This window comes from Mixophyes fleayi, chromosome 11 (assembly GCF_038048845.1).
Source record: "Mixophyes fleayi isolate aMixFle1 chromosome 11, aMixFle1.hap1, whole genome shotgun sequence".
Lineage (NCBI taxonomy): Eukaryota > Metazoa > Chordata > Amphibia > Anura > Limnodynastidae > Mixophyes > Mixophyes fleayi.
Window position 1 is genome coordinate 26,747,285 of NC_134412.1, and position 72,089 is coordinate 26,819,373.

Below are 72,089 nucleotides of genomic sequence, written 5' to 3' on the forward strand. Positions count from 1 at the left end.
AGAGACCCAGGTTTAAATCTGCAGACAGGTATCATTTTAGTACTTAGCATACTGCACATTTTTAAAAGTCTCACCTCCTAAAGATATTGTGGTGGGTCACTGGACTAGTACCTGTCTACTCTACTAACAGAGATGTTGAAGTTCTTCTTTATGCTCTCCTAGACAGCTTTCTTTTAATACTTGGAGGTTGCTCCAGACTAGTTGATGACATTGAGCATAATCTCCCCCTCAATGTCTAACAAACAAGCTGGCTCTATAAGCTTGAGTCCAGATTCTCTGTTCACAGCTAATGGTGGAGTCTCTGGTATGAACCCCCAAGACAGGCTTCTTTTAACTAACTTGCCTGATGCACCAGGATGAATTATGGCAATGAGGAAAACCGATTATCTAAGCTTAAGCTGGCTCAGATGACTAGTAGCTTGGTTCTCTGCTTGTAGATTTAATTGAGATCTTAGTTCAAATCCACAAACAGCTGTAGCTGTTGTACATTGTATTTTACAACTGGATTGTTGAAGACATTGAGAAAAGTCTCCCCACTTATTTACACCAAATGTTAGCTCAGATCACTAGTAGCTCTCCTGACAGTAGGATGGCTGAGGTTCTGGTTCAGATCCCTTTTGTACATTGGTTGGTGAACCTGGCTGGTTCATGAAATTGAGAAGATCCTTCCTACTTACTTGAAGGATGGTCTGCCTATATTCACATTGAGGGCATAAGTTAGTGGGCAATCAGTTACATGCTCAACAGAGTTCCTATGAATATTAAGGAAAGAGTAGTCTAGTGACAAGTTAATAATGTAAGAAAGAGTTGTCTTTTCATAAATTTGGCTGTTGCACTTTTGGACACAACAGCCAAATTTATTACAGAATGCTAGACAAGCAAGTTAACACATCACAAGGAGAGAGCCCAATAACCAGCCCACTGTGCAGGCAAATGACATTGGAAAGACCATTAAGCCTGTCAGGGGATTAAAACAAAGACCTTCACCATCACAGATTAGCAGGGCCTCTACTATAACTGTTAATGGGCGCCTCACTACTAGTCAACCGAGCTAAATTATACTTTTGTAAGATACTGTAAGGATTTTAAAGACTGTGTAAGTCCAATGATTTGCTGGGAACATGAGAACAAGACCTTACCTATCCCTGTAGCTTCCATAATTGTGGTGTGGTTCAGAAAATCTGCCATAGTTAATGTACATTAAAGTCAGAGTTGCAGCCCACTGTTGCCCCTCACTACCACTACTATGTAGAGCACAAAGTCTGGTGCAGTATAGAGTTGCAGGAGTGCCTGTAAAGACAAAGTCAAATCCAGACAGGTGATGCAAAAAATAGTTAAGCAAGAATGAAGTCATGGATGACAATGAAAGTTCATAAGCGATGGACAAATCCAGGAGCAGGTGATAATCTAGAGAGAAGCCAAATATACAGTATAAGGTCATCAACAATAATTCAGGTAGAAGAAGCAATAATAAGTATGAGAAATGGCAGGAGAAACTCATGGGATGATTTCAATGCAAGGTGAACAGTTTAATTTTTCTTCTATAGTTACACCTGATTATGTCATTTCACCTGTTTCCTGCAGTTGAAATATATGCAGGTAAATTATATAATTGTGTGTGTTAATTCCTTAAAGTTATTGGAGGATAGTAGAGCCTATTGACTCCTTTGATGTAGGGATGCGGTACCTTTGATGGCGCCTCCTCATGGGACCACAAGAGATCAGGTTAGTGCAGGGATTCCCAAACCCAGTCCTCAGGGATCCCCAACAGTGCAGGTTTTCTGGATCACATGTGACATAATTAGGACCACCTGTGGATCTGTTACAATGTGTCAGTCAGTAATGAATACACCTGTGCTCCAGCAAGGAGATATGGAAAACCTGCACTGTTAGGGAGCCCTGAGGACTGGGTTTGGGAAACCCTGGGTTAGTGTTTGCAATGAGCTAACAATACCAGCTACAGCAACCTGAATGATTTGAATAACATCTGGTCTGATGAATTGAATACTTTGGGCCACAAGTTTAGGTAGATCCTGGAATTGAAGGTGACCTTCTTCTAGGAACCAGATCTGAGTCCAATCAAGCATCTGTGGGGTGAATTATATGGATTACTTACTACCAGCCCTATGCAATAAATGTAGTACAGATTAGAACCAATATTGGCCAACATCCATGTGTAACACTTTCAACAACCTGTTGCAGTTCTGCAGCTATTGGCTCCAGAGAAAAATATGAGCTTGGCACCCCTTACATAATTACCTCTCACTATTATTAACACCTATTAGATACACAAACACCATACACCCCACCCCACACTTACTTTATGGTGCACCCTTGGGTATGACAATATTTGCTAATGTTGTAAACTCTATTGCTATTTCACAGCCTTGTTGAGTCTCAATTAACTGAAGTTGTGCTAAAGGCAAAAGGGGGAATAATGCATAGGTGGTTACTTGGTGTAGAGGCACACAGTGATTGGCAGAAAGAACCTTATTTATCTGCATATTGCCTATATTCACATGAATTGCGATGCCATACTGTTGCAGAATTAGCATCATGCGTAGGCAGACCAGTGCCACCTAGTTTCAATATTGTCATGGAAACTACCTTTGTAGCCAAACCACACACAATTTTTTATTAAAATGTCCATTAAAGCATACAATTATCTATCATATGTTCACCTCCAAACATCTGCCATCTATCAAAATGTCTGTATTTCATTAATTTTGGATTTTTGTTTTTACTTTTCTCTATTTTCATCTAAAACTTTTACTTTATCTTTTTAGCTTCATTCTATGATTTTTATCTATGTTTTTTTTATACCATCTTGCTGATTTACCAATAATAGTTTCATTTATTTTGTATACAATTTTATCTAATGCTTAGGGCAGATGTGAGCTGCCTCAACCATTCCCTAGTTTCAAAATTGTCATTACAAATAGTAGAAAACATTTTCAGCATAACCATTAAATCATTTTTAAATGAAACACTCTTAGACGTGAGTTTCATTCTGTTGTTAGCAGCATAGCCATAGAAAATGTACAGGTATATTGGTTTCAGGACAAGCAGTATGTCAGTCCAATGTCCCATTAGCATGCTGTCTGGTAGGAGATTCGTTTGACTTGTTGCTCCCTTGTCTGCCCATTTTAGCTAATTATGTCATACTGCTGTAGAGAAGAGTAATCTCATATCATCATCTGTCTCTCATTCATACCTTTCAACACGTATATATAAAACATATGCCAGGTCATAGGATTGCACCATCAAGATACTTCTTTTGTGGTCTGTTGTGCAAGTGTCATGGTTTCATGGAAAAACACTGGGTCACACTTTCAGGACTTAGGACTGCTGCCAAAGTACACAGTGGCTAACAGTGGATTGCATCATGGTGATGTACTGTCACTGGGTGATGAATTTGCTTAACAATATTCCTTCCAAGCAGAAGCGAATGTATGAGTTAAACATTTAATAACATGAGAACTGTACTTCATAATTATACAATGTTTACATTTTCTTCATTTTTAGTACAATTAAATTATTTTGAAAGTATTTTTCCACCTTCAGAACACTTTAATATTCCTCCTGGAACTTTTATTAAATACATTGTTTTCTTTTTTTAAAATCTTTATTCTTAAGTCATCATGCAGAATTATTTCATTCATTGCCATGGATAGCCCAAAAACTGCTTTCCAGTATTAACTGAACAATAACATTGCGTCAATCAGCTTGTATTCTATGTAGTGATATAGTTACATTTAAGCCTATGGATTTCATTGTATTAAGATTCTCCATGAAATTGCATGAACTGATCCACCATGCTTGACTTGTGTTTATCCAGCTTTTAATTGCTAAAAAAAAATCATTATATTCTAGTTAAATTAAATGGTGAATCTAATATCTCCATCTGCAGTTGATCAAAAAAGAAATTAATTAAATCAATTGTGACATGGGAACAGTTCTGGTATTGCATACACAATCAACTTCTAACTGAATCAACAGTGGTTATTCTGTTCACTTCACAGATAAATAGCACACTTTCCATCAGGATGACACCAAGGGGTAAATGTATTAAAGTCAGTTTTTTTCAACTCGCCGGAAATCAGCGAGTTGACAGCTACAATTTAAAGCGGCGTTGGCTTGTAAAGGCAAACTAACCAGGTAAACTAACAAAGACTAGATGCAGTCTTTCTCTCTAGATACTGGCAACTATCTGGCATGGGTCATACTGAACAATGGATAAGACTGGTTTTTATACTTTACACTCCTCCCACAGTCCTAGTTTGATTGGCATGTGACACCCCCACCTTGCCTTTAAAAAGTAGTCTCTGCAGGTGTTCTGTTTAATCACTCTTCATTGCAGACACACCCTGTCAACCTGCTGTTAGATGTGGAAAAAGATGCTTTTAAACCACTTCCAAACAAGTAAGCTAAATCAAATCATTCAGTTTGTCACATAATTTACTCCTTTTAAATCGTCTGCTTTTTTGATCAAATAAACATTTCAGTCTAGGGCCAAAAGCTTGCTATATGCCTTCTTCAGTTCATTTTGTTTGTACCTGTGATGAAAGAGCGGTACAGGACATCATTAATAAAGATTAAGTCAATCCAGGACCCCCTTTCTTATAAAGAAAAAAAGCCCCTAATTTTAAATACAAAATAAGGGGGGCTTCCAGGGACAAAGAAGGAGCATTTTTTTAGTCAATATTTTTAGTTGAGTAAACAATTGAGCCATCCCCACTATCTGGTACTATCTGGTTGATTGTTTCTCCATATTTACATGGTATACTCTATAGACTATTAGACTCAGCGGAGCTAAACCCATTGGGTTACCAGTGGAAGTGTCGGATGATTCCATCCCCTACTGCCAGTCCTATTAAGATAAGTCTGAGTAATGGCAATCCTTCACTGTGGAATCTAATGCAAGTGCCAAAGCATGGGAAACTTGAGGTATTTAAAGAGCTCTAACCAGGAAAGGTAAGTTTTGGGGTGTTCAGGTCTGGCTGGACATTGAAGTTCCCACAGGCCTAGATGCTGAGGCAAGTGAACACCACCAACAGGATGTGCCCATGCGCAGCTTCTTGCTGCCAGTGTGGACCTACTGAAATCAGGATGGCATCTGGGTTGAACCACTGCCATACTTGCCAATAGGATGCAAAGTGCTAGGATACCAAAGAGGAAATGGTAGCCAATAGTATGTAAGTGACAAGTAAAGTTTGAATGTATACCCCTCTATACATATTGTCATAAGATTGGGTTAGACGGCTGCACTTTCTCCACATTTGTCATAAGATCGAGTTAGGGGTCCCGTCTCTTGGGGTTAGACGGCTGCATTTCACACTCTTCAGCCAAATAAATCACACCAGTCCAGTGTTGGTTTAACTAGCCTAGATTTATTCTCCAAGCATAAAAATAAACAAACATAAACAAAATCCTAGCCTGTCCTATTTGTAACTAGTACACAGGAACACCATCTCTCAAGTAACAGAACTTAATTGTAATACATTGCATTGTCTCTCAGGAAGCATCTGACATCCTCCTCAGGTCATGAAAGACTGACTGAGCTGCTTTGCAGCTTTTTACCAGCACCACGCAGCTCCTGATTATAACAGACTGTCTTGACAATTTGGAAGACCCTATGAACGGAGTCCACCCTTCTTTCTCCATTCATACCCCAGGGACCCTTATACTGGCTCTTCCTGTAGCCGAACAATCTCTTTGGGAAGCTCCTTCCCACACAGAAAACAATCTCGCTGGGGTTTTAAAGCACACTATACAGAAATATTAAACAGAATAAAATAAAACGTAAATATTCTTATATAAAAATAGCAATGAATCTAAAAGCTAAAACAACATGGAATTATCAGTCACAAATTAATTAAAATATTGCAAAAATTATCAGAAATAGTTAATGTGGCAGAGGAATAGTTAAGTTCATAAAAATATTATAAATAGTTCAAAGTCAAACTTTGCTCACATATTTCAATTTCAACTTATAATCATAAACTGGTCAGACGGGGCCTATATCCAATACAACAGATAGGGTCTTGTACTGCTTCAACCTCGGAGTATTTTCATCAATACTTTGAATGTGGATGGATCTTATTAAACAGATGAATTATTCTGTGACCGGATGGGCTTGCTTTGCTACCTGGTCTGTTGGTGAGAAGAGAAAAAAAGGGGTGTTCTGCTTATAGAGTTTATCTGAGTTTCTTTCTTACAGTCAGTATTCGACTGTTACTGACCACTCCTACTGGTGTCACCTTGACACAAGACATTCACCGACTCTGAATGCCGACTGCACAATGGTTGTAGGAAAATCTTGCTGCACCATTAGGCTCCTTCACAGTAGCTTGAACCGCTTACTTCTGCTGCTGCAGCGCCTCTTTGCTCTGGGTTGGCTGGTATCTCCTGACCGCTTACTATGGATCAAGACTGCTGGGTAGCAGGACAGAGCATTAACACAGAGACACTGGATTTAAAACAGGACAGCTGGGGAACGGATTAGAGTGTAAGCTCTTATCTGTGGGTCACAGGATACAGCAGGCAACAGACGTCAGACAGAATCTTTTAGCAGTAATATTTTTTGCTCATGGGCCCTAACAAAGACCTTTACACACTAGTTAGAGGTACTAGTGATCATACAGAAGTACAGATAGTATACGACATTACACAGTCAAACAGGTCTCTTTATATACTGTGTCCGTCATTGTCACAAATGTTAGCAGGGTGTGACTCAGCCCTCTGATCCTAGATGACACCACAAAGTCTGAGATATCACTTTCAATATTTAGCATCAGCATGTAATATGTTCTCTAAACTTGGATTTAATGCAATTTAAATTTGACAAAATTCCTATCAAACTGTGATTTCCCAAATTGTTGTTACTTTTTGCAGTTGCCTAGCTTTTTAATAGGACAGGATACACAGGATAAAAAGGAAATGACCTCCTGCTGTATATTCAGGCTAAAAGATGTGTTGGTCTCTCACATGAAAAGACTTAATTAGCATGGGGTTTCGTTTCTTCCTTTCTTACAATAACAAATTTCCTCTAACATATGTCTACTCCATCAGAAATCAATACATTTCCAATGCAAAAATCAGTACATTTGCAATGATATATGGCACACTGCAGCATTAATTGAAATAAATGTATAGAATAAGCTATTTAGAAGTGATCCAGCCACACTAGGACTCTTGTAGGTGTGGATTTCTTCAAGAGAAAGGGATATTTAATGTAGCAGTTACTCCTTACTTCATATAATTAGTACATTGTAGCCCAATAAGTTATGCACCTAGAAAAACTGCAACACACTACAAGTCAACAGATCTTAAACACTTAAATGTGTTATTTAGTTTCAATAGAACCAAAGTCTGATGCTATTACCGCTCTATATATATATATATATGGAGCAATTACTAAGGACAATGTGGATAATGAAGTTAGCGAAATAAGATGATAAGAAGATGTTACCAATGTTGCCATGGTGGTGGGCGCATTCTTCAATTTTTTTTAGGTATGCGCAATAACATGCATGCCCGTTCTATATAAATACTATTGGGTCCGTTCCTATTACCCTATATTGCCTTCATACTTTTTAAGGCACCATTTTCAGCAAAATGGTGCCAGAATATTAAGTCTTGTTACAACTGTTTGGCTCCTATTCCCTACGGTGGTTCCTTGGATACTCCTTACCTTTGCCTTTCTCCCTTCCTGGTTATTCCATTCTCTCCAATGTGTTCCTGGCTATTCCATCCATGCCAGATTGTTCCTGGTTATTCCATCCATGCCAGAGAGTGTTCTTGCTTATTCCGTCCATGCCAGCGAGTTCCGGACGATTCTCTATCTTGTGTATTCCACATCATGCGTGTTTGATTCCCTCTACCTGCCAGTCACGTCTGATAGGGCCGAAATCTGCGAGGAAATAGCAGCTAAGTCCATACCTGCATGTGCGGATCCCTGGTGAATACTTCCCAGTCGTTAGACTCTGTGTGATTGCTGACAAAGACTCCTGCATAAAAATGTTCCCATGACGCCTGACTACTTTCCATATGACACCTAATCCAGCATAACCAATTGGTAACCCCACCAATTAACAGATATTATTTTACATTAAATCATATTGCGTTAAAGCCTTTAATCTTATTTTACATTAAATTGTATTGTGTATAAGCCTCTAACCATACCATGTTCCTTGCACTAGTGGCACAACTAAATAACGCATGTTATATTCAGTGTTCTTCAATTATTTTGTTACTACCATATGTGAATGATATGCTCTCACATTCTACTGTTCAGATACTACAGGTATTGGTATTCAAAATGTTCACAACTGATACTGTTATTTATAGTGACTTCAAAGCTCTAAGACGCATGTATAACAGTCTTTGCTACTTACAGAGACAGTTTGAATTTCCTACATATACAATGTATACAATGTCCTGTATTTATAGAATCCTATTTCCACAATACTTGGATCAGTCATTCATTTTCCTTCTGAGCTTGTTGTTATGTATAAAAATCCGAGGTGGGTAAATGTAGCTGTGTTTTATTTCAGTCTTTATAAATCTTCCTACGTCTCCGATTCTTAAGATGTTTAAAAGCTTCAATATGGTAGTAGGGGTTCCACAAATAAATGAAAAGGAAAGACCAGACATAATGAAGAATAATCAAACATTTATTATAAATATAAAGAGTATGCACTTACACAAATATGCAGAGTAATAGGCAGTGCGTCAAAAGTTATTGATCCTGATTCTGGTTTTGGCGCCTTTTGAGTTCTAAATCTTCCTTCTCTACTAGTGCCAGCGACATGCCAAATCCTGGGCCAGAATCGCTAAGTGTGGATGTTGTGACAAGAACTTTTCATACACTGCTTGTTAAGCTGCATACTTTGTAAGCACATACTGCTTTTATCAATATTAATGTTTGCCATCTAAGACTGCACAGGTCTGCAGCTTCCACTCATTATTACCTTATTACTCAGTAGGTTTAGTCATAAATAATGTTCTCTTGATATTCCTCCTTCAGAAAAAAAGTTTAATTTAACTTGACACCTTTTCCCTTTTGTAATATATTTGCACACTAAGGGGTAAATTTATCAAGCTGCGAGTTTCCGGCAGGTCTGAAAAGTGAAGGTGTTGCCTATAGCAACCAAACAGATTCTAGCTATCATTTTGTAGAATGTACTAAAGAAATAATAACTAGAATCTGATTGGTTGCTTTAGGCAACATCTCCAGTTTCAAATCCTCTGGAAAATCGCAGCTTGATAAATTTACCCACAAGGGTCTGATTCAGAGTCGAACACAAAACGTAACTTGCAAATGAAAAAGTTGCATGCAAGTGTATGTGTATGTACTGTGTATTCAGATTTGAAGATGCATCCAGGCCTGAATGAGTAGAAGATACGTCTGCTTGACAAAAAACATACCCCTCAGACACTTACATTCAACTTACAGCTTACTCTTCATTATATATTTCTTGAATATTATCACAATTGTTTTAAATGATCTTTTAAATTTGATTAACCAAGCTAATACAACAGGAACAACTTCTCAACATGTCTTTTTAGCTTTGCTCCAATACGCTCGGCAAATCCTAATCTATTGCCGAGCGACTAGTAAAGTTATGCAAATCATTTGCAAACCTCTAATTACAAGCGGTTTGCTAGTGTGAGTGTTCATTATCATCACCATCATCCACAAATAAAAACACTTTTCCAGTCATATCTGCAACTATGTCCTAGAATGAATCTGTAGGCAATTGCTCGAACACACCCTTACTCTACATTGCCTAAGTTAGAATACCCCTTCCTGTCCCTGTCATGCCTCTTCAGGCATAAGGAGTCAGTGCCAAAAAGCCACAGGTCTGAATTGCTGTTGTTGCATACATTCACTTTCTGATCTTGCACGGTGCAGAAAAAGCAACACTATGCAAACAGGCTTATGTCTCACTCTGAATCAGGGACTAAGGATGTCATAGGCAAAACCAGGGGGGATTTTCTAGTGAAAGACTATAATTGCGAGTCTGCGCTTTCCTATTGATTTGGATGTGGAATGCTGCCGATGGGAAGTGAAAGGGGATTCGTCCCAAATCCCAAGTTATATGTTAACAAGAAAGTCCCAGATGCAAATATTTGGATGCAATGTGTAAACAAAACAAATATAAAACCGTGGTAGAATAAACAGGCTGAAAACAGTATTGTACGGGCTGTATATTAAATCCAAGAGCACTGGATGTAAGAAAAGTAAAAACACACGGATTACAAACTTCAATATAGTTTTGCACGCTATGCATCTGTTACAGTGATAGAATCCTGTGGCCCTTTCATTCATCCAGGTACCTTCCTTTCTACTTTTATAAACTCTGGTGGGATGGTGCTTTGTGCTAAGCTGTTTTTCAGTTTGCTGGCCTTTTCGTAAATGAACGATGGCCTAGGGGGGAATATCTTTTTAAGGTCACTGTCACCCAAAATAATGTGCCAATGGTTTTTAATAATTTGCTCCATCTTTTTGTGGTCCCTATTGTATTGTGTTATGAAAGGAAGAACAGATTTATTCTGGTCGGGGTTTGTGTCCTGACTTTTCTCCTTCTTAGTGAGAAGAGTCTCCCTGTTTGTTTCCTTAAGTGCCAAATAGGCATCGTCAATGTCATCTTTTTTGTAGTCCTTTTCAAGGAATTTGTCCTTAAGGGTATGTGCTTGTTCATCATAATGTGTAAGGTTTGAACAATTGCACCTTTTTATTTTCTATTGTTTATTCATTTCCATTATATTAAACATCAAGAGATAACCAAGGCTATTGTGGCAGTTGATGTGTGCACCATCAACTTGCCACTTATATAATTAATATTGTTTGAGTGGCAATTCTATTATTATTGTTTGAGAGTTTTTATGTTTTTATATGTTTTATTTATATGAATATATTGCTTTTTTAAACTATGTGGATGGTGAAACAATATTTTTAAATATTTTTAGGTATTTCTAGATTATTACTCATTGCGCTCCTTGTTGTTGTATATAATTATATTGTTTCTAAAAATAGGATTGGAAGTGTTCTTAAAAGTCTCCAGTGACATTCTACTGTGCCATAGCTCACCCATAAACAGAAAAGGTGACAGTGTCCAGTGCTGAAACAGAAATTCTCATAATAGGGCTGGCAGTGTTCTTAAAAGTCTACAGTAACATTGTACTGTGTCATCAAATTGGATTCACATCAGTCCACAGAAGACCAGGAGCACCAAGCAGCTACCGGCACTAATCATGATTATAGTAATCCCTCTACATCATCTGCTAAAGAATATGTTAAAGTGCATAGTGTTTTTAAGCCAGGGAAACAAAAATGTAAAAATCACCGTTTACCTTGGTAAAGAAAAAAACACCTGTAATCAAGGCAAATTTAACTGCAGAAAAAAGTTAAATTGTCAACATGGAAAGAATCAGGCCTTCCCCTTTCTCTACGACTGCTAGTTCTGCAACTCACTGAGGCATCTTCTTGCAAGGTCAGTCATGACCATGCAAGACCTTGTCATTCTGACTCAAAAAGTGGTGCCCAAATACTTTTATATGTAAAAGCCAAACTGGAAGAAAACAGTAAGGCTTTAGAAAAAACTGTAAGTTCAGATTCAGAAATGACACAAATCCTTGAGGAGAGTCTATCCATGAGTGCTATGTGTAATCTTGACCTTTTTAATACTGTACTCATAAAGAAGCCTCCTTTCAGCATTTCTGCAGATGTGTGGATGAACAGCCCAAGTGTAGCTGGTAATACACAAATTGAGGATGCCACTTTGGAATTGCAACAGGATGAGGGGGATATTTGTGTATTTGACGACGGTGCTAATGAAGATGTTGATGAGAATGATGTTGTTTGTGTAATACCTACACCAGTGGAAGCAATTCTTGCACATGATAAGAAGCAGGCCATTGTCATGCCTGGGCATAAAGCGAAAAAATCCACCTCTTCAGTGGAATTATTTTTATCCAAATCCTGTTGCGTTTTTAAAGCAACAGTCAGGAGAGGTAGGGACCCTAATCATCTAGGACCCTCATCCATGTTACGCCAATTGAAGAGAGTTCATGGGAAGCTTTTGGGAAAATCAAAAACTTATGCTAAAAAATAACAACGAGCAGTCCAGCATCAGCTAGATCATGGCACCTGCAATCTACACCCTCATCAATATCCTCAGTAGCAATCGGAGTTAGTCCTGCATACAAGTTGCTAAGGCTAGATGACTCCTCCACTATCCAGGATTCCTCAAAAGAATTCTTGAGCGTTAGTCCCACTGCTGCTGCTGCTGGGGGTGGATCTTCATCCCAGAAGTAGACCAAGAAGAAGAAGACTAGTACTTTACAACAATTAACTGTGAAACAATCCTTTGCAAGAGGAAGTAAGTATGATAGCTGTCACCCAGTCGCAAAGTGGATCACAGACGCCATGGCAACTATGCTAGTATTAGATCTGCATCCAATATCCACTATTAATGCAGCTGGTTTTAGACAGTTAATTGAGGTCTTATGTCCCCATAACCAAAATCCATCACATCATTTTACTAGAAAAGCTATTCCTCACCTGTACATGTAGGTTCATAAAAATGTAATTATTTGGCTACAAAATGCTATTCTACCCACTGTACACTTAACCACAACTATGTGGCCAAACTAAAGATTATATGACTGTGACAGCCCACTGGGTTGGTTACTCGCCTTCACCAGCAGGAACAGCAGCAGCATGTACCCAACTACGTCACATTTCTCACAGGCAGGCTACTCTGTGTATCACCAGCTTCACTAAGAGGCATACAGCTGACAAAACTAAAGGATGTCATTACAACATGGCTTATCCCACTTGGACTCTCCTCAGGATATGTCATTTCTGATAACGCCACCAATATTGTGTGAGCATTACAGCTGGGTGCATTCCCTCACATTCCCTGTTTTGCTCACACAATAAAGTTGGTGGTGCAGAACATTTTGAAAAATGACAGGGACATGCAGGAGATGCAATCTATGGCTTGTAAAATATCTGGACATTTTTCGGCATTCGGCAACAGTATGTAGGAGAGTGCAGCAGCTACAAGAACAATTTAATTTGTTCTGCCACCAACTGAAGCAAGAGGTGGTAACATGGTGGAATTCCACCTTGTATATGCTTCTGAGGATGAAGGAACAGCGAAACGCCATCCACACTTACTCCACAAGCCATAACATTAGGAAAGGAGGGAGAATGTATTTTATTCAAGCGCAGTGGAGAATACTTTCCGTGTTGTGCAAGGTGCTGAAACCATTCAAAGTGGTCACCTGTGAAGTGAGTTCAGATAATGCTAGCTTGAGCCAAGTTATTAGACTTTTGGAAAAGCAGCTTGAGAAACTGAAGGAGGAGCTGAAACAAAGCAATTACGCTAAGTATGTCAGACTTGTAGATCAAGTAATTTACTGTATAGTATTTGTTTCCAACTGACCCAGATCTGAAGAGATGCAAGGAGCTCCTGGTGAGCAAGATGATAGCTCAAGTGTTATGTGACAGGACGGTATCTCCTTCTTCAGTTTCTCACTCAACTGTTGCTAGGAAAAAAAACGTATCTTTCCCAAAAGACCCAGGAATGATGCACATGACAGCACAACATTTTGACATCTGGTCTGGTCTAAAAGAATTGACCAAAAACCGTGACACCTCTGCCGTAACTCCACCTAATCCTACTATCAACATCCAAATGATGGTGGAGGATTATTTTAATGACAGCATATAACACATCGGACAGTCCCTTTACATACTGGGAGGAAAAAAAGGTAATTTGGAGACCCATGTACCAACTCGCTTTGCACTGCCTAACCTGTCCACCCTTCAGTGTGTACTCAGAAAGAGTTTTCAGCACAGCCGGGATCCTTGTCTGCGATCGGCGTGGGAGGCTACTTTCTCAAAAAGTGGAAAAGATGATGTTCATAAAAATGAACTACAATTTTTATGAGGAAAGACCTTTAATGAGGAAGGCCTTTCCCGTCAATTACATCAAAGTACAAAGACTTCTGTGATGGTGGATTCCAGCGATAATGAATTAATATTGTGCAAAGATGATGTACACACTGATGAGGGTGAGGATGAGGCTGAGGATGATGACAACAACATTTTGCCACAGTAGAGTTCATTAACAGCACTGTTAGCTTAGGTGCCTTAAGCCCATTGTCAGCTTGTTTTGTGGGGCCCCAAACCAAGCACTTCAAAGTGTGCATGTCCTTTTTAAGATCCAAGGGTTGGTGGGAGGGCCCAAGGACAATTTCATCTTGCACTACTTTTTCTTTCAGCTACCGCTGCTTGCCAATGTTACCCACTTGTGCTATAAACTGTTGTGTGCTTTTCAAAACTTAAAGACTCCCGTTGATGATGCAGATGACTCAGCACAACATTTTGACTTGCCTTTACAAGCCATCGTCGCTTTAAATTTTACCTGCAAAGTCGCCGATTTCCGGCGACTTGCAGAAATCGGACATTCATACATTTACCCCCTGGTCTGGTGTACTGTAAAAGAATTGACCAAAATTAATGACACCTCTGCCATAACTTCACCTGAACCTACTATAAACTATCAACATCCAAGGAATGGTGGAGGATTATTATAATTTATATTATATTATAACGGTATAAAGACAACAGTTTTATTAACAAACGTTGTTGCAGAAGTAATGTAAGCATGGATGTCTAAATAGACATGTATATGTATTACTCAAACCTTCCACTTTGCTGCTGTTTCATCAGTATTGCACAGTGTTTGTAATCTGCACTATACGTCAAAGGTACCTAACTATATTTAAATTTTTTGGGGAATGGGTCCGATTTGAAGCTCAGCGATGACCTTACTTTTTGCCTGGAATGTCAATGGCTCTTTTAAGTGCATTGTCTGGAACAAGATCTGATATACTAATATCAGAGCAATCACAGCCAATTTCTGGACATCTGGCGGATTTACCCTTCTGACGCTTGTTTTCAATCATCCTTTAACTTGCTTCTCTATCGTACATGTGACCACATACTTTGTTTTTCACTGGGTTCACCATATCCAACTGTTTTACAGGAGTTCTCTGGGTGATGGCGATCTCTCGTCTTCATCATCCAAAGCTTCGTCTACAGGGGCCAGGGACACACCCATTTCTTTACTCTGGTCTCTTAGCTGTTCTTTAAACTGGACATATTTATCGTCCTGCCTTAGGGCCTCCTCTGTATTATTCTTCTGAAGCAAAGTGTATCTCTTGTGTACAAGCTCTCTTAAATCTGAGATCTCATCCTGTTGGTCACATTTTAACTTAACTACGGTCTCCTCAACTGCATTTGTATACTGGTTTAAATCTCTGTTCAATGCAGCGTATTCCAACATGACGGATTCCATGCTGCCCACATGTTCCGTGTCACAGTCTGAAGCAAATCTAATGCCACTCCTATTGTAATATACATTCCTATGTCTACATAAGTTTGGCAGTTCTTCAGGGATGAAAGGGAGATATCCGCAGATGAGAAGGAGATTGAAGATGCAGCACAAGCAGACATGGTTTAATACTGTAGAGTTCATTGACAGCACTGTTGGGCTTAAGGCAGCTAAGCTATTGGTAGCTTGTTTTGTGGGAGCCCAAACAAACCAAGCACTTCAGCCACAAAGTGGCACTCCTTGTCGGTGGAGCGCTTGGTTTGTTAAACTGTACATGTCCTTTTCAATATCTTACATAAGGGTGGGTGGGAGGCTCCAAGGACAATTACATCTTGCACCAATTTTCTTTTTTTTCTGCCACTGTTGTGTGGAAATGTTTCCTAGATGTGCTATGAATGGCTGTGTGTTTGTGTCATTGCTCTGTCGCTTAGCATCCAGCCAGCTTGCTGCAGTCTATGTCCAAAAGTGTATGAAAATAATATTGTGACCTGTGAGGTGGTCAAAATTGACTGGAAATTAGTGTTATTGAGGTTAATAATAATGTAGGCACAAACAAAGACAAAAATCACAAACTATGTGATTTTTGCAAATTTCAGCAATTTTTCTAAAAAATACAGTTCCAAAACCAAAACACACGAGGGCAGTTTTGCCAAAACCAAAACCAAAACAGGAACTTAATCCTGATCCAAAACCAAAATAAAAACACAGGGGTCAGTGAACATCTCTAATTAAAATTCGTGAATCAACACATATAGCATTGAATTATAGATACATTTTCTTTAAAAATACTGGATATTGTCTCCTTGTGATAGATGTATAAATTCCTCATTTTCCATTGTTACATGTGAAAAAATAACAGAAAAACATCATAGTGCAAAATTGTGAGAATAATCGTTTCCCATCCTTTATATCTTAGATCTCTGATATAGAGCCTTTCCCAGCTGTAGTGCAATTTGCTGATATTTGGGTCTTAGAATAGAAATCCTACGTTTCTTGCTTTTTAAACACAGTTATAAAAACCATGTGGTCTTCTTTCTCCTTTTTATTGGAGATAAATCATTGGGGGAATCAACCCCTTATACAATAATTTATAGAATACCACTTTTATGATTATTTTAAATTATCCATCAAACATGGACAAAAGATTTCATTCAAAGGAAAGAATAACTTTCAAGATTTTCTTAAAAGGTAGGCAAACATTCTTTATTACCGAAAAATAGTAAATGGATACAAAGCTTAAACGATTTCCAACATAAAATGTAGTACAGTGTCTGCGATCCCTGCATAGGTGTACTCTTACCCCGTTTTACTAAACATAGGCATGTAAGGAGAACAATCACTGCGGAATGGAAACTGCAATGTGCCGGTGACTCAACCTCATAGTCCCATGTGTCTGTTGGAGTAGTCTTCACTGGGTATCAGATCCCCCACTTTCACCCACCACGCGTTTCGCTTTTATAAATCCTTGTCAAAGTGTGGGAGAAAGAGCAGCAATTCAGGTTTTTAAACACACATGTGCCCATGGGGTAAATGTATTAATGTCCGGATTCTTCAACTCCGGCGTGTTCAGCGTCTTGGGCGATTAAATTTAAAGCGGCGCTGCATTGTAAAGGGAGACTTCCCTTTGCAATGCAGCGCCGCTTTAAATTTAATCGCCAAAGACGCTGAACACGCCGGAGTTGAAGAATCTGGACATTAATACATTTACCCCCATGTGTCCAAAGGTCCTATTTAAAATAAAAAGCAAGTCCTTCATTTTATATACGAAAAAATATTTTCTTATACGGAGAAAATCTCCATATATGTCTTTCAACTATACCTTGCCAGATTCAAACTTACAACCTACTATCTCGCAAACAAGATCTCTACTCATTAGGCTATGACCTTTTTCTATTGACTGTGTTGGTCTGTGGACACACTAAAGTTAGGCACACACTGGAGCGTTTTCATCCAATAATCGGGCAAATCAGCCGGCATACGACCGTTCGATTAGAAGTCGGGTTAGTGTGCATAGTGACACGATGGTCGAAAGTCGTTCCAAAGTGTCGATTGTCAGATCATTTGGTTGGTCGTACTGTTTACTATTTTCCGACCAATCAACGACCATGTAGTATGTATGCACTCATGCTCACAATCTCCATAGAGCTTACAGAGTCATGTTTTTTCAGCTAACAACGAATGCCCCAGTGAATAAATATAGACAGTGCTGTAGAAGAAATAATTCATTTGCTCGTTCTGACACAGAATTTTTCGTTTCAGAGTCCCAGGAGCTAACGAAATGCGTTAGGGCATGTGGATAGCTATAATGAGGCAGTTTAATCAGTGTGACAATGTGACAAGAATGAGAAGATGACAGGAGAAAAGGTGTACACCTGATGTCAGCAGCGGTCTATAGTGCTCCAGTGCAGCCTGGCACTGGGGCGAGAACTGTTTAACGTGCCTGACGTGAAGACAATTCACATTGTACAGAACCTTTTAAATAAATGAACAACTCTTAACAGTATAATCATTAATAAATATATGTATTTAAAATATATATATTTTTTTTTACATCAAAAGGACTTATGTCTGAACATGAATCAGGCCGTGTATGTGCACAAGTTGAGCACAAGTTGGATAAGTTGATCCACCAGATAGTGGAAAAGAATTGAATGGCAGTAAATCAAGTGGATGTGAGTCGCATACAGCAGCTACTTTAAGGAGCGCAGAAGCTGTGTTATGTGAAATTGGACAGACCTTGTTTAAGTGAGGAGATGTTACAATAAATTTAGTGTTTTGCTTTGATACTTCTACTTTTTAGCAAGCTGCTATCTGTTTATAACTCCTAGGGGTAAATGTATCAAGCTGAGAGTTTTCCGGCGGGTTTAAAAAACCAATCTGATTCTAGCTATCATTTATTTAGTACATTCTACAAAATGACAGCTAGAATCCGATTGGTTGCTATAGGCAACATCTCCCCTTTTCAAACCTGCCGGAAAACTCTCAGCTTGATACATTTACCCCCTAATGACAGTCCTTCCAATTGCTTCCAATCCTCTTTGACAGCCGTAGCAAAATGGACCACCACAGCTTATAAAACACAGACAAACTAAATACTGCAATATACTATAGCATTATTATATAACAAAATATAAATTATATATATATATATATATATATATATATATATATATATATATAAAAATATGTATATATATGAATATCTATCTATCTATCTATCTATCTATCTATCTATCTATCTCTCTATGTGTATATATATATACATAGTATATATATATGCTGTATATATTTTGATAAGACAAGAAAGTGCGTCATCATCATTATAACAAAACAAGAAATAAAATTACACGTATGCAGTTTTATTAATGAAATAACTTGCAACACTGAATTGTATTTCATTTTGCACAACAAATTACAAAATATATATTGACGATATAGTAGTTTACCTTTAAATCTGGTTGATTTGTAAGAAAGGCTAGATATTCGCTAAAATAGGTAATATACATGACTTTTAAACAATTTTTAAATAGTATCCCCTTTATATGCATCCCCAATGGTATTACATTTTTTTGGACAGCACTGCCGATGGGATATACAAAAGTTTTAAGTAAAACAATTGCAGTCAGGGGGTTCTCTAAACATATATGATATTAAATAAATTAGTGACCCAACAACTTCCTTTTAGAATCTTACTCGCAGAAGACAGGATCATAAAAGGTTAATGTTACGTTAAATTTGGGTGAATGTTTTTCGCATGTAAATGTTGCTGACATCTTGAACATACATCTCTTGGGTTCGCAGACTCAGATAACTTCACATTTACTATATTTTATCTCATCCCATCAGAGAGTGATGATTTGTGTCATGTGAATCCATGTCAATTACTGGCTGCGAGCTTAACTAGCAACAAGTTCCTTTAACAGACACATTGCAAAGTGATGACAGATTATGTTCTTTTAACCCCATTGGGAAAGGCAAGGTGTGAGAAAAGACTTCAGTCCTGGCAGGCCACACTGAGAAATTTTGTCCTACAGCATCTGTCTGGCTCAAATGCAAAACGGGTGGGAGGCAAAGAAAGACAGGTTTGGGTACCTACTGCCAGGGAGCTTGCTGGGTTTTCAAAAGAATCCGGGGCACGGGCCCCCAACTATACTCACCATAGCCATAGTCCCATGATTGTGCATGCATGTTGTACAAAGTTGCACGCTACACTAATAAACGAGAAAATGTCTGTTTATTGTAGCCAGACTAACATCAGTGTAAATGTGTGAAATAAGTTGCTATAAATTGCAAAAGCAAACTTGCAAAAGAAAGGCTAAAATAGATACTGAAAATATGCAATATATACTGGGACACCTTGACACGGACTAAAAGAGATCATAGAAGCAATTCAGAATGTAACTATTTTTAAAGACGCCTGATTGTGGGTTAGAATATATTCCAACTTTGGCCTGCTAAAGTGAAAATTATATCCAACATACAGGAAAAGAGACATTGCACTCTTCATGTCCAAAATTGTATTGTCAACTTACACATTATGGGCCTGAGTCATTAAAGAGAGCAAAGCAGAAAAAGGAATAACTTTGCACCTTGGCAAAACCATGTTGCATTGGAGAGGAAGGTAAATTTAAAATGTGATGGCAGATTTATATTTGGGGTAGAACATGTCTTAGATTAACTTTAAATTTTAGCATAAAAATAAAGCTATCATGTACTTTTGTGGTAGATGAAAAAACAGCCAGTATTTAACTTATAGGCAAAATAATAAACAAATTTGCACCCCTTGCATTGTAACATGGTTTGTACCAGAGAAAATATACTCCTTTTTTTGCCTTGCTTTCCTTAATGACTCAGGTCATATATGAATGTGAATAATAAATATAATTCTTACACAAACGCATTTATTCGTTGAACAGTTCTAGATCAATTGAAGAAACAAATTAGAAAGGTTCTACAAACAATGGTGTTAATACAGTTAATATAACATTTATAAAATATGACATTTTAAATCTCTGATAGCAGAACAGATCTAATTACTGGAATTGCAATTAATATGGCATAGAGAAAGGGTCTCACATACCGAGGCATTGGTATATATTAATAAAATATTTAGTTCAATTCTCTATTTGAAACACATTAAAAGATATAAGCATGCAATGTTAAAAAGCTACTAAACCTCTTTTTATTGGGCATAGTATAAAGCAAAATGCTACACGTCTTATAGCAACCCTCTCCCTTATAGCATCTCTCCCCTGTTTTTGTTTACTCCCCTCTTTTTCCATATGTGTCGTCACTTATGTTGCTTGTATTTGTCCATCACCTTTGTCTTTGTATATTTCTCTCTTCTCCCCTCTGTCTTATTACTGTTTCTGAAGAGAAGAAAATGACCCTGTGGGGCACTAAAAAACTATATCATAGGATAATTAATCTATGGTTAGGTCTTAATCCTATATTAAGGGTGCTGGTTCATCATTGAAATCAATTGTCAAGATCAGGCATTTAAGGGTTTAGATCCAGGTGGTCCAACAATAGTATTAACCCTAATTAAGATCCTGGATTTTGGAGTAGCCTCGCGGCTAGACAATCAAGGATTGTCTATCTTAACAGTTTTTTCATTCTTATCAATGTTTGTCTTCAATCACTACTTTTAAATATTTCGCTACTAGACCTATGTTTCTAACATGATATCTAATAAAGTTTGTTTTTAATGAGATTAACATATCAATATAATACAAATACATATGTTTATACCCATTCATGAGTGCGCCACAAGGTCATTTTCTTCTCTTCCATAACTAAATTTACCAATTCTTTGACCGGAATCGGTGCAAGAAGGACACATATAAGTTGAGGAGGCTTTTAGTGAATGGCACACTTGGTGCAGTCAACCACTCTTTCTTATTACTGTTTCCCTCTTTGCAGCCTCCGGTGTCTTGTCTAAATCCCTCAATCCCCTTTTCCCATTATCTTATCCTTGACTTTCGTTTCACTATCTTGTCATTGCTGTTGCCCCCTTCTCCCACTGTCTTGTTATTATCCCTCTACCTTTACTCTATCTTGTCTAAGTCCCCCTTTCTTCCCTTATCTATGGCTACATGTTCCCCCTATGTATCGTTTGACTGTTCTCCAGCTATGTTGCCTGTCCCCTTCTCCTCCCTTTGCTTGTTTTTTCATCTTCTGTGTCTTGTATATGTCCAGATCTTCTCACCCCTCCTCCATGAGTCTTGTCACTGCTACTCTTTCCTCCCTGTGTCTTCTCTGGATCCCCATCTCCTTCCTATGCCCTATCTGTTTCTGCGTATGTTCTATTCCCCTTTTGGCTCTGTTCAGATCGTCCTGTAATGAGGGATTTCTATGTGGATGGCGTCACTAAGCTGCACTCTCTCCACCTTCTTCTACATGGAAAAGGGAGCTAGCTGGCCAGTGAATAAGCTCCTGTTGCTTCTGAGGGATGTTTGACTGTTGACTGTTTGCACTAGTTTATTGTGACACTTAGCAGGTAAGCTCAGGGTCCCTGTCACGGGCACTAGGAGTCTTTACCCAGGGATCACCAGGTGATAGGCTTACCAGAGCAGTATAGGTGGTAATATGGTACTCTGGTAGCAGGGTGATCACGGAACAGGAAATAGCAGATGATGAGATGCTCAGGAAAGTCTATGACTAGCAGCACTGGCAATATGGAGGTAGTAATACACGAGGAACTGTATGGACAAAGGACACGTGAAGGTAGTCAGTGGTCTGCGGTAGCAAGTTGTACCACTGCTATAGTGAGGAGGAATGTCCAACAGAAACGAGGAGGTGATGAGAGTCAGCGGTCTGCAGATAGCAAGTTGTACCGCTGTCTGAGTGAAGGAATGGAATCCAAGTGGAGGTATCCGGGGAGTCAGTGGTCTGCGTTAGCAAGTTGTACCACTGCTATGTGAGAGGATACTGGAACAGGTGAAACTGTAAACAGGAGTCAGTGGTCTGCCACTAGCAAGTGGTACTACGGAATATATATGTGAGGAGGTGCACGGGGAGAGACTGCAACACAATATATACACGGGCACCTTGACTTTGATCCACAGTAATATGCACAATATAAATGTATAAATGACTGAACAACACTGTCAATATAGAAAGTCTCTTGAAGTAATCCGGCATGAGATAACACAGTCAATGATGGCAATAGACTCAGCAGATAGTACACTCCAGAGGAGAACCAACACAGTCCAGCAAGGTATGCAATACACAGCACAGTCAATGGGAAGTATGCATACCGTGGTTCAGGAGAAGGCAGTCAGACAGGAGTGCAGAGATACCTGAAGGGCAGGAGGCCAGCAGGATACCAGTCCCTGGATGGGTGAAGCAGGGGTCTAGCAGGTGCAGCGCACAGGTAGGTAGACCAGCAGGGAACACAGGAAGGCGTGGAGAGCGGATCAGCAGTAGATGGATGAGTAGCGCTGAGAAGTAACAGCAGCGGGTCTCTGCGGGAACACGGAGGTAACCAATAGCAACCAGCAGGTGCAGTAACGATGGGACACCGGAGCAGAGTTGAACTGGAACAGATGATCACGGAGAGTAGCGGGTAGCAATAGTGGCAGCAGACTCAAGGAAACACGGTAGAGTTGACAAGGACTGAAGACTGAAGCGCACAGAGGCAGCGGATAGGAATCAGTTAAACAGTCGCGATGAAACACAGACGGGTTGCAGGTTGAAGACTGTAGTGCACGGAGGCAGCGGATAGGAATCAGCTAGCAGTCACGATGATGAAACACCGACGAGTTGCAGGTTGAAGACTGTAGTGCACGGAGGCAGCGGATAGGAATCAACCAAACAGTCACGATGATGAAACACAGACGAGTTGCAGGGTGAAGCCTGTAGTGCACGGAGGCAGCGGATAGGAATCAGCTGGCAGTCACAATCATGAACAGGTGAGTGGATGTGGTTGAAGCCTGTAATGCACGGAGGCAGCGGATAGGCATCAGCTAACAGTCCCAATGATACATGGTAGAGTTGAAGTGATTAGAAGACTGTAGTGCACGGAGGCAGCGGATAGGAATCAGCTCACAGTCACGATGATACAGTAGATGGTAGAAGTGGCATGGGAACCACAGTAGCAGAAGTGGTTTGAAGACTGTAGTGCACGGAGGCAGCGGATAGGAATCAGCTCACAGTCACGATGATACAGCAGATGGTAGAAGTGGTATGGGAACCACAGTAGTAGAAGTGGTTTGGAAACCACAGAGGTAGAAGTGGTTTGGAAACCACAGGAATCAGCTGGGCTGAATAAACGAGGAAACACAGGAACACCTTCAGAGACTCATGGGGAATGAGACTCCAAGATCAGGCAACGTGGTGTTGACCACAGGTGCTTAATATAGGGAGGTTGCCTGATCTGCCAATTAAGTTAAAGGAACATACACTGAAGGTTTGGAAAGGGCTGCGCATGCGCAGTCCCTCAGGATAGAGGACGTCCACGGTTCCTAATAGTCCGGGAAGAAGCACTCACAGTCCGGTGAGTGACAGTACCCCCCCTTTTAAAGGTGGGCACAGAACGCCTGGAACCGGGCTTGTCCGGATTTTTGGAATAAAACTTCTTCAGAAGGGCAGGAGCATTAAGATCTTCAGCTTTGATCCATGAACGCTCTTCAGGACCAAAGCCCTTCCAATGAACGAGGAAACGGAGGACTCCTCGCGAAATTTTTGCATCCAATACCTCAGTAATCTCGAAATCCTCCTCCTGATGAACTTGAACTGGCTGCGGTGCTGAGGGAGGAGTCGAGAAACGATTGATAATAAGAGGTTTGAGTAAGGACACATGGAAGGCATTGGAAATCCGAAGATTCTTAGGAAGAAGAAGTTTAACACATACTGGATTGATAACTTGAATGATCCTATATGGACCAATAAAACGAGGGGCGAATTTCATAGATGGAACCTTCAAACGAATATTTTTGGTAGATAACCAAACCCGATCTCCAATTTTTAGTGGTGGAATAGCCCGCCTCTTCTTATCTGCGAAAGACTTATATTTGTTAGATGTCTTCTTTAAACAGGTTTTGACCTGAGACCAGATATTTTTGAAGGTCTGACAAGCAGTCTCCACAGCAGGAACTTGGGTGGGTGGGAGGGCAGGAAATTCCGGAAAAGACGGATGGTGACCGTAAACCACAAAGAATGGAGTTTTGGATGATGACTCATGGTACATGTTGTTATGGGCGAATTCAGCCCAAGGGAGCAATTCTACCCAGTTGTCTTGGTTGGCTGAAGAGAACATCCTAATAAAAGTCTCAAGATCTTGATTGACTCGTTCCGTTTGTCCGTTAGATTGCGGATGGTAAGACGATGAGAGTGCTAATCGTATGCCCAAGGTTTTACAAAGGGCCCGCCAGAATCTGGAAACGAATTGTACTCCTCTATCTGACACAATCTCAGACGGACACCCATGGATGCGGAAGATTTCTTTAATGAAATGTTCAGCCAGAGTAGACGAGGAAGGTAAACCGGACAGAGGGACGAAATGAGCCATCTTCGAAAATCTGTCTACCACTACCCAAATAGTATTGTGATTCTTACTTGGTGGCAAATCAGTAACGAAATCCATACTAATATGGGTCCAAGGCTTGGACGGAATGGGTAGTGGTCGCAGCAACCCTGCTGGAGTTCTGCGGGAGGATTTGAACTGAGAACATAAATCACAGGAAGCAATAAACTCTTTGACGTCTCTCCTCATTGAAGGCCACCAGTAACTTCGAGAGAGAATCTCAAAGGTCTTGTGTTCACCGGCGTGTCCAGAAAAACGAGAGGCATGGAACCACGAAAGGATTTTCCTCCTCAGAGTAGGAGGCACGAGGGTCTTCCCAAATGGTAGCATTTTGGTGGATGAAGCAGCCAGAGAAATACATTTGGGGTCTAGAATAGCATGGTTGGGAACCTCTTCTACATCAGAGGACGTCACAAAAGCTCGAGATAAAGCGTCAGCTTTCTTGTTCTTAGCGGCTGGTTTGAAGGTTATAATTAATTCAAAACGGGAAAAGAAAAGAGACCATCTTGCTTGACGAGGGTTCAAGCATTGAGCAGATTGCAAATATGACAAGTTCTTATGATCCGTGAAGATCGTCACCGGATGGCGAGCTCCTTCCAACAAGTATCTCCATTCCTCTAATGCAGCTTTGATGGCCAGCAACTCCTTGTCCCCGATAGTATAATTTTTCTCTGCGGGCAGAAGACCCCGAGAGTAGAAGGCACAAGGATGTAATTTTTGTTGCTCCGAGCGTTGGGAGAGAATAGCTCCTAAGCCCACATTAGAGGCATCTACTTCTAGGAAGAAGGGGAGTGTCACATCAGGCTGTCGCAGAATGGGAGCAGATGAGAAGGCCTCTTTGAGGATTTGAAAGGCTTGGAGAGCCTCAAATGACCATTGCTTAGTATTAGCCCCTTTCCGAGTTAGGGCCACAATGGGAGATGCAATGGATGAAAAGTCTTGAATGAAGCGTCTATAGTAATTGGCAAAACCTAAGAAACGCTGGATGGCACGAAGAGTAGTTGGCTGAGGCCAATGTAGTACAGCATTTACTTTGTCTGGATCCATCTTCAGGCCAACTCCGGAAACTATATACCCCAAGAATGGAATCTGGGGTAACTCGAATGAACATTTTTCCAATTTACAGAACAACGAGTTTTTCCGTAGTCTGGAGAGGACCTCTGCCACATGTTGGTGATGAGAAGGCAGGTCCTGTGAGAAGATCAATATGTCGTCTAGGTAGACAACGACACATACATATAATAAGTCCCGAAAGATCTCATTGATGAAACCCTGGAAAACAGCGGGGGCATTACACAGCCCGAAGGGCATTACTAAATATTCGTAATGCCCATCTCTGGTGTTAAACGCGGTCTTCCATTCGTCACCGGAACGGATTCTAATTAAATTGTAAGCACCACGAAGATCCAACTTAGTAAATATCCGAGCTCCCTTGATGCGATCAAATAGCTCAGTGATCAGCGGAATGGGATACCGATTCTTGATAGTAATGGCGTTGAGTCCACGAAAATCTATACAAGGGCGTAATGATCCATCCTTCTTTTTGACGAAGAAGAACCCAGCTCCAGCGGGAGAGGTGGAAGGTCGAATGAACCCACGCTGGAGATTCTCCTGTATGTACTCAGATGTGGCTTGAGTTTCAGGTAACGAGAGAGGATAGACCCGACCCCTGGGAGGAGTCTTGCCAGGTAGAAGGTCGATCGGACAATCCCAAGAACGATGAGGAGGAAGACGTTCAGACTGAGCTTTATCAAACACATCGGCAAATGAAGCATACTGAGGAGGGAGTCCCGGGGAGGAAGATGAGATGGAAGATCGCTGTACTTTAAGAGGAATAACTTGAGAGAGACAACGATGGTGACATTCAGACCCCCAAGACGTAACTTGAGGGGTGCGCCAGTCAATCTGGGGAGAGTGACACTGAAGCCATGGAAGGCCTAAGACAATCGGACTTGTCGTAACTGGAAGAATTAAAAACGAAATTTCTTCATGGTGTAGTACACCAATCTGAAGGGTTACTGGAGACGTACTCTGGGTGATGAGACCATTGATGAGGCGTGATCCATCTATAGCCGTCACAGTAATGGGTGTTTTTAAAGTGATCACTGGTAGGGACCATTGATTCACTAGTGATTTAGAAATGAAATTTCCTGCTGCTCCAGAATCAATCAATGCCTGTGACTCAAAGGATTTGGTAGCAAAGGAAATCGTAACATCAAAAGCGCAGACTTTAGATTTCATAGACAATGGAGAGGACTCCAGGGACCCTAACTTCACCTCTCCAGAACTAGTTAGGGCCTGGCATTTCCCGATCTCTTAGGGCAAGAGCTGAGCATATGCGTGGAATCAGCACAATAGATACAGAGTCTATTCTTTACTCTTCGTCTCCTCTCCTCTGAAGATAATTTGGAACGTCCTATCTCCATGGGAATCACAGAGGATGGAGCTGGACGAAATTGAGGGTTTGAACGAAGAGGTGCTTTGACAGCCGTTGTTTTCTCAGACTCTCTTTCACGAAATCTCATATCTACACGATGGCAAAGAGAGATCAAATCTTCTAGTGACGAAGGAAGCTCTTGGGTAGTCAGTGCATCTTTAATTTTATCGGAGAGCCCCTGCCAGAAGGCGGCAACTAATGCTTCAGTGTTCCACTGAAGTTCAGAGGCTAGGATCCTAAATTGAATGACATACTGTCCTACTGTATGGGAGCCTTGTCGCAAACGAAGAATGCTGGAAGCAGCGGAAGTCACACGACCTGGTTCATCGAACACACTTCGGAACGTGGAAATGAATTTGGCACTATCTTGTAGAATTGGATCGTTTCTCTCCCACAGAGGGGAGGCCCAAGCCAGGGCTTGTCCAGAAAACAATGAGATAAGATAGGCCACTCTGGAACGATGGGTAGAAAAATTTTGAGGTTGGAGTTCAAAATGGACTGAACATTGGTTAAGGAAACCTCTACAAGTTTTGGGGTCCCCGTCATATTTTGACGGAGTAGGCAGGTGAAGCGTAGGAGCTGTAGACACCTGGGATGGCACTGGGGAAACGGAGGAAAGCACAGGAGCTTCAATACTAGCTGTAACAGTCTGTCCAGATGTTCCTTGGGAGGTTAACGATTGGTAAAATTGAAGTAACAGCTGTTGGCGAGCATCCTGTTGCTCCACACGGCTGACCAGATGCTGCAGCATCTCTTTAGCAGTAGGTTCCGTATCTGGGTCTGTCATGGCCTGATCTTACTGTCACGGGCACTAGGAGTCTTTACCCAGGGATCACCAGGTGATAGGCTTACCAGAGCAGTATAGGTGGTAATATGGTACTCTGGTAGCAGGGTGATCACGGAACAGGAAATAGCAGATGATGAGATGCTCAGGAAAGTCTATGACTAGCAGCACTGGCAATATGGAGGTAGTAATACACGAGGAACTGTATGGACAAAGGACACGTGAAGGTAGTCAGTGGTCTGCGGTAGCAAGTTGTACCACTGCTATAGTGAGGAGGAATGTCCAACAGAAACGAGGAGGTGATGAGAGTCAGCGGTCTGCAGATAGCAAGTTGTACCGCTGTCTGAGTGAAGGAATGGAATCCAAGTGGAGGTATCCGGGGAGTCAGTGGTCTGCGTTAGCAAGTTGTACCACTGCTATGTGAGAGGATACTGGAACAGGTGAAACTGTAAACAGGAGTCAGTGGTCTGCCACTAGCAAGTGGTACTACGGAATATATATGTGAGGAGGTGCACGGGGAGAGACTGCAACACAATATATACACGGGCACCTTGACTTTGATCCACAGTAATATGCACAATATAAATGTATAAATGACTGAACAACACTGTCAATATAGAAAGTCTCTTGAAGTAATCCGGCATGAGATAACACAGTCAATGATGGCAATAGACTCAGCAGATAGTACACTCCAGAGGAGAACCAACACAGTCCAGCAAGGTATGCAATACACAGCACAGTCAATGGGAAGTATGCATACCGTGGTTCAGGAGAAGGCAGTCAGACAGGAGTGCAGAGATACCTGAAGGGCAGGAGGCCAGCAGGATACCAGTCCCTGGATGGGTGAAGCAGGGGTCTAGCAGGTGCAGCGCACAGGTAGGTAGACCAGCAGGGAACACAGGAAGGCGTGGAGAGCGGATCAGCAGTAGATGGATGAGTAGCGCTGAGAAGTAACAGCAGCGGGTCTCTGCGGGAACACGGAGGTAACCAATAGCAACCAGCAGGTGCAGTAACGATGGGACACCGGAGCAGAGTTGAACTGGAACAGATGATCACGGAGAGTAGCGGGTAGCAATAGTGGCAGCAGACTCAAGGAAACACGGTAGAGTTGACAAGGACTGAAGACTGAAGCGCACAGAGGCAGCGGATAGGAATCAGTTAAACAGTCGCGATGAAACACAGACGGGTTGCAGGTTGAAGACTGTAGTGCACGGAGGCAGCGGATAGGAATCAGCTAGCAGTCACGATGATGAAACACCGACGAGTTGCAGGTTGAAGACTGTAGTGCACGGAGGCAGCGGATAGGAATCAACCAAACAGTCACGATGATGAAACACAGACGAGTTGCAGGGTGAAGCCTGTAGTGCACGGAGGCAGCGGATAGGAATCAGCTGGCAGTCACAATCATGAACAGGTGAGTGGATGTGGTTGAAGCCTGTAATGCACGGAGGCAGCGGATAGGCATCAGCTAACAGTCCCAATGATACATGGTAGAGTTGAAGTGATTAGAAGACTGTAGTGCACGGAGGCAGCGGATAGGAATCAGCTCACAGTCACGATGATACAGTAGATGGTAGAAGTGGCATGGGAACCACAGTAGCAGAAGTGGTTTGAAGACTGTAGTGCACGGAGGCAGCGGATAGGAATCAGCTCACAGTCACGATGATACAGCAGATGGTAGAAGTGGTATGGGAACCACAGTAGTAGAAGTGGTTTGGAAACCACAGAGGTAGAAGTGGTTTGGAAACCACAGGAATCAGCTGGGCTGAATAAACGAGGAAACACAGGAACACCTTCAGAGACTCATGGGGAATGAGACTCCAAGATCAGGCAACGTGGTGTTGACCACAGGTGCTTAATATAGGGAGGTTGCCTGATCTGCCAATTAAGTTAAAGGAACATACACTGAAGGTTTGGAAAGGGCTGCGCATGCGCAGTCCCTCAGGATAGAGGACGTCCACGGTTCCTAATAGTCCGGGAAGAAGCACTCACAGTCCGGTGAGTGACAGTCCCTGACCTTGGTGTGTATGGCAAACTATGCTGCTAGTTATAATTCCAGGAATTGTTCCTTTAAATATACATAGTTTGCTATTATTATTATATTAATGTTATTTATATAGCCTATGGTGCTGCTCTTTACAATTGGGAGCAAAGATATTAATAAAACAAGACTTACAATCTTATAATCTATAGTTTATCATAGTGAACCATAGGCATCTGTGGAAGAAGAAGGTAAATGCATGTACGAGTCTTGATCAAAATAACTAATTTAATGGTCACTAAACAGAGCACACAATATTATCCAATTTGAAAAGTTACCTTTCAACATTTGTTAAAATATTGTATTACGGGCATAGACTATAAGGAAGTAGTCATCTGGTCAGTGACTAGTGCTTAATTGCATATAACAGTAACTGTGGTGCTGAAGCTTTAATTAGCTTCAGCACAACAGGGTAGTGTAACTGTTTTAAAGAAAACATAAAAATACCTAGCCCCTAATCAGGGCACTACCTGACTTCTTGGCCCGTATCTAACTAGTGATCAGCTAGGCCTCTTAAGCACACAGTCTTTGTATTGTTAAGGTTCTCTCTTCAACCAGTCACTGTTGTCACTCTTCCTCAGGGACAGGACACCCCCCTGTCTTCAATTAGTTCTCACTTTCAGTCCTCCTACAGGACATACAATGAGCTCACACTGGACCTTCTGCTGAGATCCTCACTGAGCCTCTCCCCAGGTCCTTGCTAACTCTTCTCCCATGCTCATTACTAATCCTTCTACTCACTGAACTCCATATAGGCCACACAACTTTTCATTCCTGCTGTGGTGGACGCAAACTCAAAGGGCATGAGCAGTTGGCAAACTAGCCCCATCTAGACATCAACCATCTCACACCCCCCTCCTCAGCTCACAACCTGAGATAATCTCTGACGAGGCCACCCATGCTGAAGTCATACTCATTTCTTGGCCAGGATCTTTCTACACCTTTAAGTTGTCCTTTATCTTAGCCTAGTTGGTACCTTTTTTCTTAATGTCACATCTTGGTTGTGTAATCACAAGCTCTGGTGCTGGTTTTATCTCCACCTTACTATTGGTCAATTCTCATGCGCATAATTTACATCTGCTCATTTTCTCAGACAGAGTTTCTCCAACTCTCACTTATAATTCTTTTAACTTTAGAAGCTATTTCCATGGTAATGATGAGACTGTCTTTTTTAAGCCTGCTATATATATGGATTCCCTCTTGGAATTTTGCCTATCCTGTTTTATTACCAGACACCTTCTTTCTTTAGGGTATTTGCAATCTGTATACAAAGCTCTTGACCAAAGGTAAACAGATTATGATGTATTTGTCACCAAGTAGTAATCTTGGCCAGTCTTCTCAAGTACAGGTATCCTCTACCAGTTCTTATTAGATCTCCAGCTTAGACTGTTTCCCTATATGTTTCTTTAGTGATTCATCAGCAGCATCATCTACAAAAGCTGAATGTTTTGGCAAATAAACTTTTTTCTGTGGCAGGGAGGTTCTTGGAAAGAATAAGTCCAAACTGTCTTCTGGAAGCCGTCATCTTCTCTCTAAAAATGCCTTCACCTCATTGGCTAGTTCATTATGCTTGTGCTTTGAAGCTTTTCTAACCTTTCTTAAATTCGTTTGCTCAAAAAGAGGGTCCTTCTCGCAAGCTTATAATCTGTAGGACAATGGAAATTTGATACATGAGGCTAAGAGCTACATATTGCATATTGGTCCAGCCAGATTGCAAAGGTAAAAGGTGCTTAGTGATACAGTCACACAGAAATGTTGGTCAGGGGGTCAGAAGGTTGTTGTGTTGTGTGACCTGTGTAAAGGGTGGTTATAGGGTACTTACAGTGGTTAAGTGGTTAGCACTTCTGCTTCACAGAACTGGGGTCCCGACTATGGCCTTATCTGTGAGGAGTTTGTATGTTCTCTCCGTGTTTGCGTGGGTTTCCTCCGGGTGCTCCGGTTTCCTCCCACACTCCAAAAACATTACTGGTAGGTTAATTGGCTGCTAACAAATTGACCCTAGTCTGTGTGTCTGTCTCTGGGTCTGTCTCTGTCTGTGTGTTACGGAATTTAGACTGTAAACCCCAATGGGGCAGGGACTGATGTGAGTGAGTTCTTTGTACAGCGCTGCGGAATTAGTGGCGCTATATAAATAAATAGTAATAATAAATAAATAGTAATAATAATAATAATAATAATAATAAGAATACCTTAGGGAGGTTCTTGGAAAGAATTAGTCTAAACTGTCTTCTGGAAGCTGCCATCTTCTCTCTAGAAAAGCCTTCGCCTCATTGGCTAGTTCATTATGCTTACGCTCTGAAGCTTTTCTGACAACTTGTGCATGCTTTTGTTTGAGTTCAAAGATATGAGCTAAATGTATTCACACTTCTTCATCTCCATCTCCATCTCATCACACATTTCTTGTTGAGTCTTTCTTATTCATTCTTAAGTTCCAACACCTCCTTCATGATGGCTTGCTGAGAAAAATGTGTATATATATATATATATATATATATATATATATATATATATAAATATATATATTAGAGATGGTCACTGATCCCCAAGTTTTGGTTTTGGATTCGGTTTTGGATCTGGATTACCATCGTGTTTTGGTTTTGCAAAACTGCCATTGCGTGTTTTGGTTTTGGTTTTGTTTGGTTTTGTTTTGCAATTTGTTATAAAAATTACATTTATTGGTGCTAAAATAACATAATTTAGGTATTATTTTGTAGCTACATTATTATTAACTTCAGTAACACTAATTTCCAGTCATTTTTTATTCAATTTTGAACACCTCCTATGTCACAATATGATTTTCATACACTTGAAAAGAAAAATTGTTGCAGTTCTTGCCAGTGATAACAAAAAGGCCATTGTCATGCCTGGGCATAAGACCAAAAATCCACCTCTTTAGTGTGGAATTATTTTTACACGAATCCTGGCAAGAGTTGTCTATCCATTTGTAGCATTTTTAAAGCCACACTCAGTAGAGGTAGGGACCTTAACCATCTGGGATCCTCATCCATGTTTCGTCATTTTTCAGCGAGTTATTGGAAAACTGTTGGGAAAATCAGAAACTTCGGTTAAAAAAAAAATAACAACAAGCATTCCAGCATAATCTACCTCCCTTCTCTCATCTACATCCCAGCACCTGCAGTCTTCCCCCCCAACAATTGGCAGTTAAACAATCCTCTGCAAGAGGAAGCAAGAATGAAACCTGTCACCCAGTCGCAAAGCGGATCACAGACGCCCTGGGTACTATGCTAGTGTTAGATCTGCGTCCAATGTCCACTATTAATACAGTTGGTTTAAGACATTTATGTGAGGTATTATGTCCCTGTTAGCAAATGTCATCACTATACCATTTTACTAGAAAAGCTAATTCTCTCCTGTACCGGAAAGTTCCTAAAAATGTCATTATTGGGTGACAAAATGGTATTCTACCCACTGTACACTTAACCACAGATATGTGTACAAGCGTAACTGGGCAAACAAAAGATTATATGACTGTGAAAGCCCACTGGGTTGGTCATTCGCCTTCACCAGCATGGACAGCAGCAGCATGTACCCAGGTACATCACATTTTTGAGAAGTAGGCTACTCTGTGTATCAGCAGCTTCACTAAGAGGCATACAGCTGACAAACTGTTCCAAAAACTAAGGGATGTCATTGTAAGATGGCTAATCCTGCTTGGAGTCTCCTGAGGATATGTCATTTCTGATTACGACCCCAATATTGGTCCAGCATTACAGCGGGGTTGAATTTCATCACATTTCCTGTTTTGCACAAACAATCAACTTGGTGTTACAGAACTTTTGAAAAATGACATGCAGGAGATGCTGTTTGTGTCCATAAACATTTAGGGTCAATTTCTGGTTTCTGCAACAGCATGTAGGAGAATGCAGCAGCTGCAAGAAGACTAGCATTTGAGGGGAATATACTTTAGTCCAGCGAAGTAGTTACCTGTGAAGAAAGTGCAGACACGGTTAGCTTGAGTCAAGTGATTGCCTTAATAATAGATTTTGAAAAGGTGCTACATAAAATTATAGTGTGCAATAAATCAAAGTAAATGTGCGAACTATATTTTAATTGTAGATGAAATACTTAATTTTCTTTGCAAGGATCCCAGACTTATCAACATCTTGTTGGGACGTCTTCTCCTTCAGTTTCTCTGGCAACTGCTTGTTGTAAAAGAAATTGCTTTCCAAAGACACCCAGTGGTGATGCAGATGAGTCCACTAAACATTTTGATATTTGCTGTGCTGTAAAAGAATTGCCCAAAAATCGTGACAGCTCTGCCCTAAAATCAACTAGTCATTCCCTTTGGAAGGCCATTATCAGCAATTACATCTTACTACACAGACTTCTATGATATTGGGATGAATTAGTATTGTTGGAGGAAGATTATCACTAAACCCTGCCACCTCTCCAGTTTCGCAGTGAGCTATGGTACAATAAAATGTAACTGCAGATTTAGACCAAGACTGTCAGCCCTATTATTTCTATTTCAGCAATTACAATTAGCAATGGAGCAATGGAGCTCTTCTCTTTGGGTGTTACCTATATAACGCAGCACAATTTGCCTGAAAAATTCTACAGACAAGCCTGCTTGTCTTCCTCTCCATCAATGACTCTTAGTAATTGAGCACTCGTCTTTGGGTGTATATTACACCCAAACATTATTAGTGAAAATTATGAAAAATACAGTTTAATCCCTGATAGGCCCTCTACCATCCTTTGCATGTTAATAGTAGGATTGGTTGGAATTATGGTCAAGGTCACACATTTTTTTGACAAATCCTTCAAACCAGCCCAGATGTCAAACTGTTGTGGTCTGCCACCTGCGTCATCCCTGCTTGTGTTTGGAAAGTGCATATTGGTGCCAGAACCTCACATGCCAGAACTGCTCCCACTGGTGCCACACTGCTGCAGGACTTACACAATCAACCGCATCCTCATCGTCGGATACCCAAATCTCCCCCACATCCTCTTCTAAAGACAAAGTGTCATCCTCACTTGGTGTATCACCGGCTACACTCGGGCTGTTCAGGCACACATCAGCAGAACTGCTGAAAGGGCCCTTCTTTATGGGTACACTAACAGAATGCTCACGATTAGACATCCCACTGTTGAATGGACTCTCCACAGGGATTGGTGTCATTTCTGATTTAGAGCAAACATTATCCTCTAATGCCTTACTGTTATCTTGCAGCTCGGCTTTGATGCGCAACAGTAGTTGTGCACAAATTGTAGGCTGGGTAACTTTTTGGGATCTGCCCCTAATAGCCATAGGTGAAGGCCTCATTCTCTCTTTTCTACTATGTGTGTAGAATGGCATGCTTGCAATTTTTTTTTTATTGTTACTTAACTTTTGCTCAGTTACACTTCTTTTTCGCTTCAATACAGTAAAAAAATTTTGAGTTTTTGTTTTTTGCACTAATTTGGAAACACTCTGTTGTTTGACATCGCCTTGGCCAGATGACGTACTGGGAACACTAACATCAGGACTGGTGACAGAACCTGGTTGCTCATTCTGATCATATCTGGACTGCTTTGAATCCATTCTGAGCGCAAAGCACTGGGGAGTGCTAAAAATTATTTGGTAGATACTGCTGACAGATATGACTTTTGACAGCCAGAAATATTAATGCACAATTAGGGAGGACACCCCAAAAGCACTGAGGAGTGCTAAAAATTATTTAGTAGATACTGCTGACAGATATGACTTTTGACAGCCAGAAATATTAATGCACAATTAGGGAGGACACCCCAAAAGCACTGAGGAGTGCTAAAAATTATTTAGTAGATACTGCTGACAGATATGACTTTTGATAGCCAGAAATATTAATGCACAATTAGGGAGGACACCCCAAAAGCACTGAGGAGTGCTAAAAATTATTTAGTAGATACTGCTGACAGATATGACTTTTGACAGCCAGAAATATTAATGCACAATTAGGGAGGACACCCCAAAAGCACTGAGGAGTGCTAAAAATTATTTAGTAGATACTGCTGACAGATATGACTTTTGACAGCCAGAAATATTAATGCACAATTAGGGAAGACACCCCAAAAGCACTGAGGAGTGCTAAAAATTATTTAGTAGATACTGCTGACAGATATGACTTTTGACAGCCAGAAATATTAATGCACAATTAGGGAGGACACCCCAAAAGCACTGAGGAGTGCTAAAAATTATTTAGTAGATACTGCTGACAGATATGACTTTTGACAGCCAGAAATATTAATGCACAATTAGGGAGGACACCCCAAAAGCACTGAGGAGTGCTAAAAATTATTTAGTAGATACTGCTGACAGATATGACTTTTGACAGCCAGAAATATTAATGCACAATTAGGGAGGACACCCCAAAAGCACTGAGGAGTGCTAAAAATTATTTAGTAGATACTGCTGACAGTTATGACTTTTGACAGCCAGAAATATTTATGCACAATTATGGGAGGACACCCCAAAAGCGCTGGGGAGTGCCAAATATTAAGAAAAAATAATAAATCTCTATCCTCCTCTCTGCACTAGCGATTTTGGTTAGAGCAATTGCAAGAACAATATTGTATTCTCTGTCCCTGCTCTAATCAGCCTATGACTACACCCTGCTCTCTCCCTCTGTCAAATGGCGATGGATTGCTGTGGAGGCGTGTATTTATAAAGTTGAAGTATCGCGAGAACCGAGCCCCGAGATCCGACGACGTCACGATGACGTTCGGCCTCGATTTGGATTCGGAACGGGCGGGAGAGTACCGTGAGTGCTGCTCAGCTCGGTACTCGGATACCCAAAGTTCGGGTGGGTTCGGTTCTTGGAGAACCGGACCCGCCCATCTCTAATATATATATCCATTATTGAACAGTTTTTTTGGAGAGGTACTTGCTCTTGGAATTGAAAACTCACTGATCAACCGTGGGAAACTTTCTCAGAGCTAACACACTAATAAGTAAATTGTCTCACTATAATTTTTCTACATTAGACCATATAACAGGATTACATCATATTCTATATAAAACTACTGGATTTATATTGCATAATCTGTCCAAATCTATTTGGAGTTTGCATCTCTATTAGTACAGATTTGGAAAAGCATTTGGTGTTTGCTTTCAGATCTCTACAAACTTTCTAAGACTGCTGAATAGTTTCAAATTCTTTTTGTCCATTCTTATACCGAATTAGGAATCCATATAACCTTTTCAATTAGTGTATCCCAAGCAGAGTAAAACCTTAAGTGCTTTTATAGATAAACATGTTTTGGATTTTTACACTTTTTAATATCAATGCACTGATAAGGGTATACATTTATATTAAGTGAATATTTGTATATTGTGAGATGCTTATTGGTATTATATTATTTCAACGTAGGTTGTTGTTATGTTTCCATAATAAAATATATAATTTGTATTTCTATTGATTTTTAATTTTATTTATTAGTATAATTGGAAGTAAGGTTCCCTTGATACGGTATCCTACTGCTTTATTATTATACACTTCTAAACTGATGATCCGTGAAGTAGATTAAAAAGTATATATGTATTATATAGTATTTATTATACTTCAACTTGGGTTTTTAGCACTCTCAGTTTTTTTGTTTGACCTCTTTCAGTGAGTAGGCCAATCTGAGAGCTTTGGTCTCTTTATTATGAGCCTCTGCTTCACATTATTCTGAACATTTTTTATTTTTAGAAATAGTTTTCTCTCCAAACTCCTTATTCATCTTATCATCATCATTTATTTATATAGCGCCAGCATATTCAGTAGTGCTTTACAATTAAGAGTAAGTGCAGTAATAAAACAATACTGGGTAATACAGACAGACAGAGAGGTAAGAGGGCCCTGCTCGCAAGCTTATAATCTGTAGGACAATGGGAATTTGGGAATGGGAATGCATGAGGCTAAGAGCTACATATTGCATATTGGTCCAGCCAGATTGCAAAGGAAAAAGGCGTCTAGTCATACAGTCACACATTAATGTTGGTCAGGGGGTCAGGGGGTTGTTGTGTTGTGTGAACTTTGTATAGGGTGGTAATAGGGTACCTTTGGAAGGTTAAGAGATACGTGTATTCTATAGGGATGTGCACCGGCGACTTTTGAGGTCTCGTGTTTTGTGTTTTGGATCCGGATTTTCGTTATTTTTGAGGTTCGGATTTGTCTCGCAAAACACTTGACGAAAGGTCTCGGTTCGGATTTAAGGTATTGGATTCGGATTTTTTTTGAAAAAAACATAAAAAGTTTAAAAATCAAGTTTTTGGGCTTATTTTCACTCCTAGGCTATTATTAACCTCAATAACATTCAATAACAAGCATTTCCACTAATTTACAGTGTATTCTGAACACCTCACAATATAGTTATTAGTCCAAAACGTTGCAACAAGGTATCTTTCTGGACTGCGTAGAGGAGTGGGTCACCACAATATATATTAAAAACCCTGAACTTTTATGAATCGCACCAATAAATGTACCTGGACTGCGTAGAGGAGTGGGTCACCACAATATATATTAAAAACCCTGAACTTTTATGAATCGCACCAATAAATGTACCTGGACTGCGTAGAGGAGTGGGTCACCACAATATATTAAAAACCCTGAACTTTTATGATTCGCACCAATAATTGTACCTGGACTGCGTAGAGGAGTGGGTCACCACAATATCTTAAAAACCCTGAACTTTTATGATTCGCACCAATAATTGTACCTGGACTGCGTAGAGGAGTGGGTCACCACAATATATTAAAAACCCTGAACTTTTATGATTCGCACCAATAATTGTACCTGGACTGCGTAGAGGAGTGGGTCACCACAATATATTAAAAACCCTGAACTTTTATGATTCGCACCAATAATTGTACCTGGACTGCGTAGAGGAGTGGGTCACCACAATATATTAAAAACCCTGAACTTTTATGATTCGCACCAATAATTGTACCTGGACTGCGTAGAGGAGTGGGTCACCACAATATATTAAAAACCCTGAACTTTTATGATTCGCACCAATAATTGTACCTGGACTGCGTAGAGGAGTGGGTCACCACAATATATATAATAAGAAAACCATCAACTTGTTTGATTCGCACCAATAAATGTACCTGGACTGCGTAGAGGAGTGGGTCACCACAATATATTAAAAACCCTGAACTTTTATGAATCGCACCAATAATTGTACCTGGACTGCGTAGAGGAGTGGGTCACCACAATATATTAAAAACCCTGAACTTTTATGATTCGCACCAATAATTGTACCTGGACTGCGTAGAGGAGTGGGTCACCACAATATATTAAAAACCCTGAACTTTTATGATTCGCACCAATAATTGTACCTGGACTGCGTAGAGGAGTGGGTCACCACAATATATTAAAAACCCTGAACTTTTATGATTCGCACCAATAATTGTACCTGGACTGCGTAGAGGAGTGGGTCACCACAATATATTAAAAACCCTGAACTTTTATGATTCGCACCAATAATTGTACCTGGACTGCGTAGAGGAGTGGGTCACCACAATATCTTAAAAACCCTGAACTTTTATGATTCGCACCAATAATTGTACCTGGACTGCGTAGAGGAGTGGGCACTGGGCACCACAATAAAATATATAAAAAACCTTCAACAGATCTGCATTACACTACACATACGGCTGCTCCTCCATCCTCTCCATCATATACATGTTGGAGTTTTAGCGTGTGACAACCTCTTGTTTTTGATAATGTCAGTGCATTTTGAATATTTTTCAATTTGCCCCACACCACTGAATGTACTTTATCTATGATACGCAATACGCATCTATCTATCTTGACTGCGTAGTGTGGTGGCCCCGGTACACAATTTGGTACCGAGGCCACAATATAATTAAAAAACCCTCCACGTGTCTGAATTCCACCAAACAAGTATCTGGACTGCATAGTGGGGTGGCCCCGGTACCCAATTTGATACCGGGGCCACAATACCTCCTCCAAACATGGTACAGACAATTCGTCATTGAGATCCCAGACAGACAGGGTCAAAGTGTTATTGTTTGACTTTGTAAACCCAAAAAACTGTCCCTGTTGCACATAGTCGTGCAATGAAGACTGACTTTTTCATTTAAAGGCACGATCTTTCAAGTGTAGTGTTTGTAAGTCTAAGTCATATTATACTTTTGGTAAAATTGGTTTATTTTGTTCCTCTTTATGGTAATTAATTAGTAATAGAATTAAAGTATGAAATAGAATTAAAGTATGAAATAGAATTAAAGTATGAAATAGAATTAAAGTATGAAATAGAGTGGTATAGAGTTGTAGTGTGGTATAGATAGAGTGGTCCACACAATATAATAATAATAAAACCCTCCACGTGTCAGAATTCCACCAAACAAGTATCTGGACTGCATAGTGGGGTGGCCCCGGTACCCAATTTGATACCGGGGCCACAATACCTCCATCAACCCTCTAAATCCCACTCCACTGATGGCGGACACCGGGCGCACGTCTAACACCAACATTGCAGTTGCAGCCGCAGTTATACGCTTTGCAATAGGGTGACTACTATCGTATTTTGTGGTCATGGCAAACGACTGTTGGACGGTCAATTGTTTTGTGAAAGACTTAGCGGTCTTACGACTTCCCCTCTGGGAAGATGACCGACTAACAGCAGCAACAGCAGCAGTGGCAGTAGTAGGCGTACCGCTGCAGGATTCCTCGGATGAATCCCGTATTGAGGAGGACTCAGTCTGGCTGCTGACTTGGGCTGCAGGACTGAATCTGATGGAGATTGTGGAGGAAGTTGACGAGGAGGGTGTTGCTGGTGTGTATCCAACTGGACCACGGGATTTAGGTGTCCCTGTACCGATGAGGGTCCTAGCCCCAGTTCCTGAACTAACCACTGAACTATGAAGGTTATTCAGGTGACGTATAAGGGAGGATGTTCCTAGGTGGGCAAGATCCTTACCCCTGCTTATTTGAGCTTTACATAAGCTACATATGGCCATACATTGGTTGTCTGGATTTGGATAAAAATAACTCCAGACCGAAGAGGTGCATTTTTTGGTCTTCTGACCAGGCATGACGATGGGCTTTTTCATCCCATGGACATCAGCTGTTTCCCCCCCTGGTGCCTCATTTACAATAACCACATCACCATCCTCATCATCAAGTTCCTCCACAGCGCCAGCTACATCATCAATAGCCTCCTCCTGAGCCACCTCTTCCCGTACAGTGATGGGAAGGTCAGGCTTGACAACCACCAACACCCTTGGACTCGCCTTGGGGATTTGTGATAATTTCTCTTTAGAAGGCAGAGTTGTTTGCTGTTTTGTTGCTGACAGCATAACTCTTCAATTTTTTGTAGGGGGGGGGAGGAGGAGGAGGGCTAAGATCCGTGGGTGAAGCTGAACCACTAGTCATGAACACGGGCCAGGGCCTAAGCCGTTCCTTGCCACTCCGTGTCGTAAATGGCATATTGGCAACTTTACGTTTCTCCTCAGATGATTTAAAGTTTCTCTTTTTGCTACTTTTTCTTAACTTGGGCTTTTTGGATTTTACATGCCCGGTACTACGAGATTGGGAATCGGGCTTGGAAGACGACGTTGATGGCATTTCATCGTCTATGTCATGACTAGTGGCAGCAGCTTCAGCATTAGGAGGAAGTGGGTCTTGATCTTTCCCTACTTTATCCTCCAAATTTTTGGTCTCCATCATATGTAGCACAAGATACTGCAGAATGTGTGAACTTGGTAATATTGCAGTACCAATGGACTTATACTGCTGGATTGGTTTTGCAAATTTGGTTATAATTATTATATATTTTTTTTTTTAAAAAATTTTTATTTTTTTTTACTTTTTTTTTATTTTTAAAAAACTTGGGAATAATGGGGAAATAACTATGCCCTTAGAAGCACAGAGCACAGGACACAGCACCACTGGACTGAACAGGACACGGCACAGGACCCAGCAGCACTACGGAACTCAGCAGGACAGCGCACAGGACACAGCACCACTGGACTGATACTGCAGAATGTGTAAACTTTGTAATATTGCAGTACCACTGGACTTTTACTGCTGAATGTGTGAACTTGGTAATATTGCAGTACCAATGGGCTTATACTGCAGGATTGGTTGTGCAAATTTTGTGGTAATTAAAAAAAATTAAAGTAGTTTTTGGTATTTTTTAAAAAAACTTTTTTTTATTTTTTTAAACACAGGGGAATATTGGGGAAATAACTATGCCCTTAGAAGCACAGAGCACAGGACACAGCACCACTGGACTGAACAGGACACAGCACAGGACCCAGCAGCACCACTGACCTCAGAAGGACAGAGCACAGCACACAGCACCACTGGACTGATACTGCAGAACACAGCACAGCACAGCACAGCACTAAACAGCACAGCACTAAACAGCACAGAACTAAACAGCACAGAACTAAACAGCACAGAACTAAACAGCACAGAACTAAACAGCACAGAGGACCACCTAACACACCCTCCCTCTACCCTGATCAATGCCCGAGTGAAGATGGCGGCGACTAGCGGGGAATTTATAGGATCCGAGTATCGCGAGATCCGACAACGGGATTATGAGTCAGAGCCTCAGTTTCACTTTTGAATTTGGCGCCAATACCCGGATCTGTCTCGGATCCGACTCGGATCCGCAACGTTCGGGTGGGCTCGGATTTCATAAATCCGAGTGCGCTCATCCCTAGTATTCTATAAATGTTTTTAGATGCATGTAACAGGATACATATTGCACGTGAGGAACAAAGGATAGTTCTGAGTCAAGGTTCACACCTAGGCAGCGAGCTTGTGGGTAGGATTTATTGTCATGTTTTCAACAGAAATAGAAATGTCAGGCAGGTAAATTTTGGCAGGTGGGAATATTATTAGTTCTGTTTTTGACAGATTAAGTTTGAGTTGGCAGGAGGACATCCAGGATGAGATGGTAGAAAGACAGTCAGTAACACAGACTAACACAGGCGGTGAGAGATCAGGAGAGGATAGATACATTTGGGTATTATCCGCATAGAGTTAATGCTGAAATCCATTAGTGGTGTAGAAAGTGAAGAGTGGAGGACCTAGAACTGAGCCTTGTGATACTCCAACTCATAATGGAAGCGGAGAGGAGGTGGATCCAGAGAAATTGACACTGAATGAGCGATTAGATAGGTAGGGTAAGAACCAGGATAGGACAGTGTCTTAAGGACCTAAGGATTGCAGAATTTTGATGACAAGAGAGTGATGAACAGTGTTTAATGCATCAGAGAGATCCAGAAGAATTTGAAGTAATTAATGGCCTTTAGATTTAGAAGTGATTCTCATGTACAGTCTTTTCCTGAAATTTGTGCTGCTTTTTGTTTTTCACCATAAACAGGGTTTCTTTTCTAACATTCTTTTTTTACTGTCCTTTTCTTTTACCCACTCGATGGGGGGGGGGGGGGGGGGGGTCGGAGAGGGGTGCAACAAGCAGACAGATTTTTCTTCTTTCCCAGCTTGAGCAGGTTAGTGTCATCCATGTAGGTTTTGTCATCCCTGTGGATTAAAAGCCTGAAGACCTCTTACCTGTGGATTTAGATGAATGATAAATTGATGAACAAAGGATTAATGGAGTCTTTATTTAAAAAGGATTTTTTCCCTGTTTTGTGCTGATTTTTTACAGTATTTTTTTGTTTGACACAACAGGTCCTAGTGGGCCATGGCAGCCATGGGTATGCTGGCACTTCTAGTTCTACAAGCGCCAACATACCAAGCAGCTTATGGCCGCCAGGGTTTGCTGGAACCAGTAGTGCTATGTACAAAAATATTTAACACTATTTAACACTGTGTTTCTAGAGTTCTTCAGTTATATAATAGTTTCCCATTTCTACATTGGTGTATATGTTTTTTCAGAAGGTCTGCATGAGCCACATTGGCTTGAAGTTTACTGTACTTGGGCTGCATTTGCATGTTCTTTTCTTCCACAGTTCCACGGCTTTTTCGGTCTAAGGAGGCATAAGTGCCAGATATGCGCAAGACCGCTTTGGTGCATATACAGTATGTGCATTCTTTTTGAGGGCATGTGCAGTGTAAAATTGTGCTGCATAAGCTGGTGTACGTTGAGCTCTGCATCAGGTTGTATATAGGATTATACAATGCTTTTCCCATTTTTCTGCCATAGTGTCACAAACTGTAGCAATCCTTGCACATAATCCGGTCAGATGCAACCATGCTAGGTTTACCTCTAAAACTAGCTATTACAAATGTCTTGCCATTAGGTATCTGTCATACACCTTCATGGACTTGGCTTGCAGGGTACGGGCCAGGGAGTTGGGAGTGCAGATGCCATGGATTGGTGGCATTACATTGCCGGACAAATACTTGAAAACACCTGTGAGCACAGAATTTTATTTCTTATGGGTATGGCGTACACTGAGTGCCAGGTTGCCAGATTATTGTGTGCCACTGTTCCCTTACTGCCACCACTGAGCTCCCTTATGGCACTCAGAACCATGTTCCTTCTGGGTAACTGTCACTGCTAGTGTACTCCTGTGCTGGCACACTTGGGCTGGTAACGCCGGACCTCTTACTATGGATCAGGGTTGCTGTGGATGGATCCCCCCGGCCTATCACACTGACCAGAGCTGCAGGGTAGCAGCAGAGCGGTGGTAGTGGAAAACTGGGTCCAACCTCAGAAACAGCCGGTGAACGGATTAGATTTAGGGTCTAATCTGTAGGTCACAGGATTACAGCAATATTGAAGAATTTGTCAAGCAGGGTCTTGAAGCAGAGTGATGCATTCCCCAACTGTCCTGGATTGAACCGAGCACCCTGAGTCAATGCTCTGCCTACCCAGCAGTCCTGATCAAAAGTAATCAGTCAGGAGGATCCAGTCACAAGTCACCAGCAAAGTGGTCCTGCAGCAGCTATGTACAAAACCCAGAAGTAAGCAGTTCCAGTTGCTGATGAATGAGTCTGGTGGTGGCAAAAAGCTACTCTTATACAACTTGTGTGCAGTTGGCACTTGCAGTCTGTTAGTGTCTGGTGGATGAGTAGTAGTTTATACGTGTTGGTAATTTTTCCATTTAGATATTTAGTCTGTAGGTATTTACTCCATATCACTATTTACACTGTAGGTATTTTCTCCATGTCAGTATTTACACTGTCAGGATTTTCATGTCAGTGTTATCAAATAAATTGTTGAGAGAGGAAGTCACGGTGGCAGAGTAAGGTCATGCTGTCACAGCACAGTGGCCTAGTGGTTAGCACTTCTGCCTCACAGCACTGGGGTCATGAGTTTGATTCCCGACCACGGCCTTATCTGTGTGGAGTTTGTATGTTCTCCCTGTGTTTGCGTGGGTTTCCACTGGGTGCTCCGGTTTCCTCCCACACTCCAAAAACATACTGGTAGGTTAATTGGCTGCTATCAAAATTGACCCTAGGCTCCGTCTCTATCTGTATGTGTCCCTCTCTGTCTGTATGTGTGTGTGTCTATATTAGGGAATTTAGACTGTAAGCTCCAATGGGGCAGGGACTGATGTGAGTGAGTTCTCTGTACAGCGCTGCGGAATTAGTGGCGCTATATAAATAAATGATGATGATGATGGTGACAACAGTGAGATAAAAGACAGGGTGGTAGATGAAGCCCATCCTGCCACAATCACTATTAAGTTAGTGGCATAGAAGAGTGAAATGTTTGCATCATTCTGCATTTGGCTGGGAATTATTGCACAATTTGCTTTCAGAATTTGGCCTAATAAGTGTAAACAGTCCTATCACAATTAAACCACAATGAATTGACCATGGTGGATCCAGCTGTACTCATAGGGGGAGATTCAATTAAATATGATGTGTCTCTGGAACAGTCCACAGAGACACATGGAGGAGATGTCTAGGCTGAAATTTCTGCTCATTTTTCCTTGCTCCCCATAGAGGTGCGAACAAAAATGAGCAGAGTTTCCTTACCATAATAAGCAGCTTTGTGCATAGCCGAACATCGTGGTGATGCCCGACGGCATCTCTGATTGAATTGAATCTCCCCATAGACTATAAATATTCGTTTACAGTTACAGTGCAGAATGGATTTCCACAGAATGGTGAAGCCATGAACCTTGATTCATGCAAAGATTTACTGTGGCTTCACTCATTTTGAGTTAGTGGCCACTGGGATCATGAATATTAATTAGTAGAGGCAGAAACAAATTAATACAGAAACATATCTTTAAACGTCTGTCAAGGGAGCAATCAGAAATTCTTTTAAAGAAGAACTCCATTATTGAAGTATTGTACCATCTTTAAAGACAGAGGAACAATTAAATGCACCATGTGGTAGGCTTTAGTATTACTGCATCTACAGTCACAGGCCATCATTTAAGCCTTTAGTTACAATGATCAACAACTCAGAGGCTACATAGTACCTCAACAAAATAAAAAAGTAAGTCTCTTGGCGATTATGCCTAAAGGTCTTCTTGCCAAATGAATATTTGACGGCTCTATACTCCCATCCCTCAATCAGCTGCAGGGCATGCAGTATTATATGTCCTTTATACCAGACCATTTTACAAGAACGTTAAAATAAATATTACTTGCAGACCATTGGAAATTCAGGCTGAACACACAGCTAACACACACACACATCAAATGTGATACGTAAAATTGTAGCCGCAAAATTGGAGTCTAATGTGTGTATTTTGAGTTGTTCATATATTAAGATTCGTGCCTTAAGATATGTGCGACTTAAAATACTGTGTAAGCATGTGTTCTCATGAAGATACGCCCTAAACATATCTTGATGTGGCTAAAGTAAAAACACGGCAGTCATCATCATGAACTTGATGGTGACTGCTGCTTAAAAAAAATAAATAGCAACTATAATAATAATAAAAATGTGACCCCTAAAATAAATAACCAGTGCCAATGCTATAGCCTTGGCTAGTTACCATTAATGGAGGGGTACAAAGAGTGTCGGGTTACCCTGCCAAAGCAGTAATCAACACCAGACTATGCTAGGATGGGCTGTTCACACTAAAATCACAAGTGGTCAATATGCAAACAGCCAACTATTTTACCACGTTTAACTATTTCCCTAGCACACACCGCCAACAGGAGCTAGTAGGATCCCCAATGTAACACAGCACATGGATTATTTGCCCTGGGGGTGGAGCCCCCAATTTTTTACAAGCCATATTTCCCTAGGGAATTTCACCCCATGCTGAACAGATTATGACAAGGGAATCCCATATTGTGGGTCTCCTGTTTATAGTGTTACAAACCCAGCCTGGCATATCTTGATGCTGTTTGACACTTTTATAAGGAGACCACTCTTTGTCCCCTTAATGGTGCTGGGTAATTAACTTAGGGGGTGTTTCAAGCTTTTTTTTACAAATGTATATATTTATTTGTTTAATGCACTGTAAAGATGTATTCTGCTGATCATTATATTGGTCCTACAGGGCTCCTCATGGGAGTCCTATAAAACAAATATTGAATTTGTGAATGACACGTCTGGGTTAGGTAGGACTTGATTCGGCTGCCTATCCAGTGGCCCCATGATTCGCTAACACGGTATTGGTCCTACAAGGCTCCCACAGCCTTTGGAAGCATTGTTATTTTTTAGTGATGCGACCAGTTCTCTCTGGCCAGCCAGCGGGATGGGTGCCAGTGCTTCTAAATCAATATAACTAATGCAAATAGTACGGGTCTAGAAAACATGCTTTATTAAAGGAATAAATAATAATTTTAATGCCGCTGTAAAAACCTGTATCTGATGATGGCGTTAACAGAACAGGGAGCATCACTTCGATGCTAAACACCCCAACAGCAAAGCAAAACAAGCCCTTTTGCTAGTGAAAACACCTGCTTTCTATAGCAAAAAGTCTTTTTGAATCTTTGATAAATAAGCTCTTGTGTTCTGTGCCTAAAACTTCCTTTTAATAATGGGCTGCTGCAGGCTAAAATTTGCCAGCAAGTCCCTGCATTTAAGGGTGGTCTTCTTGTTTCACCACTTTCTCAATAATGTCAATCATAGCTTGAAATCTTGACAACTTTGTTATATGGATCATGGTCATTCAGTTCTTCTTCAAATGTTTGAAAGCAATGACATTGTTAAAAATGCATAGACAGACAGTGTTATGACATCCAAAGTTAATTTATTCTGTAATGGTTAAAACAACTTGTATTCTTGTCATCTGGGGGTCCTGACTTTTGGCTTGCTCTATGATTAAGTTAATGATAATAGGGCTGCATGTGATAAGGGCAGTAGCATTATTGTAGGGAGGGGATTATTGCAAGCAGTAGTTAGAAGGAGCAGCCCTCCCAACAGCAAAGAGTTGTTATGCTCCCATTAATTTGAAAAGGGAAAATGGACCTTTCTAAGAGGATGATTCAATTAAATGCTCGGTCCCATGTGCTCCTGCACGCATGTTCAGGTATTATGATACATAAAGCATGACGTAGGTTTGCTCACACTTCTAGGAGTTACAAGAAAAAGTAAGCAATGTTTTAGAAGCCTAACATTCGCAGGGTCTCATCACATTAGGTTCCTACGGAACCTTGCACTTTGAATCTGCTCTATGAATTGAAGTTCATACATCCAACTTAATGGTTTTAATGTCTGCCAGTGATTCAGTACTGCATTTTGTCTATTTTCAGCAACCTATCGGTGGGGCTTCTTTAGAGTCCTCAGCAGAGTCCAAGTCCACTTGTAAGGTCCACTCAAGAAAAACAAGGAACCATTAGACTCTGCACCCCAACTGGGCCAGTACCAATAACTTGAAGAATAGTACATTGACATGCAAATCCAATATTAAGAGGCATTAAGGGGAGAATATGCATTTGTTTACAGAAGATGCAAGTCAAATATTTGGATGAAATCGGATAAATTAATTGATATTGGTTTGCCATGTGATTGAGATTTGTACGCCACATGTAATGACGCAATCACACGGATTAATTACACATTTACATTCATACTTACACTTGTAAATAGTACACATTTATTAAGGTTCCATTCTATATTTATTTATTAGTAAAATGTATTACAGATTATTTATACATAGATACTACTACAGTAAGGGTAATTATGGTTCAGGTCCACAGAAAGGTGGAGTCATAATCTACATTTTACTAGCTGAATTCCGGTGTCAATAGGGAAACAATGGCATATTGTGATCGCAGGTTGTGAATGGTATGAGAATAATACTCAAAAGTACTTTGTTTATGGGTCAGTTTAAACTGGTTTATTGGTGGAAAGACACGTAGGCAACAGTTAGAATAAGTTGCCTCCACCTATGAGAAGAGATCAAATGAACTGACTTATGACCAGCAGTCTACTGGAACAACGTTAACCGTGGACTAATGAAGACCTCTCTTAATGTTATCTGTTTATATTCGTGACATCATCACTGTTTATGTTAATTCAAACTGCATATAAGCAAGTCCCTGGGCCAGTGTAAAGCTCTATCTTCCTGACTGCAGACTACACGACTGAATATGGATCTGGACCCAGGATGTGCTTGTGTAATGTAATGTATTTGGTTTATACTTTCCTGTATTAGGTTATACCTTTTATACATCATCATGGCTTGCTGTAAATCCTGCTATATTTTTCTATTAAATCTCTTTGTGCGTTGGACCTACAATAATGGCATTGGACAATGTGTATTGGTTGCGACAAAACGAACATTACAATTTGGGGGCTCGTGAGCGACGCCACATTGCTCAAGGATTCGCAAAAACCTATGGATTTCGGTTTAACAACGAAGGATGGGAGACGCGTCATATACAGATAAGAGCGCAAATAGTATATGTCACAAGGTTTAATTCTGCATTTCACTGTTTTGGCTACAAGTCCATCACAGGTTATAGAAATATTGTTATCAGAGATATCAGGTTCCTTATGAACTAACAATAGATGAAATACTGGATTGAATGTGTAATGTAACTCCTTGTTAGGTTTAAAAAGAATGGGGGGGAAGAGTCATAGATTAGTTAAGATTTAAGGGGATTAATTAAATAGTTGTGAGACAATTCCCCGCAGTGCTCAATCCAGCTGTCATCTTGCTGTAAATCTACTTTTCTGCAAATCATTTCATTATTATTATTCTTTGCTTTATTATTTCCCATTCTTACACTTCTGACTGTCAGTATCTCATTCTTTTCTTATAAAGAGGTACAAAACATGTAGACACTGTTCCAAAGGTTTATAGGCAACCTCAATATCTGGACACAAGCCTAGCACGACTGTTTTCAATCTTTCCAACCATGTAAGGGGTGCAGTATGAAAAATAGTATTGCTGTGTCCTGATTTGTTTATATGATCAGTGTTTGAAACTAAATACTTTTTTATTAATTTCTCGGTAACTGGACACGAGGTTGCAAAAGAATGGATTACAGCCATGCCAGCCAAAGTTCCAGTACTTGAGATATTGTCTCACCCAAGGTACTACTACTAAGAATTTTTTTGACAATGGACAGAGTTAAGGGTATACACACTACATTGACATATCCATGAAGGAAGTTTATAAGGGTTGTATTTCTATGCTTACTAAAGCAGCTGGGATCCTTGACATATTACGGGGACATGATTCAAGTTTTAATACATTGCATGCGATCTGCCCACCTAAGTCCTGCCTAAATTACATATGTTTCTTGAGCAAGGTGTACAAAGTGTGCCTCCAGATGCACAAAGGGTAGAAGGAGAAGAGGTGACTTTGGCTGAGGTTAAATTTGGCAGACATACTGATATGCATGATTGTGTGGAATATTCGAATCAGACCTTTACCGAAAAGACCTGACATAAGTGACACCCTTTAGATGATGTAAAATTTTCATGATTTATATTTGTCATAGTCAGACACACATGTACGGAATATTGTTATTAATGATGAAGGTGCTATAAAAACTGACCCCGTGGCTCTCTTCATTAAGCCAAATAGCTGAACTTGTGGGATTGAAAGTGGCATGTGAGTTGGCAGAGGGTAAATCAGTTAAAATACACTGATTTTTAAGTACGTTTCTAGGATAGTAGGCGACATTGAGGAGACACAGGAACTTTTATAGCAATAGCAGGACACAAATAGCGCATTCACATTACATAAAGGACTTGTGACAGCAAAACAGTTACCAAGTGAAGTAGCTGTTATTTAATCTAAAGCCTACACAAATGAATAGGATCCAATATTACATGACAATAGCAGGGCGGGTGAAGCTGCCAAGTGGGCAGCAGATTAATCTAGGATAACTAACAAAATAATGTTTTTTGAAATTATAAACTCACAATAATTAATTAAAATGCAAGAATTGCATTTCCTACAGGACAAGGCAGTCTGGAAGATGAATTGATGTGGTCAGGAGTCTTCTGGACAAAGTATGTCCTTTGCTTCCAGAGCGTATCTTCCAGGCCTAACTCATCTGGATAAAGAAGGTATGTGCAAGCTGGTAAGAGCATACTGGTGTGCAGCAGACTTTTCATTTCAAGCTAGTAGGAAGGCAATGTCCTGTGTTACTTGAGTGAGAAAAAATGTTGGAGAGACAATACCAATAGAGCCATCCCATACCCCTCATACACATGGACTTTCTGGGTAAAACAAATCAACTTCATCCAATTTTCACCTTGCAGAATTCTCAAGTATATACTGGTGTATTGATGTAATCTATATCTGGGTGAAATATTTCTAATATTGCTGTGTCATACTCAGGATTTTTGCTGAGTATGGTCAGTGATAGTAAGTTGCATACTCTTTATACTCTATCTAGAACAAATTGAATAGAGTGATAGTTGAAACTATATTGGAGTGGCCGAAAGCTTTTGCCACTACTGCCCCCCCCCCCCCACTACCAGAATCACTCCTAAACCATCTCTCACCTTTTGAAATACTTTTGACAAGCAACCGCACTTGATGATAGATTCCCGAGATGAGTTCATAATGGAGAGACTGTTGAAAATCTGAGTTCATAATGGAGAGACTGTTGAAAATATTATAAAGAGAAGTAAATAGTGAGACAGCAACAAAGGACATTTGAAACACTATCTCCTGATATGATATACACTAACTGTCATGATGTTGGACTGGGAGACTATGATATGGACTGTAATTTCCTACGCTCAAATGTTTGACAGACAGGTATCAAGTGTTGACGACCAGCATCACATCCTTGGGAATAGCAGACAGTGACACGTGGACCCATTCCACCCACGTCAGAGGTGTCAACAACCCGGAGAAGGTTCAAATTACAACCGAGGATGACAGTCGTGAATCTGTGCTGGGAGCCCTAAGAACGCAGTTAATAACACCTGAGCCAAGGACTTTGCAAAGACTGTTATCCCATCATGGAGCAGCGGTTTTCCTGTTTTCCGCTTTCTAGTGTTTCTCTCATCCTTATTATCTTTCCAAGACATTCAATTATTTCAATGGTGATCAGGTGATGGATACTGGTTCAGGAAGTGATGCTGAGGATGTGGGGATGAAAGAGAAATTGTTAGCACAATCGGTCCAGCCAATTACACTGTTCAATAAGGGGGTAAAAAAAAGTTCTGCTAACCTTGGACCATGGAGACAGTGTGATTGGCTATCGTCTGAAGAATATTGTGTCTGTAAGTACTGTGACCACATAGTTGAAGAGAGGTGCATCCAGCGATACCAGTCCAGTAATAATTTGGACTTGAATGGGCAAACATGAGAATGGTTATCATTCTTTGGTGGGTAAGGTTTCTGAGGGAATAGAATTATGGGCTAGAAGGCCAATAGAGGGAAGGTAATACAACTAGGTCCCTTAGTTTGAAGTCTCCCAGTACTCGGTAGACTTGAGTATTGGGAGACTGGACAGAATGACTGGACAGAATGAACAGACAATAGTCTGCACCACAAGTGTTGATGAAAAACCCATCGATATCATTAGAGTGTATTTAACTAAAAGGCTGAAGGATATCATAAATAAGATTATGTTAACAGACGTAAGATAGTTTTATTTGTGAAAAATTATTGTTTAAATGTCATAAAGCTAAGACATGCCTTGGACAGATGGACATGCTAGGCATGAAGGAACTTTACTGGAATATTATGTATTGATGTAACATATTTTATTGTACCTTGTATCCTTCCAGATAATGTATTACATATGTGAGTGCAGGGCATACATATGGTTAACTCCGAGCTCCAAAGGTATATGTTCTGTAGAAAAAAAAATGGTTTCTAGAATTATGACTCTTTTATGGTAACCAGACTGATATACACAGACAGTGTGGTTGTACTAAGGGAGACATACAGTACAGAAACTGAAGTGTACTATTGAGATCCTGCAACAGCAAAAAGATCTTCATAGGGTGAGAGTGTTAGGTATAAGGGTGTGCACCGGGCACTTTTGGGGTTTTGGGTTCTGATTAGCTTGAGGTTTTGGGTTCTGATTTGTTTTGCCAAAACACCCCACAAAAGGTTTTGGTTCTGATTTTGGGTTTTGGGTTCTGATTTTTTTTTTAAAAGGCATAAAAAGTGCTAAAATCCATATTTCGTTTTTTTTTTCACTCCTACACTATTATTAACCTCAATAACATTCATTTCCACTAATTTCCAGTCTATTGTGAACACCTCACACCTCACAATATTGTTTTTAGTCCAAAAGGTTGCACCGAGGTAGCTGGATGTCTAAGCAAAGCGACACAAGTCGGCGGCACAAACACGTGGCCCATCGTAGGTGGCTGTGTGGCTTGAATAGCCTTTTTCTGCTCCTCCATCCTCTGCAGCATATAGAGAGTGGAGTTCAAGCGCGTCACTACCTCTTGTTTTTGTTGATGGCAGGGAATGTTCATGCTTTTTTGATGTAGCAGGAACAGTGAACGTAATTTAATATCTGATACTAATATTTCTGCACTGCAGGAACAGTGAAACATAGTTTAGTATCTGATACTAAGATTTCTGGACTGCGTAGTGGAGTGGCCCCGGTACCCAATTTGGTACCGGTCCACAATACCTCCTTCAACTTGTCTAAATTCCACTGCACAGATGGCTGCTCCTCCATCCTCTGCAGCATATAGAGGGTGGAGTTCAAGCGCGTCACTACCTCTTGTTTTTGTTGATGGCAGGGCATGTTCATGCTTTTTTGATGTAGCAGGAACAGTGAACGTAGTTTAATATCTGATACTAAGATTTCTGGACTGCGTAGTGGAGTGGCCCCGGTACCCAATTTGGTACCGGGGCCACAATACCTCCTTCAACTGTCTAAATTCCACTGCACAGATGGCGGACACCGGATGCACGTCTAACACCAACATAGCTGTTACTGCGGCAGTTATCCGCTTTGCAATAGGGTGACTACTGTCGTACTTTGTGGTCATGGCAAACGACTGTTGGACGGTCAACTGTTTGGTGAAAGACGTAGCGTTCTTGCGACTTCCCCTCTGGGAAGATGACCGACTACCAGCAGCAACAGCAGCAGCGGCAGTAGTAGGCGTACCGCTGCAGTTTTCCTCGGATGAATCCCGTATTGAAGAGGACTCAGTCTGGCTGGTGACATGGCCTGCAGGACTAAATCTGATGAAGATCGTGGAGGAAGTTGACGAGGAGGGTGTTGGTGGTGTGTATCCAACAGGACCAAGGGATTTAGGTGTCCCTGGACTGCTGACGGTCCTAGTCACAGGTCCTGAACTAAACACTGAATTATGAAGGTTCTTCAGGTGACGTATAAGGGAGGATGTCCCTAGGTGGCCAAGATCCTTACCCCTGCTTATTTGAGCTTTACATAAGCTACATATGGCCATACATTTGTTGTCCGGATTAGGATAAAAACAACTCCAGACAGAAGAGGTGGATTTTTTGGTCTTCTGACCAGGCATGACGATGGGCTTTTTCATCCCATGGACAACAACTGTTTCCCCCCCTGGTGGCTCATTTATGATAACCACATCAGCATCCTCATCGTCAAGTTCCTCCTCAGCGCCAGCTACATCAATATCCTCCTCCCGGTGTACAACATTCACACCTTCATTAGCCAAACCTGTAACTGGGCTGTGGGTGATCCTTCCAGCATATGCAGAGGGCGTGCTGCAAATGGTGGAAGGAGCCACCTCTTCCCATACAGTGATGGGAAGGTCAGGCTTCGCAACCACCAACACCCTTGGACTCGCCTTGGGGATTTGTGATGACATTTCTCTAGAAGGCAGAGTTGTTTGCTGTGTTGTTGATGACAGCTTAAGTCTCTTAAATTTTTTAGAGGGGTGGGGAGGAGGAGGGCTTAGATCCTTGGGTGAAGCTGAACCACTAGTCATGAACACGGGCCAGGGCCTAAGCCGTTCCTTGCCACTCCGTGTCAAAAATGGCATATTGGCAAGTTTACGTTTCTCCTCTGATGATTTGAATTTTCTTTTTTACTAATTGTAGTGAACTTTGGCTTTTTGGATTTTACATGCCCTCTACTAGGAGATTGGGCATCGCCCTTGGCAGACGATGTTGATGGCATTTCATCGTCTATGTCATGACTAGTGGCAGCAGCTTCAGCATTAGGAGGAAGTGGGTCTTGATCTTTCCCTACTTTATCCTCCAAATTTTTGTACTCCATTATATGCAGCACAAGAGAGCGTACCCCTAAACCACACACACTTTGGGACTGCTGAAACAGTGAACGTAGTAATATAGATTGCAGTTCCTATTTTTTTGGACTGCAGAAACAGTGAACGTAGTAATATTGATTGCAGTTCCTATTTTTTGGTCTGCAGAAACAGTGAATATAGAAATATAGATTGCAGTTCCTATTTTTTGGACTGCTTAAACAGTGAACGTAGTAATATAGATTGCAGTTCCTATTTTTTTGGACTGCAGAAACAGTGAACGTAGTAATATTGATTGCAGTTCCTATTTTTTGGAACTGCAAGAATTTATTGCTCTATAATATTTTTAATACTTTTTAAATTATTTTTTTTTATATATTTTTCTTAATTATTTTTTTGGTATTTTTTTTCTTTTTAATTTTTTTAAGATTTTTGAATAATTATCACATTACTATGGACTTAGCAGAAAAAAAGACAGGACAAAAGCACCACTGGACTCAGCAGGACAGACACTGGCCAAAGCACCACTGGAATCAGCAGGACAGAGCACTGAACAAAGTACTACTGGACTCAGCAGGACAGAGCACCACTTGACTAAACTAATCAGCAGGACAGAGCACAGGATCTCTCAACAACTTCCCTCTTCTGTAACCACAGGGAGAATGAAGATGGCGGCCGCGAGCGGGGCATTTATGACATCCGAGTGTCGCAAGATCCAGCGCGAGACTTGGATGTCATAGCCTCGTTTCGGATTCCTTTGGTGGCCGGAAGTACCCAAACAGTGCTCGGATCCCGTCGGATCCGCGCTGTTTGGGTGGGCTCGGATTAGCGGAATCCGAGCCCGCTCATCCTTAGTTAGGTATACTCTAAAACTGTGGCCTGTGGAAGTCAATCTCTTTATAAGTTGGAACCACAATAATCGCATTGAACAATGTTTATTGGTAGTGACAAAACGAACATTACAAGAAGTTAGTCATAGACTTGGCCTTCCCTATACAGACTCCCAATTCCAAAACATATTGCCTCTAAACATACAGCTAACACAAGTTCATGTGCTTAGTCAAATTACTAATTCATTGGCTTGTAGATACATGTTTACAAAATGACTCACCACCGCACATATCCTTCTGCCAACTACAGGAGGAATGCTGACAGTATGTGTCTGGTACTGTATAGGAGGTGAAAAGTTACTTCTGTATTCAGAAATGTACCAATGAATTCTGACCCATAGGGATCTCTGGCCCTACTCAGATCCCAGAGTAGCTGCATACTCTTCAGTGTTTCTTCTTCCTTTCAAACATCACCCTTTGTCACTTCCCCTTTTAAATTCAGTCTGTTACCAGATGTAGTAGTAAGTGACAGTCAGCAGTCTGTCAAGCACTGTGATTGCATATTAAACTCAATGCTGCTAGTATGTTCAGAAATCCTAAGCATGAGTGGGGTTGTGGCTGACAATGAAGTGGAGCTGTCTGTGCAAAGAATCAATGGAAAGGGCAGGCAATGGTGAACATGGTGTGGAATAATGGTGGTAATTATGAGTGTTTGTGAAATGAAGCTCCAATGCAGGATGCCTCTGCAATTTGGCTACCACTAGGGTGGATTGTGCAATGTGGGTGGCAATGGAAGGGACTGGAATGGGGACTCTCTGCAATCAACCTTCCAGTGGAGAGTGGGGGAGCTGTGCAATGTACTGCAATGCAGTGGGTACAATTCAAAGATCTTAGTGAGTGGTGATAGGGTTTTGCGAGTAACTAAGCAGCAAAATAAAATCTGTCTCTAATGGGCTGATATTTTTAAGACATTTCTTAATGTCACATTTGTAACAAAATATACATCTGATGTATGCAAAATATCTCTAACCATTGACTATTATTGCCTATATTATACACTAATTTGACTGGGTCATCAGCCAGGCCAAAAGAGATGGGAGAACTACCACCACCACACCTTGAAGTGACTTTCAGATATTTTCCACCAACAGTCTAACATGTCCACCTTCCTTTTTGTATGTATTTGGCATGATAATTGTTTACCTCAGTGAAGTATGAGATCCGCATATCCAAAACAACCAAAGGATTTTGAGTTAAGTTCCTCTGAGGTTACATATGGGCCAGTGAATACCAAGGGTGATGATGATATTCAGCTGCTTTCACACACAGTATTCAGCTCTGAACCACCTGTTACCTGATTTCTTCCTCTAATCAGTATGACATTTCATTCCATTTACAGAGAGACACAGATATGACACTGTGCAGTCAATATACTTCACATGCAGCTAATAAAATAGCTGTAAGTCATGCTTTTTGTAAAGTACAATGATTGCAAAAATAATCTATATACATCAATATACCATTCATTGGATTATATGGGCCTGAGTAATTAAGGAGAACAAAGCATAAAAAAGGAGTAAATATGCAACTGGGAAACCCATGTTGTATTGGAGGGGGGGGGGGGGGGTAAATTTAAAATGTGGGGACAGATTTATATTTGGGATAGGGCATATCCTAGATCAAATTTAAATTTCAGTAAAATGCTAAAGCTATCTAGTATTTGTGTGCTACATGAAAAAACAGCCAGTATTTAACTTATGTGCAAAATAATAAACTAATTTGCACCCCATGCATTGTACTGGATATCAGGCACAAATGGGGAAGTGCAGATTCAGGTTACCAGGTTTAGCAGATAAAGTGCAGGAACAAGGAGTCTGAATTACCAGGTTAGTCAGGAGGCATGAGGCTCAAGTTAGCCAGGAAACACGAGGCACTGGATGATCCAGGGGAAAATCAGGCAAAAGGATGGTCAGGCAAGCTTGGGGTCTGCAACTGAGATATCCACAATATACCAAGGTGGTAAGCAAGAGCAAGGTCAACCGAAGCTGGTGTCTGGGTCACAAGTGAAGGTGCAGGACAATTAAACAAAGCAGGAGTTAAATGCCAGTGAGAAGTCAGGATCCAAACAGGAATATCAGAGAAACCAGCAGCAGAGACAAATGAACTGGCATGGGCTTAATGGAAAAGTTAGTCTTAAGAAGGCCAGAAACAGGTGATCACGATCCAGATCAAATGATGAGGGCTTAACCCCATGTAGGCAAGGTAAAACTGTCCAGGTATAAAAGCAGTGCCTCTGGTAGCACAGAGGTACTGCAGACCAAATTTAGAATAAGGAGAGAGACCTAACATAGCCCCTCCTTTAAGGAATGGATTCCTGACACTCCACAGACTCAATTTTAATTGTAGATGGAGTGCGGCTTCTGAAAAATTACATTAAGAAAATCCATGGTATTATGATAATTGGGGCCATCAGAATTAAGAAAGGAGAAGGCCCAAATCTGTGGCTCCCCGCTGATATTGATAGTCATTAAAAACCAAATTAGTTAAACTGGTCTGAAAAATATATTGGAGATTCTTGGAATGGCTTCATGCATAGTGAAGCATTTCAGAAAACTGTTTAAGGTTTCCATCAAAGAAAATTGGAGGAGAGTCTGAAGAACTGGCCTCTGGACACTCTGGCTGGGCAGCGGTTATAGAGGAGTCCCCCACTGGGATGGCAGGACAGGAGTTCCCCACTGGGATGGCAGGAAAGGAGATAGTTAGTTTGGATGGAGCAGATTTCTCAGATTCAATCTGATCACATCTATCTGAGGGCTCGGGCTGAGCACACTTCACAGAAGGCCAGGAGTGGGCACACATCTTGGAAGGCTTGGGTTGAGCACGCTTGGCAGAAGACCTGGTCTGGGCACACTTGGCAGATGGCTCGGACTGGGCATGCAACTCAGAATGCTTGGACTGGGCACACAACTCAAAAGGCTCGGGTTGAGCACGCTTGGTTGAATGACCGGACTGGGCACACTTGACAGACAGCCCGGACTGGGTACACAATTCGAAGGCTCGGGTTGAGCTCACTTGGCAGAAGGTACAGATTGGGTACACTTGGCAGAAGTTCCGACTGGGCACATTTGGCAGAAGCCCCAGATTTGCCACCGCTGTGACGCACCTCTGACCGAACAGCTCTTTGATGCATCTCTGAACGGATAGAACCATCTCTTGCTGAGCAGTTGTATGAGGCACCTCTGGCTGAACAGTTCTATGAGGCATCTGTGGCTGAACAGTTCTATGAGGCATCTCTGACCAAACAGCACTTTGAGGTACCTTTGACCGAACAGCACTTGAGGCAACTGATAGAGCCACGAGGCATCTCTGGCTAAACAGTTCTATGAGGCAGCTCTGGCTTGACAGCACATTGAGGCATCTCTGACCGAACAGCACTTTGAGGCACCTCTGACCGAACAGTACTTTGAGGCACCTCTGACCGGATAGAACCATGAGGCACCTCTTGGCTGAACATTTCTATGTGGTAGCTCCAGCTGAACAATATTGTAAGGCATCTCTGGCTGAACAGTTCTATGAGGCATCTCTGGCTGAACATTACTCTAAGGCATCTCTGGCTGAACAGGCTGGAGGTATAGGGCTCTTTCTGTAGCAGGCTGGAGGGACAGGGCCCTCTCTGGAGCAGGCTTAGAAAGTAACCCCAACTTGAATTTGTTATCCGGCTCCAGAGAACCTTTGGGATAACCCAGAGGGGATTTGGGTCAATGCAGCGGCCAATGCACCAGGAAATGCTCTGAACTACCACATGCATAGATGGTTGACCCTTCTGTGCCTGCCTTCCTCCTCAGAAAAAGAGGTATGTGGGTGGCCTGCCGGTTTGGAATCCTCAGTGGCAGGGACCACACGCATTAAAACAGGTGCAGCACAGTTAGTATCTTTATGACAAGGTAAAGTCTTTGGAGGATGTCACGTTTCTCTGAAAAATGAATTTGGTGCTCTATAACTGATATTCGAGGAGTAACCACACGGCAGAGAAACAGGAAGCTGTTTAAGCACCTCTTTTAGAAATATAGAGACTTGTGATATTTGGGAGTGAAGTTGTAAAATGTTCATCTGAAGCATTTGAATTGAGGGACTACAGACATGATCTCAGGGATACCAAACATTCAGTTCATAATCCAACACACAAGGAACCCCTGTTCGGGGAGGGATGGCAACTTTTAGCCCGGAGTCAAGACTTGGCTCAGCAGCCTATTAGGAACATTTTACAGGGAAAAAAATTCAGGTGGCCCAGTGACCCAGCCCAAAGTAGGCCACTATGGGACCGGCCTGGGGTCAAATGCCCCCTGCTCCCCTGCCCAGCCTGCCCCCGTTCCACTTGAAGGCTCTTATTGCTTGTGTAAGTTCGTATCTTATGGATTCCCAATACAAATTCCACAGAGAGTGATTATACTTAAATCAAAAGTGTCTTTATTATAAATAGAGTTTACACAGGAAGCAAGTAAGTGCAGTCAATGGTAAATGATACAAAAGAGCAGCAGGATGACCATGATTACCAGGATTAGGAGATGAAGCAGGAGACACTGCATATCAGGCACAAATGGTGAAGTGCACATTCAGGTTACCAGGTTTAGCAGATGAAATGCAGGCGCAAGGAGACAAAATTCAGAATAAGAACAGAGTCCTACCAATTAGATGGACAGAGACAAATATATATCCAATTGTAAAGTGTTACATAACTTGCTGTCACTATATAAATAAATGTTGATGATGAAAGATGAAGGTGGCCTGCACCGATACTAAAATATTGAAAGGCTAGTACTATGCACATCAATGGGCAGTTCACTCATCGGTAGCCAAGAGCAGAGCTTAAATACCTTGTTTAATGTAAGTGGTTGTCCATGCTACGATTATGGTAGATGTGGGCCGTAATGCTGCCCTTGTGACTCAAACACGAGAACTGTGATATATATGCCAGTTAACATGTATATCTATATCCAGTTACTGTTTATCTACATAATGTCCAGTTTCAGATTAAAATGTAAATCTCGTTTCATTTTTTTAGCTAAGTTCAAGTGTAGTATCTGACCTAGTGCGGTACATGATCCGTGCATCAGAGGAGGAGGTGATGTGAAGGTTTGGACAACATGTGAATCCCCCCATAGTGCTCATCATCATCATCATCATCAGCTAGTTATATAGCACCACTAATTCTGCAGCGCTGCACAGAGAACTCGCTCACATCAGTCCCTTCCCCATCTAAATTCCCTAACATATACACACAGACGGACCGAGAGACTAAGTTCAATTTAATAGCAGCCAATTAACCTGTTTTTGCAGTGTAGGAGGAAACTAGAGCACTCAGAGGAACCCACACAAACACAGGGAGAACATACAAACTCCACACAGATAAGACTATGGTCAGGAATCAAACTCATGACCCCAGTGCTGTGAGGCAGAAGTGCTAACATCTGACAGCACCATCATAACAACAAGGCACAGTTATGTGTATGTGTCTGCCCCTCAGTCAGAAAAAAAGAAGATTATGGAATTTTCATTATTAGGATTCAGGTGTATTCGGCATCTTCCTCAATTTTACAAACCACTATTCATCAGACAATTTTGTAGTTCATTATACGAAGTACCACTTTTTCTACATTTTTGCAAAGTTGCTATAATAATCACTTTTTCAGAGTACATACTAGAAAGTGAGCAGCTTAGGTAGTCAATAGCCAGTCTGTACAATAGACTCCAAAGACACCTCTTTTGCGTTCAAAGAACTGTATCAGATTTCAACTTCTCTATTACCATTAAAATAATCTTCCTCCATTTGAGCATGAGAGAGTGTTTGGAAACATGGAAAGATATCTGGGTATCTCTTTTAAGCCTGGTCAGATGTCAAAATCTTTCACAAGTGAGTTCTGTGCTGTCTGATCATCAGTGTGATTCTTATTTCATATGATACTTGAGCTGACAACTTGTTCACAAAGAGCTGTTTCCACTTCTTTGTGTCTATGTTTGTTGAAAACAACAACACTACATATCCCTAAACCTAGGATAAGTATGGTCATTAAAAGTGATCAGATTTCAACAAGGGGATAAAGAACTTGATACACAAGGACAAGATAGTTAGCAGAGTTCCCAGTTTTTATATAGTCCTTCAGTTTCTCTAGCACCTTTCTACCAGTTTAATGAGTGTATGACTTGTCTCTCTAGTGTACTGAAATAAGGTCCTTCCTCTATCTATCCCATGACATGCTTTGTATTCTTAATGGCTTGTTGATGTTCTTCATATAGAGGTTTGAAAGTTACCATGTTACTACCTCTTGCTTCAGTTAACCACATATTAGATTATATTTGTGTTGCAGTCTTCTGCAGGCAGTTGTCAAATGCCACAAATATCCAGAAATGTCACGGGCCACGTTTGCAAAGACCTGTCATTTTTGAGAAAATTCTCCTGCACAGACCTCTAATTTCTTTAGAACATTTTGGACCACCAAGTTATTGTGTATGTAAAGTATCATAAGTATTAAAACTTGCCCACAATAAATAGAGAGTGTCAGTTCTATTAGCAGAAATGAGGAATACTGAGGAGAGACCAAGGGGACTGGGGGGGCAGACATTTTATTAGGGCACACTTGAGTTTTTACAACAGATTGACACCGATATGTTTTTCAGCAAAACCATTGATACATAAAGTAGCTTGCCTGAAGGACTACAGCAGACTTTTGGCTCGTAGATCTACTCTAAAAAAATTGATCTACCATAGTGTAATCTTAAGTAGATCAACTAGCAAATGAAATTTAAAATAACATCAACTATATTTATATATAAACACAATGAGCGAGAAGGTGATCAGTATTTTCAGCTGTAATAGGATCTAGAGATGATGGTGCAGACAAAAGTCTGACACAATTCTCACAATGTGGTACTCACTTGCCAGAAATTTCCTTTCTGGGAACAGGTAGGTAGAGGTAGGAAGCCTAATTGCTGGCTGTGTGCAGTAGAAAGCAGCGTTTGAAGATGTTACTGAGCACAGCAGTTGGCCGGGAGCATCACAGGTAAGTACAGTGAAAACCACTGAGTATCTTTGAACTACTTCATATATTGAAGCTTCCAGAGGTGCCACTGAATAAGGTGGGTTCGGGTCGGGGGGGGGGGGGGGGGGGGTTGACAGGCTCTTTGATTCTCGAGCTACAGTGATAGTGTCTCATATAAATAGGACAGTCCTACTATGTGGTTTCTTGCTCTGAGAAGTGCCCGGGTTAAGCATTCTTTGCCCGGGTTACAGTGGTTGACTGCATGTTGATATGGCGTAGTTGCAGGTCTAGGGACAGGTCTAACGGTGGCCAGGCGATTTTGCTCCACTTATCCGGCAGGTATTTGTATAGGGGTGGTTGGCACACAAGGCCATCTGTTTTATAGGCCTGAAAGTGGCATGTGGACTGCCATTTATGATGGGATGGTAGGCAGCCAGTTTGTACTGTCATTCAATTTGGCAGCAACAGATCAAAATGGCAGCCTTCGCATGTACCAGATGTTGGTGGGCTAAATAGAGAACATATAAACAGAACTAGTGAGTGAGTCTCACAGATGGTGCATGATAGACACCTCCTATGCAAGGAACTCCTTTATCCCACATGCGATGGCCACAGTCGAGAACGACCAAAGAAGCTGGTTGCTATCTACTGGCAGATCGCGTTTGACCATTTGTCCATTTAATGACTACAGCATTGTTATATTTATTCATTTTATTTATGTATTGCCTAACTGATATAATTGTAGCATTACATTAGCTTACACAATACTATTAGTTGTCAGGTAAAATAATAATAGTTCAAATGTTTTTTTTTTGCTGTCTAAATTTTTAATTATAGTCCATTAACTTTCTTCAATAACATTATTCTGCTTTCTAATTGTTGTTTATAATTTTATATTAGATTGCTAAAAAAATATTCTAAACAATAAATCAACTAACATAAATAATGTGCTTAATTTTGATTATTAATTATATTGTAATGCGTATTTGTGATTTTGTCAGTCAATAATTCAACTTCAGTAATGTTATTGCTTTCTAATTATTCATATGAATTCATAGTTTGCCTATAAATATTTAGCTTGTTTTGGTTATACTCCACTCCCTATGCTCCCATATGTTCTTATACTTCCAGACAAAATGATGGCCGCCACAAGGGAGTCATATATATATATATATATATATATATATATATATATATATATATAAAAACAGCCCGTATATAAAACGTCCAACATTCGCATGATTCTGACATCACGTGACAATGACAGTTTGTTTTACTTTCAGTTCTGAATTCCGAATCATTTTGAATATATAAAGATCGTGTATGTCAGATTTAGGAGAATCTGAACTGCTCATCTCTAATAATTTTATGGTTACCCAAGGAGCAAAATGTCAAATGATGCATAGATATACAGACATGCAAATTAAATTAAATTGAAACAGTAAACACAACACAATTGTTAAAAGTAACAAAGCTTAACTTATTTTTACAGATATTTAGGAAAAATAGTGAGAATGGTAGTAGAAAATGTCCAGGATGTACATCCAATTACAAGATGGCATGATTCAGCACACTAGTGGTTACTTAAGAATTACGATTGTAGATGGCAAATTCTTGTGGCCAGAATGCAAGTCACTCCAAATTAAAGCAGCTACTTTGCATGACTACTTCCAGAAGAAAGTCAAAAATCAAGCTCTACTCCCTTTTCAAAATCTTCTGTCAGTATCAGTAGTTTAGAGGTGTAATTGTGTCATTTAAACCACTTGAGAAACCAGGTAAATCGGTCAATGCAGAACAGTGCATTGCCGTGCTCCATAGCCAAATTTTGGTAGGGGCTGGAAATGCCGTTCTGTCCTCTCAGCCTCTACTGAGCATGCTCCCAAAGTGCATGTGTCATTCCGCTTTGCTCTTTTGCCTTGGGACTGTGAGAATTCAACACTGGCTCCAGATGACAGCTTCTCTCAATTCTTGTAATCAGCACACCGCTAAGAACAGTAATTTAGCTAGTCTCCTCACATGGACTAGTGCACAGCTTTCCTTCCTCTGCAAACAGCCCTTCAGTGAAAAGGTCAAACTAATTAAAACATTTATCTCACCTATTTGTAGCCTTTATAAGTCCCTCAGTTCTACCAAATATTTGCAGCAGCAAATTTTTGTTTTGGATTTCTCTGCTGCTGCTTTGAAGAAGACTTGTTTTCTTTCACTGTACTTCACGATGCTACTTACTCCAATCCTTCAACCTCATCTTAGTTTCCCAATATTGTACCTTCTCTATTCCCTTGAATTTGGCTTCGTCCATCACTATTCTATAATCCTTTGACATCCATCTTGTTCCTCACTCTCAGGACTATGCAGCATGGCCAATCATGGTGATTGCTGCACCAGCCAATTGGCGCTTTCCTTGGAGCAGGGCCAAACTAATATTTTCTCTTCTGCTCTGATGCCTTCTTCTTTAGCCTCAGAGTGCCCATTGTGAACAGAGAAGGGCGACCCAGTAAGTGCGGTTCCCTCATGCCATACATACCTGACTTACTGTGTTCCGCTGGCCCTGCCTGGGAGCTGCCAGCACTGACAGTTGAGGAGCCCATGCAGCTCAGGAGGACTTTGTTGCACATAGATGAGTAAACTCGATGCCTAGAGATTGGTAGATGTCTTTATTGTTGGCACTAAGGTCACTGTAAGAAAATGTCCAGAATTAAGAAAATTGGAGCCTTCGGGAATCCAAGTTGTTCACTGAAACAGGATTCCAGTCTGGTGAGCATTGGTTCAAATTTTCCTCCACTTTTCATTCTTCAATTCTAGCTATCCTTCACCATCTCCTGGGGGGGGGGGGGGTCTGCTCCATTGACAGAGTGGTATTTCTGGAGTGATGGAGAATTTTACAAGCTTGGACTGTACCCAAAATATGGAACTACCTTCGGTAGTTCGTAGTAGAGTGTGGATGGATGATCCATAACCCTAGCTTTGGCGACCGACAAGACATCCGGCTGCAGATGTGTTTTAGATCTAATCACCAGGAGCTGATCTCGTTCAGTGCCATCCACACCACCAAGGGCCTGATCATCCTCGTTATTCCTGGTTCTACATTCACAAACCAGTGATAAATTGGAGGACAAAACAGATATAAGGGTGGCATGACCCATGTCAGAACACTTGTTTACAACCAGTAAGAATAACAACAGTATGTACTACTACCCAAGGTGAGGAGTCTGGACCAAAGCGGCTGCTCAAGGAGTATTAAGGTTTCATCGTCACCTATATACAGGAGAACTTAGAGCGAGGATTAATTATGCAATCCAGACTCCATGCCGGTGCAGGCTTCTTTTTCATAGGAAAGAAGGAAAGAAACATGGCTCCCTAAGACCCTACATTAATTATTGGGGGTTCAATGAAATAACAATTAAGGATCTATACCCCCTCCCATTGATCTCTCTACAAAATGCTTTGTCAGGCCACAGTCTTAGGCAAAATGGACCTGAGAGGAGCCTTCAAGAGGGAGATGATTGACAGCATTCAACATTAAGGATGAGTACTACAGTTACTGGATTATACATTTCAGCCTGTGTAATGTCCCAGGTGTCTTTCAAGCCTATATTAATTCCCTGTTTAGGGCCCTTCTAGAGACATTAGTACTCATCTACCTGGATGGTATAATTATCTTCTCTAGCATGCCCAAGGAACATCACAAATCTGTGAGAGAGGAACTGCAAAGGCTACAGCACTATCAATTATTTGCCAAAATGGAGACATGCACCTTCAACCAGTCCAGTGTGAGCTTCCTGGGACACATCATTTCAGCAAAGGGCTGATGAAACTGAATGGAACTGCTGTGCTCAATTGGCCAATGCCCAGAGGGACCAAGGCATCCAGAGGTTCATGGGGTTTAATAACTACTATAGAAATTTTATCCAAAACTTTTCAAAAGTAGTTAACTCTATCACAACCTTGACCAAACAAAGGACCCCAAAGAACACATGGACTCCGCAGGCTCAACAGCTTTTGACACATTAAAAAACCTCTTCACTTCACCACCCATCTCTAGTATCACAACCCCTTTCGAAAGGCATGGTAGGCACTATTACTTACCCACGTTGACTTTATTATAATATACCAGCTTGGGTCCACCAACATCAAGTCCTAGTATGGATTACTTATTGTCAGGCGCTGTCTCCGCACTGACACTTGGTGTAGGAGACGGACGTTTGCACCTTCTCATCAGCCGCGTCCCGTTGCCTAGCAGCGGGACGCTATGTCTGCTCACCTGTTAGTGGTCAGCGTGTCTGACTACCAATCTCTATCTCCCAATCAGGATGCACCTTATGATATATAGAGCACCCTCTGACACATGTTGGATGCTAGAGTATTGGTTCACTCCAGCGCTTCCTGAATGTTTAATCCAGTGTTCTTTAGTTCTTACTATTTTCCTGTGATTCGTTTTGGTGCCTCGCTGCCCAACTGGTTTGACTATTTGGCTTGACCTGACTTCTCTCTGGAACCTCCCTGTGTACCGCACCGCTTGTTTGGCTTTGACCTGGACTGCCTGACTATGACTGTCTACTACTGTGGCTACACCGGAGACTGTCTTGGAGAAACGCGACTTGCGTACCCTGTGCGGCGGTCCCTGGTGAATACTGGGGGTACATTAGACTCCGCGTCTCCCTGTTCAGTTGCGCTAAAACCGGTTAGCGGCCATCTCTGAAATTCCGTGACACTTATTACCCCTAGCTCTGTCCCGTGCAACTTCAGTCTGATTTTTTTTTCATAACAGTGGGACTGGATGTCAATATATTTTTCTCTATCACTTTTACATTGATCAATGCTGATTGGACTCAATGGGAGTTTAATCAAGAACTGGACTTTTTCTGCACAATTTATGAACAATTATCACAGTTTTGTGATATTCCCAATATGTGGTCTGCATATTACTCTTGGATTCATACAGACATTTCTTGTTTATCATTACATAACTTGAATTATTATCTCATAATACATTATATGATTGTTTATTCTTAATTAGTCTCTCCTGATTGAGCACTGGATGCTTTTATATTGTATTATATACCGACTTGCTGTCTTCTACCTCTCCGTCTCTTCACTGCAGTCTACAGTGGTACCTCTGTCTTCTTGCCCTGTTAGTGTGGGCATGGCGCGCACCAGTGTGGTCAGGTCACGTAAGATCACAGTCTCACAAGACCTCTTCACTAAGCAGCGCAAGGTGCGCCATGCCCGTACTGACAGCAATCGCCGGCATTATGCTATATATATATATATATATATATATATATATGTATATATATATATATATTTTTTTTTTATATATCTCATCATCATCAACATCATCAACATTTATTTATATAGCGCCAGCAAATTCCGTAGAGCTATACAATTAAAACAAACATTAATAAGACCATACTGGGTAATACATACAGACAGAAAGGTAAGAGAACCCTGCTCGCAAGCTTACAATCTATAGGACAATAGGAATTTGAAACACAAGGGCATGTGCTACATCATATTGCACAATGGACCAGCTAGAATGCACAGGTAAAAGTATTGAGTGGGCTGTGTGTGTGGCAATGTTGGTCGGAGGGTTGTTTTCTTGCGTGAGCTGTGAAGAGGATGGTAATAGGGTAATCTAGGGAGATTAAGATGGTGGTTGAGGAATATCATAATCTTGTCTGTAGAGGTGGGTTTTCAGTGAACGCTTGAAGGTTTCATGACTAGAGGAAAGTCTTACTGTGCGAGGGAGGGAATTCCACAAAGTGGGTGCAGCCTGGAAAAAGTCCTGTAACCGAGAATGGGTTTTATATATATATATATATATATATATATATATATATATAAAACAAAATAAGTAGGAGGGGGCGCCACATAGTATAATACTGTATTCAACAATACAGATAGGTGTACCACAAGCCAGAATTTAAATCACCAAGTGGACATAGGCACTCAGGTATTAGAAGTGAATCAGTCAGGATAAAAACACACAGAGAAGGAAATATTTCCAAGACCACCAACACCATACCAATATGCGTACCAGATAAAAGAACTTTAAAGCTTATCTGTAGGTATAGTTGGTCCCTTCATAAATTAGAGTAGCTTTGGTTCCCCTTCAGGTTGGTGGAGTGTTATTCTCAACACTTACAGGATCATAAACAGGCACTTCATATATCCTCAGTGGTAACCACGTTTATATAGAGAAAAAAGGGGGAGGACTCTCATAGTGTAATACCATATGGTTACACATTTATTGCAGAGTAAAATACAGATGTACACTTACATTAAAAAATAAAGATATATGCTTATCTGGGTATCTTTGAGCTGGAACAGGACAGCAGGATTCAGTAACTATCACGCTACCACGTTGCCAAAGATACAGATCACTGAGTCCTTAAGAATAAGTCTCCAGCAAGGTTCAACACAGAATACGCTGCCACGCTGTTAGGTATAAATCAGCAGGCTCTTAGAAATCAATCCTCAACGCGTTTCGTCTCATTTAGCGGAGACTTCATCAGGAGGAATTATACTGTGTGACTGTCCAAGTCACAGGTATAAATAGTATGTACCGCGCCATCTTGCGCATGCGCACAAGTGGCGTCATCTGGCGTTACACGTAGGGGCGTCTATCAGGCGTCAGATGTCAGTTTTTTTCTCAACCAACTTTGTTAAAAACTTTTTTACAGGACAAAAACAAGTTTTGGATGTTAAACAGCAGTTCAGCTGTCAGAAAGTGCTTGTGTGCAAACATTATAACCAATTGATCTATACAAAAGGATAATTCTAGTCAGGGTACAGACTTTTAGTGTGCATACATAGGGACATTACTTGGGAAAACCTGAACCAAGATATCACCAATATTAAATTTGTACAAACATATATATAGAATACAATTACCATATTAGATAAAACCATTAGTGGAATTGTTATATATATCATGACATTATCAACCCAGAGTTCTATTATCAAAAATGTAATTGACATATAAAATATAAAATATATATATATACATACATACAAGTTAACCCGTGCATGATACTCATGCATTCCAGTCAAATCAAGCTACTTAAGGTGTTAAAAAGGTTCTTGTCATGCATTTGGGCCTAGCCCAGGCCTCTTCAGGGGAAGAGTGTTACTTCCCGACGTAAGCGCCCTTTTTTAACATGGTTTTGTCCACATGTCACCACCTCATCATTTTTCTCCATCACCTCATCCTTCATCTTCATCGCCACATCCTTCATCAAGCTACTTAAGGTGTTAAAAACTCCCCACTGTCACCCCCGGCAACCACCAACCACTCCCAACTGTCACTTCTCCTTCAAGAAATATATAGGTCAGTGTATAACTCTGCCCAGCAGGTGGCGCTGCAGCTTGGGGTTTTTTTTCCACACACGCCACTAGGCATTTATATAGTAGAGATATATATATATATATATATATATATATATATATATATATATATATATATATATATATATGTAAATAACGCTGCTGCAGATCTTTCTTAGGGCCCCCCAGCTGCCTGAGGCCCCTGCGCTATAACCCAGAAAGCCCTGCGGTTAATCCGCCATTGACTGGATCTTGAGAATATTTCATGTCATCATTATTCAAAGAGGGAAAATAGTCTCTGTTTTGGGGGCACTCTCGAGAGGTCTACACTAGGTAATTCAAATGTCTAATACTTTGTTAAAACATATTTAAAATAATTCAAACTAGAAATCCTTAGCAAATTTTTAAACTAAAATAATAGATTAAGAAAGTGAATAAAAATATGAAACAATGGATTAAAAAGAGTGTAAATTGCAATCTATAGGAATCTGTCAATATGCTGTGGGTGCAGTATAATATGGTATGAAAATAGCCTTTTACTCTATATAATTCAATTGTAATATTTATTCACACTTTTTTAAGTTAAAAATGTCATATATTTCAGGTCTTTATAAAGAATTGTGGCCTGTTAGGCTTCTATTCTCAGATATAACATTTATCATTTTTCTTTAGTGAGAATTTTTTATTATTCTTATATAGCTAAGACCTCAATGTGCCAGATTGCTATTTGTAACCATTACATTTGTTCTAAATATCTTTATAAATATAACTAATCTTGTGGTTTGTCACTGTTACAGATTATCCTTAGATTGAGATTCTACCAGGTTTAATCATATCACATTATGCCTTTAAGCTAATTGCCAGTTGCTGTGTATTAGGCTGACTGAATATTAAAAGAAATAATTTAATTTAACTGACTGCCATATTCTTTTAACCCTAAGTCTACAACACTGCAATGTTCTCAATATATTATTTTTGGTAACCAATGAACCCTAACTCTGCAATCTCAATATATTGTTTTCAATAATTCTGTAATACTGACCTCTATACTGGCTATCAATCTATTATCCCCTACAATCTTAATAAACTGATATACTGTATAACACTGCAATTTACATTAATCCTACCTAATCTGTATTGAAGGCTGTCCTGCTATCTCTCTCTCTCTCTCTATATATCTCTCTATATATACTTACTCGCACTCATGTATGCTTTCTCTGTCTCT